This window comes from Musa acuminata, chromosome BXJ1-6, assembly GCF_036884655.1.
Source record: "Musa acuminata AAA Group cultivar baxijiao chromosome BXJ1-6, Cavendish_Baxijiao_AAA, whole genome shotgun sequence".
In the NCBI taxonomy this organism is placed as follows: domain Eukaryota; kingdom Viridiplantae; phylum Streptophyta; class Magnoliopsida; order Zingiberales; family Musaceae; genus Musa; species Musa acuminata.
In genome coordinates, this window is record NC_088332.1 from 39,306,290 (window position 1) to 39,372,500 (window position 66,211).

At 41.3% G+C, this 66,211-nt stretch overlaps 11 protein-coding genes and 1 long non-coding RNA gene across 18 annotated transcripts; 4 read left to right on the forward strand and 8 right to left on the reverse strand.

The window, feature by feature from the left end:
* Window positions 1-595: 595 nt before the first annotated feature.
* On the forward strand, window positions 596-6,144 carry LOC135580930 (transcription initiation factor TFIID subunit 15-like). Of its 4 annotated transcripts, none has more exons than XM_065188628.1 (8): window positions 596-795; window positions 2,024-2,158; window positions 2,288-2,640; window positions 2,755-2,949; window positions 4,278-4,361; window positions 4,793-4,874; window positions 4,955-5,081; window positions 5,698-6,144. In XM_065188628.1, exons 2-8 carry the CDS (start codon window positions 2,039-2,041, stop codon window positions 5,931-5,933), a joined length of 1,197 nt encoding a protein of 398 aa, XP_065044700.1. In that variant the 5' UTR covers window positions 596-795; window positions 2,024-2,038; the 3' UTR covers window positions 5,934-6,144. The 4 variants fall into 4 exon arrangements, with proteins under 4 accessions (XP_065044700.1, XP_065044704.1, XP_065044701.1 ...); XM_065188632.1 differs by having other exon boundaries at window positions 2,501-2,640; XM_065188629.1 differs by lacking the exon at window positions 596-795 and adding an exon at window positions 863-995.
* A 2,372-nt stretch (window positions 6,145-8,516) lies between these two features.
* On the reverse strand, window positions 8,517-9,542 carry LOC135676916 (uncharacterized). The gene has a single exon (XM_065188633.1). The coding sequence runs from the start codon at window positions 9,426-9,428 to the stop codon at window positions 8,697-8,699; it is 732 nt and encodes a 243-aa protein (XP_065044705.1). The 5' UTR covers window positions 9,429-9,542; the 3' UTR covers window positions 8,517-8,696.
* A 3,490-nt stretch (window positions 9,543-13,032) lies between these two features.
* On the forward strand, window positions 13,033-16,770 carry LOC135580933 (glucose-1-phosphate adenylyltransferase large subunit 1-like). 3 transcript variants are annotated; one of them, XM_065188635.1, is made up of 15 exons: window positions 13,034-13,773; window positions 13,848-13,970; window positions 14,199-14,372; window positions 14,477-14,569; window positions 14,692-14,775; window positions 14,860-14,915; window positions 15,027-15,120; window positions 15,222-15,334; window positions 15,404-15,476; window positions 15,553-15,633; window positions 15,679-15,789; window positions 15,871-15,975; window positions 16,041-16,147; window positions 16,222-16,282; window positions 16,366-16,770. In XM_065188635.1, exons 1-15 carry the CDS (start codon window positions 13,543-13,545, stop codon window positions 16,465-16,467), a joined length of 1,608 nt encoding a protein of 535 aa, XP_065044707.1. In that variant the 5' UTR covers window positions 13,034-13,542; the 3' UTR covers window positions 16,468-16,770. The 3 variants fall into 3 exon arrangements, with proteins under 3 accessions (XP_065044706.1, XP_065044707.1, XP_065044708.1); XM_065188636.1 differs by having other exon boundaries at window positions 13,040-13,773; window positions 15,703-15,789; XM_065188634.1 differs by having other exon boundaries at window positions 13,033-13,773; window positions 15,553-15,789.
* Window positions 16,771-16,814: 44 nt separating this feature from the next.
* On the reverse strand, window positions 16,815-18,915 carry LOC135676917 (mannan endo-1,4-beta-mannosidase 1-like). Its single transcript, XM_065188637.1, has 5 exons — window positions 18,418-18,915; window positions 18,120-18,314; window positions 17,703-17,825; window positions 17,395-17,594; window positions 16,815-17,307 (listed from the first exon to the last, which is right to left on the reverse strand). The coding sequence occupies exons 1-5, from the start codon at window positions 18,898-18,900 to the stop codon at window positions 16,917-16,919; spliced, it is 1,392 nt and encodes a 463-aa protein (XP_065044709.1). The 5' UTR covers window positions 18,901-18,915; the 3' UTR covers window positions 16,815-16,916.
* Window positions 18,916-25,569: 6,654 nt separating this feature from the next.
* On the reverse strand, window positions 25,570-25,872 carry LOC135677526 (uncharacterized). The gene has a single exon (XM_065189885.1). The coding sequence runs from the start codon at window positions 25,870-25,872 to the stop codon at window positions 25,570-25,572; it is 303 nt and encodes a 100-aa protein (XP_065045957.1).
* A 9,357-nt stretch (window positions 25,873-35,229) lies between these two features.
* LOC135677822 (uncharacterized) lies at window positions 35,230-36,113 on the reverse strand. The gene is made up of 3 exons (XR_010514754.1): window positions 36,058-36,113; window positions 35,856-35,958; window positions 35,230-35,540 (listed from the first exon to the last, which is right to left on the reverse strand). It is a non-coding gene; the product is annotated as an uncharacterized LOC135677822 (long non-coding RNA).
* Window positions 36,114-36,430: 317 nt separating this feature from the next.
* On the reverse strand, window positions 36,431-38,048 carry LOC135677823 (putative pectinesterase 11). The gene is made up of 5 exons (XM_065190232.1): window positions 37,700-38,048; window positions 37,428-37,587; window positions 37,162-37,350; window positions 36,848-37,089; window positions 36,431-36,764 (listed from the first exon to the last, which is right to left on the reverse strand). Exons 1-5 carry the CDS (start codon window positions 38,020-38,022, stop codon window positions 36,557-36,559), a joined length of 1,122 nt encoding a protein of 373 aa, XP_065046304.1. The 5' UTR covers window positions 38,023-38,048; the 3' UTR covers window positions 36,431-36,556.
* A 6,010-nt stretch (window positions 38,049-44,058) lies between these two features.
* LOC103989218 (protein RADIALIS-like 3) lies at window positions 44,059-44,745 on the forward strand. The gene is made up of 2 exons (XM_009408019.3): window positions 44,059-44,395; window positions 44,495-44,745. The coding sequence occupies exons 1-2, from the start codon at window positions 44,161-44,163 to the stop codon at window positions 44,497-44,499; spliced, it is 240 nt and encodes a 79-aa protein (XP_009406294.2). The 5' UTR covers window positions 44,059-44,160; the 3' UTR covers window positions 44,500-44,745.
* A 2,343-nt stretch (window positions 44,746-47,088) lies between these two features.
* LOC103989813 (protein RADIALIS-like 4) lies at window positions 47,089-48,051 on the forward strand. Its single transcript, XM_065190233.1, has 2 exons — window positions 47,089-47,435; window positions 47,793-48,051. Exons 1-2 carry the CDS (start codon window positions 47,152-47,154, stop codon window positions 47,815-47,817), a joined length of 309 nt encoding a protein of 102 aa, XP_065046305.1. The 5' UTR covers window positions 47,089-47,151; the 3' UTR covers window positions 47,818-48,051.
* Window positions 48,052-49,922: 1,871 nt separating this feature from the next.
* LOC103989814 (zinc-finger homeodomain protein 2-like) lies at window positions 49,923-52,196 on the reverse strand. The gene has a single exon (XM_018827797.2). The coding sequence runs from the start codon at window positions 51,810-51,812 to the stop codon at window positions 50,781-50,783; it is 1,032 nt and encodes a 343-aa protein (XP_018683342.2). The 5' UTR covers window positions 51,813-52,196; the 3' UTR covers window positions 49,923-50,780.
* Window positions 52,197-54,139: 1,943 nt separating this feature from the next.
* On the reverse strand, window positions 54,140-55,330 carry LOC135580943 (GATA transcription factor 19-like). Of its 2 annotated transcripts, XM_065188641.1 has the most exons (3): window positions 55,246-55,330; window positions 54,673-55,147; window positions 54,140-54,604 (listed from the first exon to the last, which is right to left on the reverse strand). In XM_065188641.1, exons 2-3 carry the CDS (start codon window positions 55,123-55,125, stop codon window positions 54,290-54,292), a joined length of 768 nt encoding a protein of 255 aa, XP_065044713.1. In that variant the 5' UTR covers window positions 55,126-55,147; window positions 55,246-55,330; the 3' UTR covers window positions 54,140-54,289. The 2 variants fall into 2 exon arrangements, with proteins under 2 accessions (XP_065044713.1, XP_065044712.1); XM_065188640.1 differs by having other exon boundaries at window positions 54,673-55,324.
* Window positions 55,331-61,617: 6,287 nt separating this feature from the next.
* Window positions 61,618-63,788, reverse strand: LOC135676918 (3-ketoacyl-CoA synthase 4-like). Its single transcript, XM_065188638.1, has one exon. The coding sequence runs from the start codon at window positions 63,522-63,524 to the stop codon at window positions 61,962-61,964; it is 1,563 nt and encodes a 520-aa protein (XP_065044710.1). The 5' UTR covers window positions 63,525-63,788; the 3' UTR covers window positions 61,618-61,961.
* Between the last annotated feature and the right edge of the window lie 2,423 nt (window positions 63,789-66,211).

Consider the following 66,211-nt stretch of genomic DNA (forward strand, 5'->3'; position numbering starts at 1 on the left):
TATTATCCAAAAATAAAAGAGATTAACATATCCTCCAAAAAATAAAAATAACAAATATATATAATCTTCCAACATCTTTAAATTACTTAAATGTTCCTGTAAAACTGTTAAATCTTATATTGTGGTTAACATTAATTAGCTTTGATCAGAACACGTATATATAAATGAGAATAAATTGTTAAAATAGTATAAATATCAATTATAATTTAATCTAAAATAAAATGCCAGTCTGCCAACGAAAATTTATTTATAAGCGCATTACATATAAAATCGGCTTGGCTCCGGTTTGGCTCCGGTTCATGGTTTCAGTAAAATTTCAAGAAACGGTTTTCCACCCTCCGACAACGTTCCACAATAGACACCCGTCCTGTTTCTGGGAGGAGCGGTGGCCCCCCTGTGGGACGTGGCTTCCGTCACGTTTTAGGTATGTGTGGCACCGTGTAGGATAAGTATTACCGCTATAGCTTTTGGTTTTATATAGACCCCAAAAAAGAACCGGCGGTTGACGACAGCATGTGTGCCGGTTCAGTTATAGACCGAACTAATTATATGTTTATAAATATTCTTCCGCGCCCTAAACCGGCCCATTCCGGTCGTCCTTGTATCTTCGGGGTTTGCCTTTTTGCCCTTTTACGCTTCGATGCCCTAATTCCTGACGAGCGACGCTACCCCGCGATCGCTCTCTCGCCCCCGAGATCACACCTTTGCCGTCGATATTACCTCTCCGTGGTGGCGAGCCCTCCATTGCCGTCGCTTGCCAAGTGGTGCCTGTCTCTCTAGTGCGATTAGCTTGTGGTGCGTTTTCTTTTTCTCTATCTTTTTTCTTCTTACTCTAATCTGATATACTCGACATCATCAAACGTTATCGATTCAATGAGTCATTTAGGGTTTTGTAATTCCTGTGCCTCCAATTGATGGATCTCTTATTTTTTTGGTTGCCCTTTGGATGATTTGTTGATGCCGGAACGGCGCGAGTTCTGTGCTTGGAAATTTTGGTTAGCTGCTCCAATTTTACTCAATATTAGTTTCTCAAATTTTTGTTTGGATGTTTGATAAATTATTTCGGTTTTAGATCGTTACAAAAGGAACAACTTTTAAAGTTCAAAACGACATTGCTGGCTTTTTGCCTTCTCTTCTGTATATCTATGTTGATTGGTGCTTCTATGTTGTTTGGCAGCCGCTATTCGATTGCAGAGAAGATACAATCTAGTAGGTCCACCTTACGTATTTCATAAATTCGCTTATCACCTTTGGTATTCATAGAATAACAGATCGCCTGCTGTCTTTCATTGATTAGCATTGCCGTGTTGTATCCAGAGAGTTCTGTGTCAGTTTGCATCAGCATCGGTGGATTGCATATGTTTATCTAAAGTATTATGAAACTTAATGATACATGTTGGCTTGGGAATCTATTACATTCGTGCAAGTTATTTAGGCTTTCTGGATCTTCTGGTAGGCAGCATTCATGGAGATTGATCTCCTAAGAAAGATCCTAAACAGGAATATTTGATTGTTGCATTCCGGGACACACATGAGATACACAACTTATACATTTTTGCACTGGACTTATTGGTTGTTATTTTTTGTTTAGCTCACGCATAGGTTCTTTTATAGCTATCTTTTGTATGAACTGAGATTCTGGGTACTGCATTTTTTAACTAATGAATTATAAGATGTTTGATTCCCTGCAAAATGGCTTTATATCAAAATGTTGAAGCTTCGATTTGGTGCCAATAAGAATATTGTTGCAATTTCAGATATCCTAAGTAGGAGGCATATTAATTAAAAAATTCTTGCAAAAGTCCTTAGAGCTGTGCATGCTCGAGGAGTTGAAAGTTCACTTGATTGTTTTGGATATGTGGGCCTAATTGTAAATTTATGGCCATGTATTATCTGAACATTAGCTCATTAGCTTTTTCCAAAATGTTAAATGACAATTCTTCAATCTTGACCTAGCTTTATTTCTGTTTTTTTGGGTTCTAATATGTGAGGCCTCACTAAATTTCTTTTTTCCTTTTAACAGAGTCCATTCCTAGTAATGGCAAGTTACTCAGGGAGAGGTGGACCATCAAATGGCTCTGTTTATGTGTGTAAGTTGCCTCCTGGAACTGATGAGACTATGCTGGCCGAGTATTTTGGCACCATAGGGTTGCTAAAGGTATAGGTCTTGCCAGATATCCTTTTGAATCATCTTCCATTATTTTCAACTATTTGTTGTGTGTAACAGAGACACTGTTTTATGATTTCCATCTATAATTATATAATATGGCTGCTCAAAATTTGACAGAAGGATAAAAGGACTGGTCGACCAAAAATTTGGTTGTATAGGGATAAAACTACCAATGAACCTAAGGGCGATGCAACAGTTACATATGAGGACCCACATGCAGCTCTCGCTGCTGTTGAATGGTTCCACAACAAGGATTTTCACGGAGTTCCCATTGAAGTTTATATAGCAGAGTCAAAAACTAAAGACTCAATTGATAATTCAACTCAGCAGGATGGTTTTGAAGAAAATCCAATTATGGAAGTTGGAGGGCATGATGATCTGAATGGTGCCGGAGGTAGAGGTAGAGGTCGTGCTGGTGCATCAGGAAAATCATGGCAACAAGATGGAGACTGGATGTGTCCCAATACAAGGTCTGTGGTATGATATTGGTGAGCAACTCATTCTTGCACTATTAGATAATTTTTCTACTTTGAATATGTTCCAGATGATGCAACTTGTTTTATCATTCTTTCTTTTGCTGGCAGTTGTTCCAATGTGAACTTTGCATTCCGTGGTGTCTGTAACCGGTGTGGGACAGCTCGTCCTGCTGGTGTTGGTGGAACAGGTGCTGGTGGCGGTGGTCGAGGAAGGGGCCGAGGTAGTGGTGATGCTGGAGGAGTTGCCCGTTCTGTTGGTGGTCCCACAGGGCTTTTTGGTCCAAATGACTGGCCCTGTCCGATGTAAGTAACCTTTCTTGCTTTAGAAGTTAGTTTTGTCCCATTTGAAATGCTTTTTTATCACTTAATGTGGAGAGTATCTAATTTCTTGCTGAATAAAATCCAACTTTTTGATATGATTCATGGTGTTTGCTAGAACAAAATACCTTTTTTTAGGCATAAAGTGATGTTCTGTTTTCTTTTAGCAGCATAATTTTATAAAAAAATTCTGTGAGAAACTCATTTGTTTATTGCAGCTATTTGTTAAGCTTAGTTTGACCCAATGGTTGTTTGCTTTAGCAAAGGATGTTACCACTTGACTTGGTTTGTAAGCATTCAGCAATGATATGTAATAAACTATTCCAGTAGCACTATAGTTATATGGATAGCATTTATCAATGATTTATTTTGACCCTTTCCAGATATTACACATTTCCTAGTGCCAAAAATAATCAAGGAATATGCCAGAGAATAGAAAACATATGCTTTTCCCCAAGCCCAATACATTCCATTAGTTTCATTTAGTTATTTTACTGTTTGATTTCTTACTCTATGCACAGGGAAACTACATATTATGGCAATGTTTTTCTGTTCTTTTTTCTTTTACATCTTTTGAGGTTTTACCAGCTCTGATTTTTGCAGACTAGTAAGCTCTAATTATATTTAACACGCACACCCAACAGAAAGCAAATATGGGTTAGATATTCTTTGTTGCACCCTTTATGTTGGTCAACTGAATTCAACACATGAGAAGACATCTTTATTAACACATCCCTGCTTAGAGAATTTTTTTTGTTGTGCATGATATGTCATAGTTGAAAGCTGTATCTTGTATGCACATACTATAGGGTGTTTGTTGCTTTTTTGGCTACAATGAAGTTATCATTGAAACCTTTTCATAGTACACTGTTCATTAATTTTTATATAGGTTACTGCTTGAGCAACTGTTTTTCCCCTTCTACATAAGAAACATTAAACCCCTGCTAAATTGGAGCAAACATCTCATATTGTTGGTTCACTGCTTGGAGATTATCACACTGTCCTGTTTACCATGCGAATAAATCATGAATCGATCAGTAGCACACTATGTTGTAGAAGACAACTCTTCTCTCTCTCTCTCTCTCTCTCTCTCTCTCTCACACACACACACACACACACACATGCACACACACTCACACTGTTCATCAAACAGATACATACTCTGAAGGTTATAGATACTCTACATGTTTTGCCTCTCTCACTGATTTTCCGTGGCCGTCAACCTATCACTCAGTGAAGTGTTGCTTTATCTGACCCACTTACTATGTCATCATGACAAGGCTGATGTTCCATTGTTCAAATAAATGTTTCAGGTGTGGCAACATTAATTGGGCAAAGCGCACAAAGTGCAATATATGTAACACCAACAAGCCAGGTCACAATGAGGGTGGTGTGAGGTAATATGAATCATGCATAGAATGGCCATATTGTAAGAACATTTGAAACTTATTATTATGGATATTAAATTATTTTTACAATTTTTATGTCTATCTTTTACCCAACTGTTTAGCATGTTGGATAAGTTTATAAACTGAATTATTCCTTGTTTGATTTATGTTATAATTCTTCATACCATGTGCTTGCTAAGCATAACAGAACCGGAGTTGATAATGATAAGCATGCAAGCATTGTTTTCCAGTTTGGCTTTAGTTATGCTCCACTGATAGTAATAGTGACACATGGAGACAGTCATATTTTCTTCTGATGCCTGGGCATTTATGCCATGCTTATTTCTCGACCTGAATGTAGATGTTGTTGTAGCTTAATTGAGAACCACTTATGTAATTTTGTTGAAGCATTTTCTTGGTTCCATTGCTTTATTTGATAGAGGAGGCCGTGCTGGAGGTTACAAAGAACTTGACGAAGAAGAAATAGAAGAAACAAGACGACGGAGAAGAGAAGCTGAAGAGGTTGATGAACCTGTAACTTTTGTTGGTGAATTGTCTTCTCCTTTTTACATGTGTACAAATATTTCGTTTGTGTCCCGCAGGATGATGGAGAGATATATGATGAATTTGGAAACCTTAAAAAGAAATTTCGTGCAAAAACACAACAAGCTGAAGCTGGGCAAATGGTTCCTGGCTCTGGCCGTGCTGGATGGGAGGTTGAGGAGATAGGTAACTTACACCTTATTGACTATGTATCATTTATAATGTTATTTATTACTTTTTAAATATGTAAATAAATGTTAATGCATGCTATATGCGATACTGTTTAATTAAAATGCTTATACTGCATCTTATTTCTTGAAGATTTGGATGTATCGGCTTATTTTTATGATCTATCTATATCCATGCTTTGAAGATGTCTTTTTCCTTTTTTTGATCACTTTTATAAGGTGATATTTCTACTTTATGTGCTTGTTGTACATGTTTAAAGAATATTTGATTCTACAAAGTAGATGCTATAATATCTTTCAGTAACTTGTAATATGCTTCTTATGACTTGCGATACATTGAAGTACCAAGTTCTCAGAATGTAAATGTAAAGAGATTATATTACTTTTATGTTGCTAAATGACGATGCTACATTCAGTCCTACATTTGCTAGAGTTGAAGAGACAAGACCTTTTGTAGAATTAGGACTTTTGCTCATACATGTGTTTCAATACTATATTAACATATTTTAGCATTTGATGCTGATGGGGTTCTAGGAAAATAACAAATAGAAAACTGCAAAATCTGATGTGCTGGTTTGCATAATAATTTTACAAATTTATAATGACATTTGCAGGTGTCTCCGAGAGACACGGTGGAGAGAAAAGCAAAGACCGTTACAGAGATTTCAATGAACGGGAAAGCAGCAAGAACCGGGAAAGAGATGGTTCTGAGAGGGAGAGGGAGAGACGCAGGAGCCGAAGCAGAGAAAGGGAGAGGGAGCGTGAGAAGGAACGAGGGAGAGTCTCGGATCGAGATTATGGATATGAAAGAGGTCGGGAACGTGGTAGGGACCGCCACCGAGACTGGTAGTGCTTTTGCCAAGGCTAGGTTTCTACTGCTGCGCATGCCTTTAGTATATTGAAACTGTTTTGTGTCATCTGTAGCTGGAAGCTTTGTTAAAAATTTCTTGCTTGAACATCCACTTTCTTCTTTCTGTTTCCGCCGCCCCGCCTTTTTTCATTTTACCAACTGATGACATCCTTTCATAACAACTTTTGAAGCAAATGTTTTGATTATTCTAGTGATTTGAGTGATGCTAGACTATTGCAAAATGCAGGCGCTGATAAAAAGCCAGCTTGTGAAAAGCTTTATAGTTCTCGAATGTATCTACTGAAGGGTAGTTTAACATTCAGGAGATTGATGTTCCATATGTATAAACCTGCATTGTTCTTACCTTTAACATATGCCGTTGTCTTCAGGGTGACTACATTTTGATCAATGTCACTGATGCATATGGTAGTTCTCACTGTAGCTAGAGACTTGATGCAATTTAACATTAGTTCCTTTGCATGTCAGCTCAACTTGCAGAGGGCACTTGGTAAACCCCTAATCAGCAGAGCAGCGGCAAATCTCCCCAGAGGAGGATCTGAATCAAGAGAATTGAACCTGGCGATTAGTATGAAATCAATTTTGGTAACTCCTGAACTTACCATGGGATGACAATGCTTTTCATTTTTTCCTTGCAGTTTGATTAAGAAATAAATTATTTTGTTGGCTAGAAAGAAAGTCCATTTGCCTACTACGCTGATAAACATTGTCATTTAGAGGATGTGTCATTTGATGAGGGGATGTCCGAGACAATTGGATAGAGTCTTACAATAAAGACAAGCAGTGCATGTTGTTTTTGAGTTAGATATCAAGAGAATATATGTCCCTTCAATAGGGTTATTTTTGGTGTAGTTAAGACGTTTGGAGGGCAAAAAGGCAGACATGAGTTAGGCAATGGAATCCAATCATAGGATGTTGGCTTGCCCAAGACAAGTCTTTGCTGCTTGTTCTCTTTTCTGTGATGGCACATACGAACTTTAGATTGTTATCCAAGTGTACCAAATTGAACTTTCTTCCCCCCAGTATGCCTGAAAGAAACTGGTGTTGTCAGTTCACTTTAAAGAGACCTTCCTTGTAAACTGGCATTTCATCTTGTCCTGCGTTTGTTACATTTTGTGGGTTAATCTTTTGTTTATGTTAAGCTTGCCATAAACATGGACTGCACTATGTACATGGGACATGTATATTCTTCTGGATACCAAACTAGATAAATCTTGATGAGTCCAAAACAAAGTGGTCAAAAGGTAAAAGAAGGATCAAGGCCAAGAGACTGGTCGGCTAAGAAAGGTCGTTCCTTGGACTCAGGCAATGGGGTCCTGATAACAGTAACATTGATTATATCAATGCAGGCAATGTGGGATGTGTTTTAGGTCGAGACAGTTGATGACAAGGGTGAGGAGTTTGGAAGAATAAATGTTTTCATCTTATTAGGGGATGCAGAAACATCTTGTTTCTCTAGGATCACAGAAACCCAACATATGTCAGAGTAGTGGCAGCACAACTTAATGATCTGGAGGAACTTATCTGTTGAGAACCAAGAGGGAGACAAAGGCAACATAATAATAGGAGCCTGTTGGATCTTGTTTGTTGCTTCAGCATCTAATATGTTTGAATCCCTGTCCCCTAATTAAGACAAGCTCGGGAGTTAGGACATTGCTTTCCACAGGACATGTTGTTTTATAGGTGACAGTCCAGTATTAATGATGTGGGTGTGGTGAGAGACCTGAAAGATAAAAAGACTGAAGACAGACGTAGATGAAGAATGCATGACAAAAGATTAGTTTAGTAAGAGGAGCCATGCTACGTAGAAAAGGAAGTAATCTTATGCTTGGGTAGAAGACAAACGGAGCCGAAGGCACAGACAAATCCTGCATATGTTATCATTTGCATGAAGCACTTAGCAGTGCAATAGGCCACAGCTATTTTATGTTCATCAATTATAGAACTATAAGATGCACTAAGGATGGGTCAGAGGGCTTTGTCGAAAAGAGAACAAAGGTGATGTGTTGGCTTGGGTAATAAATAAGAAGAAGATCCATGAGTGGACACCAACATCCCAAGGCAAGGCAAGGCAGTCTTCCCAGTGGAGACAATGATACAAGTAAAGAAGGTAGTAGAATCCTCTTTAGTGTTGAATGCAAAGTTGGCTTTATCCAAGTGATTTCTGCTAGTGATTGAGTAATTATCAGACAGATTAATGGAGGCTGTCATGATTGTGCTGGTGATTATTATTGTTGCCCAGTTTTTTTTGTTCCTGCTCGTTATTGCTCCAATGCTGATGAATTTTGTGGCATCTAATGAGGCAAGTTTTTAGACAAACTAATGTTATTTTATGTGGTGTTAGAGTGGGTAATGATGCTTTTTCCTGTGATCATTAAACAATGAGCAAGTGGACGACTAGTGTTGTTTAAGATAAAAAGGGATATATAGTGCTGACAATGGCAATCGAGAACTTAAAAGCCGTCTCAGTACTACGTTAAAGGATAAATAAGTTCCTTCTTTTGGGGGTGTGGATAATGTGTGGGATATCTGTTATTTTAATTTGAATTAATTTCTTACGAATTATTTGAACTCGAATTCTGTTCAGTAATTATTTCTTACAACAAAATCTGAGTACCAAAAATTGCACATTTATCAGAGAGAGAGAGAGAGAGAAAAGAAGCATTTTTTTTTGCCTTCTTGAGATATAGGAACGCTAAATTCGAACAAAGTAGTGATCGCTTATCGCACGGATTTTAAAGCATTTCAGTGGTCTGGTAGTGCTGCGGAGCAGATTAAGAAGGGCGGGGAGGCGATGGCCATGCGCTCCTCGCGATGGAACTTGGTTTGCTTCGCAATGAAGGCCTCCACCGCACGCCGGAACTCCTCCGCGTCTTCCGCCTGCACCTCCTCTTCGGATGCCTCCGTTGTTGTCGGTGGAAACATGTCCCTTTTCCGGCCTGCCACCACCGTCTCCGCGCGACGAAGCTCGGGCGGTGGCCCGCGCCGCCGCTCCATCCTCTGTGAACGGCTCTTCCGGAATGCTCGTGACTCGACGCACACCGCCTTGTCCTCGTACACCACCACCTCCTCCTGTGGCGGCGGAAGAGAGAAGGAGAACCGGAGGCCGCGGCTCTCGAGGAACTCGTCGAAGAGGTCGCCGACGCCCGCGGAGGAGGATGAGGAGGAGGAGGAGGCAGAAGAAGTGGTGGTGGCTGAGGAGGAGGAGGGAGAGGGGGATAGGTGGCCGGACTTGGCGAAGAGGAGGAGGACGATGGCGTTGCCAAGGAGGAAGACGAAGCGTGGGCTGAGGAGGACCGCGGCGAGTCGGCGGAGGAAGTCGACGGAGAGGCGGGCGGCTGCCGGAAGGCGGGCGGATAACCAGGAGAAGAGGAGGAGGCCAGCGACGGCCTCGAGGTAGCGGAGCAGCGTCCCGATCTTTTGGAGGCGACGGTACCGCCGCATCGCGGTCTCCTTCTCCGCTTGGATCGCGTCCATTCCCGGATCGGACGGTCCAGAATCAATCACGACGAGCAGAACCTCCTCAGAAGCGGAGTAAGCCGTGTATGAGTGAGCTCTTCGGGAAAGCGAAGCTCGACGGGCCGTCTTATAGGGATGAGTGGCCTTTTGCCATGTCACCACTATATATATATATATATATATATATATATATATATATATATATATATATATATATATATATAAAATTGAAGAAAATATTTAATTATCGAAAACATAATTAATTTAGACCAGATTTTTATTTATGAAAACAACCGATTAGGGGTGCAATTAAAAATAAATTAAGTTCTAATAAAGAGTCAAAGATGAATCTACTCCAACATTATTGCATGCGACCCATTTAAAATGGACAAACTACTCGTTGCTCAAACAGCTCACACCACATCAAGCTTCATATACTTTAGACAGAATGATAACTACGTATTAAAATATATATATATATATATATTTTCTTATTTTCATCAACAATATTTTACACATCTCTAATCAAAATGATACGATGCTTTTTTAACATCGACATAAATGAGATCCTATCAAAATTAAACATCAATAAGTTTAATTTAATATTGGGTGAGTTTATTATGTTCGATTGACCCAAAGCTGGATTCCAGTGCCTCTCATCGGTGAAACGAGTTGGAGTAGCTTGTACATTTCATAGACTTGAGCCACAATTTATGATTCCGGAATAGCTTTATGTGAGAAGCAATCATTTTACGTATCAGGCCAAGTAGAGAATTATCTTTTGCTCCTACGTTGAAGCTGAATCCAAAAGTTCGATCAAGATAGAATCCATGAATCAGTGAGTTTATTTCTTGTTTCTTATTTAGATCATGACAGGAAGAATGGATAAGGCTTTTCATTCAGGAAAAAAGCTTGATCATCATCGGAGTCACAGACAGCTGATGATCATGACAGTGGTTCCGAGGAAGGAATCGGCTGGGCTCTAAAACGCATTAAAGACCCTCACCAAATCCAAATCTCAAACCACGGAGGCAGCAGCTATATTATGAGGAACTGTTGCTGTAGATTTAGTGTAGGTATGTCGGGTGGAAATCTAAAACCAACCCTAAGAGAGAGGAGCCCATCCCATTCTGCATTTCTTATAGTTCCCGGTCAAAGACTAGAGCTTGATTGATGCCAGAAATCTGCACCACCTCTACGTATACGTTTGCATGGAAGAGGAGACCATAGTAGTGTTGGAAATGGTGGTGTTCACTCTCTCGGAGCTGTGCACACGAGTGCAGTATTGGAAATGTATTCTCAGATGCGACTTGTCAAAGCAACCAGATCTCTCTCTCTCTCTCTCTCTCTCTACCTAAACCCCTGCGGTGGGTAACGTATAAACAAGCGCCTCCCGGCCGAAACAGTGCGAAGAAATGAGTAAAGAATGCAACATCATGACTCTCTGCGTCAGAGTTGAGGGGACCGGAGCTCGAGGCTGCCAACTCGAACGCTGCAGTGTTGACGCGGGTGGCAGCGGATGTCCGGAAGCCAACCACCACCACCACCACCACCACCACCTTCCACTCCTCACCCGCAAGGAGGGCCGCCACCGCCGCGGCCAGGCGACAACTTTTGGCGCCTCAGGACGGGCGATGTGGAGGGAAGAGCGAGATTAGGTGGAGTGGAAGGTGGCATTCTTTGTGCCAGTGGGTACTGCAGCCTGTGGTGTGGTTATTGTGTTGATGACTTGTCTAAAATATCATATATATTTTCTTTGTTGATATTTAATGCTATTATTTTTTGATCGATTTTCTTACAAAAATATTTTCTTCCCCCTTTTTTTTTTTTGAAATCCATCATGTCCTATTTTCAACCTCTCAAAAATATTCTGCAATCGTCAACGTAGGTTGCAGAGGCAGAAGAAGAATCCACTTCCTGGCAGGCTTTGGATTAACATGGCGTTGATGCGTAATATATGACGTTTGTGCACCGCCATGTACGTGACAGTAAAAAGCTTTACGTTGACCGACGGGGTACGGCCTGGGCTCGCCATCACGGGTTTTATTACCCTAAATGGAAACTACTAACCAACGGCTGAGATCGTCTTGGAAGGACACAAAAAGATTTGATCTATTTACCCCAAAGCCCTTCATCTTTTCAAAAATTACCAACGATGACTGATGGCGGCTATGGTTCCATAAAATTGGGCCGGTCTGCTACTTCAGTAGGCCCAATGAGGCCCAATTAGTAGTAATGAATGGGCTTGGCTCTGTGCCTTTGATCAAAGTGAGAAAGAGAGAGAAGACGTGTTGGTGGAGGAGGAGGAGGCGGAGGTATAAAAGGATGGGCAGCCATGCTTGCTTTCACCATCGATGACCTCCATGTGATCGTATAAACAAATCGAGAGCTTATAGAGAAGAAGGGAGTAAGATATTCGAGCAGTTTGCAATGATACCGAAACAAGCAAGAACAGTCTCATGAACAGCGTATAGAGCTGGTGTTTGGTCCCAAGGGCAGGGAAGAAAACATGAATCCTTTCTCCCGTGATCAGTCCATTCGCCTGCGATGCTCCCTCCCGCAACAATCCAAACGACTGCCTTCATTTCATATACATGCAAGGAAAACGAGGATCCTTGGTGTTGCCGCTCGAAACAGTGATGCCGTGCGATGGAACCTCGGTGCACATACGTGCTTGGCCGCACTCGTCTCCGGGGAGCAGTCCCATGTGTGTGATCTCTGCGTCTTGTATCGTCGCCTCTTGTCCTCTTGCGTGATTTGATGGGCTGCCTCACCGCGGCCGCAGCTTTCCGGCGCAAAACTTCGGGTCACAGTGCTCCCATTCTTGTCCTCGGCATCTACGCCAGTGATGGCTTATTGAGAGGGAGCTCTCCAGACTGGTGTATCGACTTGGGTAGTGACCCGAGCTCGGTTCGGTAGGGACAAGCAGATCTGCAGTTGTTCTCATGATCATGATGAGGATATGTGCGATGGAGAAGGAATGTTTAACTGTCAAGTATTAATTGCAGCACCAATAAACTCGATGACTAATTCGAACGTTTGGAGTTATCGAACGTGGCTGACACATGGACTATGAGTGTCACAGGATACGATCATCTGGCGATTGATTAGCCAACACTTTTATTGCCGACCACGTGTGCCGCTCAGAACGACCTGCACTAGGATCTGCCGGATCCGGCGTGAGACGTCGTCGACGTGGGGACAGACCTACGGGTCCATCCTCTCAGATCGCCATCGCGGCCGTGCATCCGCCAGTCTGGCGTCTTCCCCCTCCTCGTCTCTAGCGCACCTAAAAGCGATATCCGCCGTCGATCTACGGATCATCCGTCGACCACGAATCCACGATCAGAATATTCCTAAGATTTGATTTCGAAATCTATAAATGCTAAAATGATGATATTTGTAGTAAATATAATATCTACGGCTGGAAGGCAACACTGTACTTGATTGGGGCATTACCAACGTGCACAGTGACCGACGTATCGAGGACACCTTATCGAGGCATCCGGCGACTCCACGAGTGCGTGCAAGCTTTTACAGCACGCTCGAGTTCATACCGGTGCGCGTAATAAATCGGCACGGGAAGCCTGAGATCGTTAAATTGCTGCCGCGTGCGAAGAGATGGTTGGATAGAGGACAAGAATTAGAGCATGCAGAGGTCTCATATTACATTAGAAATCGTAGTGGTAAGAAGGATTCCAAGTGCACGGAGATTATGAGAGGTGGTTGAGGGCGTGCCGTGATGCATGGGATGATGGGAGAATTGTTTCGGGGATCTGTGTGACATGGGAAGTCTAGAACAAGTCGCCGGATTCCAAAACAAACAAAAGAGCCACAGGAGCCGATTTTAACGTGACCGATCACATGCCAAACGCCATCGCCGCTAACCGCAGTTACACCTTTTGCTCCTCTCCCTCCCCTCTCTAAGTAGTAGTAGACCCGCTCCACAGCGGCTCATTGCGTACCCACACACTCGCTCTAGGTTTCTCTTCAGCTCTCTCTCCCTCTCCTCTGCTCTTGTGACAACCCCCTTGTACCTGTTCTTAAGGTGTGGGGAGTTGGCGTTGCAGTTGTTGTTGTTGTTCTGCAGTTTGTTTGTTGTTGCGGTAGGGAAGCTTCGGAGGCAGCTGCAATGGAGGTCTGCAGTGTGGGAATGAAGGCGAACGTGTGTTTCGGCCAAGTGAAGAGGAGAAGCGTTGGTAGTGGGGAGAGTGGGATTTGGGGAGAAGGGATTGGTGGTGGTGGTGGTGGTGGTCTAAAAATTAAGGTGTGGGAAACCAAGGTGGTAAAGGGTGTGAGGAGGAGGAACTCGTTGGGAGCTGCAGTCGCTGTTCTCACTTCAGATGTCAGCGAGGAGACGATGGTAAGCGATTTCTTGTTTCTGGTATCCTCATTTCCTGTCACTTCCGCTTCTAATCGATTCTGTCATCGCTCCAGGTTTTGCATGCACCGATGTTTGGTTACCGGACGGCAGAGCCCAAGAGCGTTGCATCCATAATACTGGGTGGAGGGGCAGGCACTCAGCTCTTCCCTCTCACTAGTACAAGAGCCACGCCTGCAGTAAGAATCAAGCTTCCATGTCTCTCTCATGACTGCTTTCTTATTGATTTGAATTGTTGTGCTGGAATTCAAGTTCCTTAAACATTGGGATTTCTCTTCGAGAGCTGCCCCATGTCTTTGCAGTTCTCGACTTTAGCTACGGTTCATCCGGATCATGCTTGTTTCAAGGTTTCTGAGCCTCTCTCTTTGATGCAAACATGAAATGAATGCATGAATTTTCACCTGTAGGTTCCCATCGGTGGATGCTACAGGCTTATTGACATTCCAATGAGCAACTGCATCAACAGCGGGATAAACAAGATCTTCATAATGACGCAGTTCAATTCGGCTTCACTGAATCGCCACATTTCTCGTACATATATCTTCGGGAATGGAATCAACTTTGGTGATGGATTCGTCGAGGTAACATTCTTGAACTGGTATCCACCACTCTGTTTGCCAATCTACACCGCAATTTTGTTTGATTCTTTTGTCGACCGGACTCATTAGAAGCTTATAGCAAGCAGGTTTTAGCAGCCACACAGACGCCCGGTGAGGCTGGGATGAACTGGTTTCAGGGTACAGCAGATGCCGTCAGGCAATTCACTTGGGTATTTGAGGTGAGCAATCTGATTCGGCAAACGATAGATTCAATCAGTCGTAATAATTATTCATGTGGAGTTCTTTATGATGCACGAAACTTGGGAATTATGTTGAACTCTGGTCTCGCATTTTCGTTCAGGATAACAGGAACAAGAACATCGAGCACATAGTGATATTGTCCGGTGACCAGCTTTACCGCATGGACTATATGGACCTCGTGCAGGCAAGTCTGAGCTCACACCATGAATTCTTTCAAGCCTCCTTTAGGATTTCGATTGCTTAGATGATGATGCCTTGCAATATGCAGAAACATATCGATACTGGTGCTGACATAACAGTGTCATGTGTGCCCGTCGGTCACAGGTAGATCCCCTTTTTTTCTGTCCTTTGTCTGCAGTATTTTGTTTACATATGCGCTTGAGCAGGAATTGTGCGGATTCTTTCGGTACTGATCGGTGTTTTGTTGTCTTAAAGCCGAGCATCTGACTACGGACTAGTGAAGATCGACAAGACGGGCCGCATTTTCCAATTTTCTGAGAAACCAAATGGTGCAGAATTGGAAGCAATGGTGAATTAATCTTCTCAAAATTATTTGTTCTTGAGTAATTTGATGGATATCTGCCATGAAATAACCCACTGTAAGGGAAAAAAACATTTGATGGTCTGCAGAAGGATGGCGGAAGCTTTCTTAGATTGTCTCGTCAAGATGCCATGAAGTACCCGTACATTGCATCCATGGGAGTCTATGTATTCAAACGAGATGTTCTTTCCAAGCTTCTACGGTAAGAGACTCTCGATCACGTTCTCCGGTTGCGTCTTCCGCATCTTTATTCTTTGTCTTCTCTCCTTAGGTGGAAGTACCCGAAAGCAAATGACTTCGGATCGGAGATCCTTCCTTCTGCTGTCAAGGAGCACAATGTTCAGGTAACAGAGAATGTTTGTAAGCACACTCTGCTCGTAGTTTAGATAGAGGGGCTGATGGATCTCAGCAACTTGGCAGGCATATATATTCAATGATTACTGGGAAGACATCGGAACAATTAGATCCTTCTTCGATGCCAATTTGGCTTTGACAGAACAGGTTGGTATTAGCTTTCGCAGAACGCATGCAAACTTCATGCTGAAGATATCATCTGAACTTTTTGTGCAGCCACCAAAGTTTCAGTTCTACGATCCGATGACTCCTTTCTTTACATCTCCTCGATTTCTACCTCCGACAAAGATCGAAAAGTGCAGGGTATGCCGTCGTGAACACCCACTTTGGCCTCACTGTTATCGAATTCCTCGGGCATCATGAACTAAAAGTTCATACGTACAGATTGTGGACGCAATCATCTCACATGGATGCTTCTTGCGGGAGTGCAGCGTGGAGCGTTCCATTGTTGGAGTACGCTCACGTTTAGATTTCGATGCAGAGTTGAAGGTTTGAATCGCTCTCCTCGTTTGATAGAATCGTGGATTTGTGCTAATTTCCGAAGGGCACCGCAGGATACGATGATGATGGGTGCTGATATCTACGAGACCGAAGCTGAAATAGCATCTCTGCTGGCGGATGACAAGGTTCCGATTGGTGTAGGGCAGAACACCAGGATCAGGTGAGACCTCGCGGTCAAACTGTTTTTGGCGAGAGCTTGGTCAACTCTAAGGTTCTTCTTTGATTGGTGTCCAGGAACTGCATCATCGACATGAATGCGAGGATAGGGAAGAATGTGGTGATAGCGAACAAGGATGTAGGCACTCCACTGCATCTGACATGCTTGGAGATGGATTCCTTTCCCATGCTAACTTGCAGAAAAAATTCCTTTTGTTGCAGGGGATTCAGGAAGCAGATAGGCCATGCGAGGGCTTCTACATACGATCTGGGATCACAATAATTATGAAGAATTCTACCATCAAGGATGGAACAGTGATATAGAATGATAGATTTGAGGTGTAATATGAAGAATACATAGAGGAGAGGATGCTACGGCCAGAATGGTAACCCATGCTCTCAGGATGGAACTACTCGGCTGATACTACTGTCTCCATGATGTCTCTTGCGTTTTGCTAATAACAAGCTGCAATGATGCAGCTGCGTCCTTGTATGTAATCAGTACGTTCTTATATCATTTCATCAGCATCATGCTCCTCTGTTCTGTAAATAAAATGATCTCTAGATAACCTATGTTTGGTCTCATTAATTAGTATCAATGTGATTCCACTGTTGCATCTTGTTGAACTATCTTCTTCTTCTTCTTCCAATTTGTTGGTATGAAATGTGATTACAAGCTTGAGGAGGGACACAAAATCCTTCTACATGCTGGCTGAAACCAGCAGTCATCTTCTAGCTCAGTGTCCTGCATCCTTTCTCTTGTTTGCAGCCTTCTAGTGTTTGCCTTTCATGGCCTCTGCCCTCTTCAGCTTAGCAATGGTTCGAAGTTTGTGAGACTGGAGGGTGATCACTCTTGTCGTGGATGGTGATTCACCTAGAATGACTTCATAGCCATCTCTGTATGAATCCATCCCTTGAGCCAGCAGCTGCCAGAACAAGCTACCTGCGGTTGCACCACCAGTTCTAGCCGACAAATATACTTTGGAGTACACTGTTCTGAACATTGCATCCCTTTCGTCATTGCTGAAGCCGGGATCCTTGCAAGACTTTCCGAACTCAGTCACCAGCAATGGCTTCTGAAGAACGTCGCACGCGTCGCGGAGGTGGATATCGAGCCAGTCCTTCAAGAAAGAAAGCTGCGATCGATCGTTCGAATCGGGTATCCTGTTCATGTAATACAAGATCCATCAGTGAAGAGATGGAGGATATCGTATGAATTGGCACTGATGTGATGATCGTAGTCGTTGTTACCATTGGTCAGGGTAAGAATGAACGGTGGCAAAATCGATTCCTGGAATCTGGTTATTGGAGATGAAATCAGTTCCAACTTGAAAGCCGGGGTTGGATTGTTTCTGAGGTGATGATTCACCATAGAACCCCTCGAGACCAGCTTCCAGCAAGTGCTTGTTGTCTATGGATTTCAGGTAGGCAGCCATCTCTGTGATCCATTCCTAGGCAACAATCAAAATGAACGAATCAGTAATCAATGTAAAACACTACTGCCAAATAGCATAATTCTTGATGAGGATTGGCCCCAAAAGCTTGTAGTTTCTGGAAACCTGTATGCTCTTCCCTGACAAATCTGAGGGGCATCTGGGCTCATTCATGAGTTCCCAAGCAAAGATTGTTGGATCATCCTTGTAGGCAACTCCAGTTATGGTGTTGACTCTTGTGACAACAGTCTACAGAATAAGAAGAAACACTTCACAAATGCTAGCTTTGATACAACAAGTGGTACAAAGGGTAGTTTCTTTTACTGTGTTCTTCCATGTTGTTCGTATGGATTGGTCATTTCTCTTACTGTTTCCTGTTGGATTTGTCCAATAAGATCTCTTCTTTTCAGTTTGGCTCGAGATTAAAAGTTATGTTAGGAGATAAAAACTGTGATTGTTGGTAAATTGCAGTGATGACAAAGAATTAGAGGCAAGGAAGAACACAAAATGATATTGATAGGTAAAAGTAATTCATCATATGACCTTGATATGACTTTTGTAGTAACCTTTGACAACAGGGTTGGTGAAGAATTCATCATCAGATCCCATGTTCTCCCCCTGATCTCTTGCCCATTGGACATACTGCTTCTTCCCTCCAAAGCTATCGTAGTTGTTAACCAAGCTCAATATGAGCTTGATGCCATACTTTCTTGCCTCAGACACCACAAAATCCAACCCCTTGACCAGAAGAAAAGAGAGAGAAAGAGAATTCAGAAATCAAATAAGAACTGGCAAAAGCCCACAAAGACAACTGAAGATAAAAAGGAAGGCAGTATGAGACCTGAAAGATCTGTTCACTGTAAGCTCCTGGGGAGTTCTGCAAGGCATTGCTCCCTCCATCGCTGAAAGCCCAAGTCCTGGCCACAGAGAGGCCATGCCTGGAGGCATCACTCAGAGCAGAGGAGACCTTGTCTCTTCGAGAAGGATCTGAGGCCAGGGTCATCATCCAGTAGGCATTGAAGCCATTTGCAAAGAATGGGTTCCCATTGAGAACAAAATGTAGCCCCCTTGTCTCAATGAACCCTCCTGCAGCCTCAACACCATGATGTGAACCCAACAGCAGGAGCAGAATGACAGATAAAAGCCTCAGCTTCCTCATATCTCTCTTCTTCCTGCTGCTTCTCCCTCCCTTGAGATGGCAATGCAGGTAGAGGAAGCCCTGATTGGAAGGTAGAAGTTGCAGCTGGTGCAGAGCACCGAAAGGATAACCTGAGCACAACCAACAAGGGTTAGGCTTGTCAGGCCTCCATGTGACGTACCTCATAAAGTACTGTGATGGTCATTTGCACCTTAACGAATGTACTGAACTCAACACAAACCATGCATTTTGCGTTGGCTTGGCATGTTTGTATTTACAAGATTTACTGTGCCAGCTTAATGAAATCGCCGATGACATTCCTGTGTTTGTTACTTTTGTTTCTATCGTAAGCGGACGTATGTCCTTTTATGATTCGTTGCTTCTCACTAGAGTTTGAGCACCTTTGCACGAAGCAGAACCTTTGCTTTCTTAGATCTGCTGATGAACTACTAAGGAATCAGGAGACCTGTGATCTACTGCACTTCTCCGGATTCCTGGAACACAAATTAAAAGAACGTTGGTTGAGCTGCAGAAGCGCAGGACGACCACGAGAAGGAAATGGGTGTAAAGGTCAATTGGACTCACAGATGAGTATTTGGACACGGAGGTTCTCTTATAATACGCAACTAAGTTGACCGGAAGCTGCAGAGCAACCATTCCAGTCATCGGATCACCGTGTACGTGCACGTGGGAAGCACGTGACTTCCAAGAAAGCACGGCCAACGAGCGATGGTTTCGCAGGGTTAGCTTCGAGATGCGTGTGAATGCTTGATATACGTCAGCCGCAGGATTGATGTCTTCCTCCCTTCGTCTCTTCGCCGCAAGTGGGCGACGGCCCGAGCTTCAACGGTTCGATCGAACAGGCTTCCGTTTCCGGTCTGATCTCCACCAATAAGAACCATTAATCACCCATCAACGTGCCTCGTGGGACCCAGGTGGAGCCCGCGAGGCCATATTACTGCCGGTGCACGTGATGTGTTCCTCTGTAAACGCCCTCGGCATTGCACGTGATGTGTTCGACCCGTGACCGCGCACATGTATCTCTGGGCTTCCGAAGCAGACTGCGGCGGACATGTTCGACGGTAAAAGATCACACGAGTTGCCCGTCGAGGGCTTTCACAAGGCTCGTATTTGGTCACCATAGCCGAGGTATCTCGGAAGACCTTCATGCTGTCTCCAATGTTCTTTCGCCTTCACTTCCACCTGCCCAACCTACAACAAAACGATGAGATAAGACAAGGATAACCAGAGGAAGAGAAACAAGGCTCTCCATCCTCCTCCTCATCCTCGTCACTGGGAAGGCCATTCCTTTGGCTGTGTTCAAGAGACAGAGCAAAACCTTGCAACCGAAGGCTGAATGAAGTGGGCCTCGAAGACTCAAGGTGCAAGAGGCGAAACGAGGAGGAAAGACGACAACGGAGCGACGCGGAGTGTCGAATCCAGCTCCAATTCCCCGAGACTTGATATTAACTTATATCAAAATTCTTTTCCATATCAAAATGGGTTCTCATCGAAAACTTGATATCAAAATATAAATATCAACCAGAGTAGCACAAACAGTAGAACAATAAATCAATCACACAGTAGGATCAAATCTTTTAACATGAAAAATCCAATGTGAGAAAAATCACGGAATCGTAGTCATCTCAAATTTTCACTATCAATAATAATGATAACAGGTTTATAATAAATCTTCTCTAGAATAACTAGAGGATCACAATAACATCAAGAACATAGATCTTGGCTCAAGAATAACATATCATCATCACATAGGATGGATCTGAGAATTCTAAGTCTCACAAAGTGGATATAACAGAAAAGTACCTTAGAGAGGGTAAACCATATATCAATACCGTTAGGATTGCAGAGCTTACTATAAGAATTCTCTATATAAAATTTGGGCTAAAATTGACAATGTTTGACCACTGATCGTCAAACAAAAAACTCAAGATCCTAATTTTTCTCTCTCCTTCCTCTCTCTCTCTACCGTCATGTATTTTTTCATCTCATGCACATCATGAATCTAGTGATATCTCACATCAATATGCTTGGATCTAGAATGATATATTGAATTCTTAGAGATGTGAATGACACTCTGACTGTTATAGTAAACAATATATCCTTCTTGTTTCAAGCCTGTAGAAACATTTTCATCCATAAAACTTCCTTGCATGCTTCAGTAATTGTTATGTATTATGCTTTTGTGGTTGATAGAACAACACCATTCTGTAACTTTGATTGCCAAGAGACTGCTCCTCCTACAAATGTCATCAAGAATCCCGAAGTGGACTTCTTGGAATCAGTGTTACCTGTCATGTCTACATCTGTGTAGCCTTCTAACATAGGTTCATCACTGTTAAAACATAAACACAACCTGGAAGTACCTCTTAGATATCTTAATATCCATTTCACTACTGCCCAATATTTCTTTCCAGGATTAAAGAGAAATCGACTAACAATTCCAACTACATGAGCTATATTTGACCTAGTATAAACCATAACATACATCAAACTGCCTACTGCAGACGAATAAGATACTCTGGATATTTCTTCTTTTTCTTTCTCACTTATATGACATTGTTTCGAACTAAGCTTGAAATGACATGCAAATGGAGAACAAACTACTTTGGCTTTACACATGTTGAATATTTCAAGAACCTTTTCAATATAAGTCTCATGAGATAGCTAAATCTTTCTTTTCTTTCTATCATGAAGAATCTTCATACCAAGTATTTGTTTCACCGATCCCAAGTCTTTCATGGCAAAAGACTTACTTAGCTCTCTTTTAAGCTTTTTAATTTTTCCAGTATCATAGCCAACAATCAGCATATTATCAACATATAGCAGTAAAATAATAAAATCATCATATGAAAATTTCTTCATAAATACACAATGATCAGATATGATTCTATCATACCCTTGGCTCATCATAAAGGAATCAAACTTCTTGTACCACTATCTAGGTGTTGTTTGAGTCCATATAAACTTTTCCTAAGCTTACACACCAGATTTTTTTTTTTCTCTTGAGTTTGAAACCTTCTAGTTGTTTCATGTAAATTTCTTCTTCTAAGTCACCATGAAGAAATACTGTTTTCGCATCAAGTTGCTCAACTTCTAAATTCAAGTGAGCAACCAAACTAAGAACAACTCGGATAGAGGACATTTTCACTATAGAAGAAAATATTTCTTTAAAGTTAATACCTTTCTTCTGACTGAATCCTTTCACAACTAGTCGTACCTTGTATCTTTGTTGTGAGTTATTATTTTCAGACTTTAACTTATTAACCCACTTATTCTTGAGAGTTTTCTTCTCTTTAGGCAACTTTACCAAGTCATAGGTATGGTTCTCAAACAAGGATCTCATCTCTTCTTACATGACTTTAACCCATTCATTCTTATGCTAATGTAAAATAGCTTTTTGGTAAGTTTCTGACTTTCCCCATTAGTAAGCATAACATACTCATATGGAGGATATCTGGTAGATGGTTGTTGCTCTCTAGTGGATCTTCTCAATAGAATCTCAACTGGTGGTGGAGGTGTTTGTTCAATTGGTTCAGCATCATCAACTGTAGGAGTATCATCACTTACATTCTCACTACAATCTTCTTGTTCATCTCCTCTATGATCATCATGAACTATAGTTGAAGGAACTGGACCCAAACTCTAAGGAACATAAATAGAGGTTTTTGGCTTCTCAACATTATCACCATCATCAAACAATTGGTCTTCAAGAAATATAACATATCTGCTTCTAATAATCTTCTTATTCATTGGATCCTATAATATGTACTTAAACTCTTTATGACCATATCCCAAGAAGATATATACTTTTGCCTTATTATCAAGCTTGGACCTCTCATATTTGAGAATATGAACAAATGCTTTACACTAAAAGACTCTCAAGTGATTATAAGATATATCTTTTTCTTTCTATATTTTCTTTGGAACATCCTCTCTCTGAAACATCACCTTTCAAAGGAACTGATAGAGAAAGATTTATCAGGTCAACTGTAGTTCTCATAGCCTCCCCCTAAAATGACTTAGATAACTTGGCATGAGAAAGTATATACCTAATCTTTTCTTCAATTGTTCTGTTTATCCTTTCTGCCACACCGTTTTACTGAGGAGTTTTAGGAACTGTTTTCTCAAGTCTGATACCTTGGAACCTACAATAATTCTTAAAAGGACCCCTGTACTCGTCACCATTATCTGATCGAACACACTTTAGCTTTCTGCCGATTTCTCTTTAAACACTGATATGAAACTCCTTAAAAACATTGAGTACTTAATCTTTAAATTTTAAAGTAAAAGCTCACACTTTTCTAGAATGATTATCAATAAAAATAACAAATAAAGAGCACATCCAAGAATTCTAGTTTGCATAGTATAAACATCAGTATGAACTAAATCAATAACATATGATTTTCTAGATGATGGATATGTATGAAATGCAACTCTATGTGTTTTTCCAACTAAGCAATGATCACAAGATTTAAGATATGTACCTTGCAACTCTGGTAATAACTGCTTTCTAGCAAGAGTTTGAAATCTCTTCTCGCTGATATGACCAAGCCTCTTATGCCAAAGATCTATACTTTCACATTTTTGAATTACATTAATCTTTCCTTTGTGTAGCTTAGCTTCCATGACATAAAAAGAGTTAAGCTTCATTCTTCTTGTTATAATTAGAGAACCTTTAGTAAGTTTCTATTTGCTTTCACCAAAATAATGCGTAAAGCCCTCATCATCAAGTCTGCCTATAGATATCAAGTTAAGACGAATATTTGGAACATGTCTGACATCTTTGAGTATCAATTTGCTTCCAATACTGGTCTTTTAGCAAATATCTCTACTACCCACAATCTTAAATGTACCATGTTTCCCATTCTGACATTATCAAAATCACCAACAGTGTAAGATCTGAAGAAATCACCAATAGAAGTAATATGAAATGAAGCACTAGAGTCAATTATCCAGTTACTGTCCTGAGCTACAAGACTGATACAACCATTATCATAAACAATAGTGATATTACCTTTAGTAGCAACTGCATTAGTTTCTTTCTCATTTTTCTTCATTTCATTCTATTATCGCTTCCAAAACCTACACTCTTTCTTCATGTGACTTGGTATATTACAGTAAAAACATTTGATATCTCTTCTAGACTTGGATCTTCCTCTATAACCATGTGGATTTCTGCTATGACTTCTTCCACGTCTTTCTTGTTTTTCAGTAACAAATGCACCAGAAGAAGATTTACCCTGTTCTTTCCTTCTGGCATCTTCATTTAGCAAACTGTCTTTAACCATATCTATAGTTAGAGTCTCCTCTGGCATGGAGTTATAAATTGTCACTACATACGTTTCCCAACTTTCTGGTAAAGAGCTAAGAAGTAATAATCCTTGCATCTCATTATCTATATTCATTTTCATAGTAACCAACTTGTTTGCAAGACCCTAAAATAGGCTTATATGCTCAACAATATTATCACCATCTTTATACTTCAAATTCACAAGTCTTCTAAGGAGAGAAATTCTATTTCCCACTATCTTTTTCGCAAAGAGATTTTCTAACCTTTGCCAAACAACATCAGCTCTGGTTTCATCAGAAATATGCTCATGCAAGTTTATATCCATCCATCTTCTAATATAAGTAATAGTTTTTCTATGTTAAATTTTTTATTCTTCATCGTCCATAGTAGAAGGTTTATCTTTAACTTTGATAGGCTTATACAAATCTTTGTAATAAAGCAGATCTTCCATCATACGCCTCTAAGTGGAATAATTTGATTAGTTCAATTTAATCATACCATATGACTGCTATATTTCAATCACACAAGAAAAACTAGCATCAAAACACCTGTTGCTCAGATACCACTTGTTAGGAAAAATCTGTTAAAGCGGAATAATTTTTTTCCCTCTTTATGTAACAAAAAGGGTTCCTCATCAAAATACCAACTTATCGAAATGTAAATATCAACCAGAGCAATATAAACAGTAGAGCAATAAATCAATCAATAGTGAGACCAAATATTTTAACGTGAAAAACCCAATGTAAAAAAAACCAAGGGACCGTAGTCCACCTCAAACTTCCACTATCAATAATAATGATAACAGATTTACAGTAAATCTTCTCTAGAATAATTAGAGGATCATAATAACATTAAGAACATAGATCTTGGTTCAAGAATAACATATCATCATAGGATAGATCTGAGAATTCTAGGTCTCACAAAGTGGATACAGCAGGAAAGTACCTCAGAGAGGGTAAATCGTAGATCAACACAGTTAGGATTGTAGAGCTTACTGTAAGGATTCTTCGTATAAAATTTAGGTCAAAACTGATAAAACTGACAATGTTTAGCTACTGATCGTTAAGCAGAAAATTTAATATCCTAATCTTTCTCTCTCTCAGTGCGACTGCTCGCGTTCACTGTGCATGCTCGTTGATCACTTGTTCGCTACCCTATATCTCTTTTGTCTTTTAATTAGTGATTTGAGCTCAAAAAGCTTAATTGTCCAAGCCCACATATAAGCTGGACCCAACAGACCACGGAGGAAACGAGTAAACACAGCGGAGATCAGGGAGGGAGCAGGGATAAGAGGTGGCGGTGTTACCGGGTCGAATCCATAAAGGTTCATCCGGATCCGATATATTACAACAATGAAGTCGTGGATTCGTTATATTATCGGGTCGGATCGGGTCCATCAAATTCTAACCCCAACACGTAGCTTTTCTTTTTTTGTGGAAAAGAAATCATAAAAATATCACGATATTTTTCCTTCTTTGTTATGATCACAACAATAAGCATTACAAATCAACGAGAGAAAGCAACACCCGAATGCATCAAAGCTGCTACTTGAAGTAGATCGCAGGCGCGTCGGAGTTGGGATGCCACGTACCGGCCTCCCTCATATACTCCAAGTATCGCAAGAACTCCGGCGTGGCTGTTGCCTTCTTCGGTGGCTTCTCCATGATTCTGATGACCGGGTGCGCCTTTATTTCCCTGGTGGTGTTCGATCTCTTCATTTCGCTCACCGTCGCCGTCGCCGCCGTCGTCGTCGCTTCGTCGCCCTCGGCCAGGTCGAACGAGGACTGCCGGGACAGCAGGCGGCGGTAGCCTCGCCGGCTCCTCCGACGACCCGAGGCGTCCGACATGGCTGCTGCAGGAGGGAGGTCGTGGTCTTGCTTGCTTGCTTGTTCTTCGGGGGTTGGGAGTGCTTTAAAGCATGGGATATGGCTGAGGAGGTGGGTGGGGAGTTTAAAGCATATCCAATCGATGAGTTGCAGGTGGGGCGTCTCAGTCAGGAACGCTTCCTTGAAACCCCCCCTTTGGATGAGGTAGTCTGACTAGGTGTGCTCCCTTTTGACCATGCCTCGCCATGGCGGCCATCTTCCTCTCCTGGACGACAAAGTCAACCGAAGTAGACACAGCTTTACTGTGCAGGGCAAGTATAAAGACAAACTGATGTGGTCTCACATTTTTATTCCTTTTGCTTTTAGTAGAAGATATGCTTTGACTCCATGGATGATTTCTCACTGGGTTGTCTGTTTCTTCCTCCTCTGCCATTGTAGCTTAGCTGCCAGGAAATCATGGATGATTTCTTTGGCTGGGTCTTTGAAGCACCAACCCCCCAACTGTTGCCAATATCTTTTTCAACCTATTGCCATTTGACCAATCGACAAATTTGGCTATACTTTTGATGATGCAGTGCAAAATAAGAGGCTTAGCGGTTGCTTCTTTAGCGGCTGAGATGTGAAAATGACTTCTACTGCGTAAGTCTGCGTGCTGAATCGTTCTTAGTTTACACCTTTATCCCTTATCAGAATAGGTCTACCATTTTAGAGAGATGTGGTACAAACTTCATGACCATGTCCTTACAAGAACGTCTTTTTCTCTGCAGTGATTGGGAGCTCGAAAGACTTAGTGCTAAGTTGAATATGTTCCAAGCTTCTTAATACTCTCATACATTAGTTTTGGATATTTAACGAATATAGGAAAAAATTAATTAATAATGAGGCTAAATTGTAAGTTTCCGTATCGGGAAAATCAAGCTTGTTATCTCCTATTACAATTATAAATAAGGGTTTGGGCTTTAAACCTAGATGCACCACAAGAAAAACTAATTATTTACTTAGAATTTAATTTATATTAAGTTCACACTGAGTTAAAATAATTTTGATTTTTCTTTTTTAATAGTTTCAAGTGTTTTATGGCCTAGGAATATTTTTCTAAGGCATTTGTAATTGTACCTTTTATAGTAGAGTTTTGCTCTTCCGTCCGTGGACGTAGGTCAATTAACCAAATCACGTAAATCTGATATCCTTATTTCTTTTATTTTTCTGCTTTATTGTATTTATTGGGTTACCAAATTATTCTTTGATAAATTTTCTATGGTCAGATCTAACAAACTGGTATCAGAGCTTGGTTTCGGGATCTTTTGGCAACGATGAAAAATTCGATAGAAATGTCAATTTTGGTATGTGATAGCTCAAGATGGAAGTCATTCTAGTTCAAGACAGTTGATTTGGCACTATAAAAAACTTAGAACATTCCAGATGATACGTCAAAGGAAGATCTTGTAGGTATGGATAAAAAGGTCTTATCAACCATTATTCTAAATCTCTCTGACGAGGTTTTACAAGAGGCAACTACGGAGACTACGGCTAAGAACATGTGGGACAAGCTTAAAGCCTTGTATATGAAGATGATAGTAGAGAAACGTCTCTACTTGAAGTAGAGTTTGTATATGCTTCGGATGACTGAAGGTATATCTATACTCTCACATTTTGATAAATTTGATTCCTTAATTATCGATTTAGAGATTATAGATGCAAAAATTAATTACGCAGATAAAAATAATGTTTTTCTAACCTTTAGACAATGGAAGGCTATGAATGAGAAGCAAACAAGTAAACAAATTAAGCAGCTTCAAACAGATAATGGTATGAAATTTTGTGAAGGTGACTTTAATGATTTTGCAAAAATGAAGGAATTGTTCGGCATCGTACTGTTAGCATAACACCTTAGCAAAATAGTGTGACCGAACATATGAACAGAACACTCTTAGAGAGAGCAAGGTGTATGATCTCAAAATTTTTGCATCAATTTTCGCATCTATATTCTCCAAATTTATAACTAAGGAATCAAATTTATCAAGATGTGAGAGTATAGATGTACCTTCAATCATCCGAAGTATATACAAACTCTACTTTAAGTAGAGACGATTCTCTATTGTCCTCTTTATATACAAGGTTTTAAGCTTGTCTCACATGCTCTTAGCCGTAGTCTCCGTAGCTACCTCCCGTAAAACCTCGTTAGAGAGATTTATAATAATGCTTGATCGGGCCTTCTTATCTATACCCGTAAGATCTTCCTTTGATGCATTATTTGGAATGTTCTCAGCTTTTTATAGTGTCAAATCAACTTCGTCTTGAACTAGAATGACCTCCATCTTGAGCTGCCACATGCCAAAATTAACATTTCTGTCGAATTTCTCGACAACAATCTTTGTTATTGTCATCGTTACCAAAAAATCCCGAAACTAGGCTCTGATACCAGTTTGTTAGAGCTGACCCCAAGAAATTTACCAAAGGATAATTTGGCAACCTAATAAAGACAATAAAGCAGAAAAATAAAAGAGACAAGGACACTGGATTTACATAGTTCGGTCAATTGACCTACGTCCACGGACAAAGGAGCAAAACTATACTATAAAAGGGACAATTACAAATACCTTAGAAAAATGTTCCTAGGTCATAAAACACCTGAAACTACTAAACAAGAAAAGCCTAAATTATAAACCCAAAATATTTTAACTAAGTGTGGACTTAATATAAATTAAACCCAAAGCAAACAATTAGGTTTTTTTTATAGTGCATCTGACTTCAAAGCTCATGCCCTTATTTATAATTGCAATAGGAGATAACAAGCTTGATTTTTCCGATGTGGGACTATATCACGATAATAGTAATAAGTATTTATCAAATCATTGGTATCTCTCGGGTCACATTTTGTTTAAATAAGGAAAAGTATACGTGAAAATTAGGATCGATTTTACGTAATGCCAAAAGAAAATTAGGATCGATTTTACGTAATGCTAGAGGAATCATTACAGCATGGCATAGAGGGGGAGGTCATAAGTGTCTATAACGTAAAATCGATTTTCAACCTATTGTTGCCATTTGACCAATCGACATATTTGGCTCTGCTTTTGATGATGCAGTGCAAAATAAGAGGCTTAGCGGTTGCTTCTTTAGCAGCTGAGCTGTGAAAATGACTTCTGCTGCGTAAGTCTGCATGCCGAATCGTTCTTTAGTTTACGCCTTTATCCCTGACCAGAATAGGTCTACCATTTTAGAGATGTGGTACAAACTTCATGACCATGTCCTTATAAGAACGTCTTTTTCTTGGGAGCGCTTGAAAGACTTAGTGCTAAGTTGAATATGTTCCAAGCTTCTTAATACTCTCATACATTAGTTTTGGATATTTAATGGACATAGGAAAGATTTAATTAATAATGAGGCTAAATTGCATGACTATATCACCATAATAATGTTAGTTTGACAAGTTTCCCGTATCGAAAAAATCAAGCTTGTTATCTCCTATTGTAACTATAAATAAGGGTCTGGGATTTGAAGCCAGATGTATCACAAGAAAAACTAATTATTTACTTTGGGTTTAATTTCTATTAAATTCACACTTAGTTAAAATAGTTTGGGCTTTTCATGTTTAGTAGTTCTATGTGTTTTATGACCTATGAATATTTTCCTAATGCATTTGTAATTGTTCCTTTTATAGTATAGTTTTGCTCCTCCGTTCGTGGACGTAGGTCAATTGACCGAACCACGTAAATCTGGTATCCTTGTTTCTTTTATTTTTCTGCTTTATTGTATTTATTGGGTTGCCAAATTATTCTTTGATAAATTTTCTAGGGTCAGTTCTAACAAATTTGTATCAAAGCCTGATTTTGGGATCTTTTGGCAATGATAAGAAATTCAATAGAAATGTCAACTTTGGTATGTGACAGCTCAAGATTGAGGTCATTCTAGTTTAAGATAGAGTTGTTTTGACACTACAGAAAACTAAGAACATTTCAGATGATACGTCAAAGGAAGATCTTGCAGGTATGGATAAAAAAGCCCGATCAAGCATTATTCTAAATCTCTCTGACGAGGTTTTACAAGAGATAACTACGGAGACGACGACTAAGAACATGTGAGATAAGCTTAAAGCCTTGTAAATGAAGAGGACAGTGGAGAATCGTCTCTACTTGAAGCAGAGTTTGTATATGCTTCGGATGACTGAAGGTACATCTATACTCTCACATTTTGATAAATTTGATTCCTTGGTTATGGATTTAGAGAATATAGATGCGAAAATTGATGACGTAGATAAAAATAATGTTTTTTTAACCTTTAGACAATGGAAGGCTTTGATTAAAAAGCAAATAGGTAAACAGATTAAGCAGCTTCGAAAAGATAATGGTTTGAAATTTTGTGAAGGTGACTTTGATGAATTCTTTAAAAATGAAGGAATTGTTCGGCATCGCACTGTTAGGATGACGCCTCAGCAAAATAGTGTGACCGAACATATGAATAGAACACTTTTAGAGTGAGCAAGGTGTATGATCTCCAAAATTTTGTATCAATTTTTGTATCTATATTCTCCAAATTTATAACTAAGGAATCAAATTTATCAAGATGTGAGAGTATAGATGTACCTTCGATCATCCGAAGTATATACAAACTCTACTTTAAGTAGAGACGATTCTCCATTGTCCTCTTTATATACAAGGTTTTAAGCTTATCTCACATGCTCTTAGTCGTAGTCTCCGTAGCTATCTCCTGTAAAACCTCGTCATAGAGATTTAGAATAATGCTTGATCGGGCCTTCTTATCTATACCCGTAAGTAAGATCTTCCTTTGATGCATCATCTGGAATGTTATCAGCTTTTTGTAGTATCAAATCAACTCCGTCTTGAACTAGAATGACCTCCATCTTGAGCTGCAACATGCCAAAATTAACATTTCTATCGAATTTCTTGACAACAATCTTTGTTATTGTCATCGTTACCAAAAAATCCCGAAACCAGGCTGTGATACCAGTTTGATAGAGCTGGCCCCAAGAAATTTACCAAAGGATAATTTGGCAACCTAATAAAGACAATAAAGCAGAAAAATAAAAGAGACAAGGACACTGGATTTACATGGTTCGATCAATTGACCTACATCCACGGACAGAGGAGCAAAACTCTACTATAAAAGGGACAATTACAAATACCTTAGAAAAATATTCCTAGGTCATAAAACACCTGAAACTACTAAACAAGAAAAGCCTAAATTATAAACCTAAAATATTTTAACTAAGTGTGGACTTAATATAAATTAAACCCAATGCAAACAATTAGTTTTTTCTTATAGTGCATCTGACTTCAAAGCTCATGCCCTTATTTATAATTGTAATAGGAGATAACAAGCTTGATTTTTCCGATGTGGGACTATATCACCATAATAGTAATAAGTATTTATTAAATCATTGTTATCTCTCGGGTCACATTTTGTTTAAATAAGAAAAAGTATACGTGAAAATTAGGATCGATTTTACGTAATGCCAAAAGAAAATTAGGATCAATTTTACGTAATGCTAGAGGAATCATTACCGCATGGCATAGAGGGGGAGGTCATAAGTGTCTATAACGTAAAATCGATTTTCAACCTATTGTTGCCATTTGACCAATCGACATATTTGGCTCTGCTTTTGATGATGCAGTGCAAAATAAGAGGCTTAGCGGTTGTTTCTTTAGCAGCTGAGCTGTGAAAATTACTTCTGCTAGTTTACGCCTTTATCCCTGACCAGAATAGGTCTACCATTTTAGAGAGATGTGGTACAAACTTCATGACCATGTCTTTACAAGAACGTCTTTTTCTTGGGAGCGCTTGAAAGACTTAGTGCTAAGTTGAATATGTTCCAAGCTTCTTAATACTCTCATACATTAGTTTTGGATGTTTAATGGACATAGGAAAGATTTAATTAATAATGAGGCTAAATTGCATGACTATATCACCATAATAATGTTAGTTTGACAAGTTTCCCGTATCGGAAAAATCAAGCTTGTTATCTCCTATTGTAACTATAAATAAGGGTCTGGGATTTGAAACCAGATGCATCACAAGAAAAACTAATTATTTACTTTGGGTTTAATTTCTATTAAATTTACACTTAGTTAAAATAGTTTGGACTTTTCTTGTTTAGTAGTTTCAGGTGTTTTATGACCTAGGAACGTTTTCCTAAGGCATTTGTAATTGTTTCTTTTATAGTATAGTTTTACTCCTCCGTTCGTGGACGTAGGTCAATTGACCGAACCACGTAAATCTGGTATCTTGGTTTCTTTTATTTTTCTACTTTATTGTATTTATTGGGTTACCAAATTATTTTTTGATAAATTTTCTAGGGTCAGTTCTAACAAATTGGTATCAAAGCCTGATTTTGGGATCTTTTGACAATGATAAGAAATTCGATAGAAATGTCAACTTTGGTATGTGACAGCTCAAGATGGAGGTCATTCTAGTTTAAGAGAGAGTTGTTTTGACACTACAGAAAACTAAGAACATTCCAGATGATACGTCAAAGGAAGATCTTGCAGGTATAGATAAAAAGGCCCAATCAAGCATTATTCTAAATCTCTCTGACGAGGTTTTACAAGAGATAACTACGGAGACTACGACTAAGAACATGTGAGATAAGCTTAATGCCTTGTAAATGAATAGGACAGTGGAGAATCGTCTCTACTTGAAGTAGAGTTTGTATATGCTTTGGATGACTGAAGGTACATCTATACTCTCACATTTTAATAAATTTGATTCCTTGGTTATGGATTTGGAGAATATAGATACGAAAATTGATGACGCGGATAAAAATAATATTTTTCTAACCTTTAGACAATGGAAGACTTTGATTAAGAAGCAAATACATAAACAAATTAAGCAGCTTCGAACAGATAATGGTATGAAATTTTGTGAAGGTGACTTTGATGAATTCTGCAAAAATGAAGGAATTGTTCGACATCGCACTATTAGGATGTCGCCTCAGCAAAATAGTGTGGCCGAACATATGAACATAACACTTTTAGAGAGAGAAGGTGTATGATCTCAAAATTTTTGTATCAATTTTCGCATCTATATTCTCCAAATCTATCACTAAGGAATCAAATTTATCAAGATGTGAGAGTATAGATGTACCTTCGATCATCCGAAGTATATACAAACTCTGCTTCAAGTAGAGACGATTCTCCATTGTCCTCTTTATATACAAGGCTTGATCGGACCATCTTATCTATACCCGCAAGATTTTCCTTTGATGTATCATCTGGAATGTTCTCACCTTTTTGTTGTGCCAAATCAACTCCGTCTTGAACCAGAATGACCTCTATCTTGATCTGTCACATGCCAAAATTGACATTTTTGTCGAATTTCTCAACAACAATCTTTGTTATTGTCATCGTTACCAAAAGATCCCAAAACCAAGCTTTGATACCGGTTTGTTAGAGCTGACCTCAGAAAATTTATCAAATGATAATATGACAACCCAATAAAGACAATAATGCAGAAAAATAAAAAAGACAAGGATACCAGATTTACATACTTCGATCAATTGACCTACGTCCACGGAAAGAGGAGGATCAAAACTCTACTATAAAAGGGATAATTACAAATGCCTTAGAAAAATGTTCCTAGGCCATAAAACATTTGAAACTACTAAACAAGAAAAGCCTAAATTATAAGCCTAAACTATTTTAACTAAGTGTGAACTTAATAGAAATTAAACCCAAAGTAAACAATTATGTTTTTCTTATGGTGCATCTGACTTCAAAGCTTAGGCCTTTATTTATAATTGCAATAGGAGATAACAAGCTTGATTTTTCCGATGTGGGACTATGTGGGACTATATCACTATAATAGTAATAAGTATTTATCAAATCATTGGTATCTCTTAGGTCACATTTTGTTTAAATAAGGAAAAGTATACATGAAAATTAGGATCGATTTTACATAATGCTAGAGGAAAATTAGGATCGATTTTACGTAATGCCAGAGGAATCATTACCTCATGGCATAGAGGGGGAGGTAATAAGTGTCTATACTATAAAATCGATTTTCGACGGAATGAAAAAGACATCTGGTAGAATCGTAACCATAGAATACGACCCTAATCGAAATGCATATATTTGTCTCATTCACTATGGGGATGATGAGAAGAGATATATTTTACATCCTAGAGGGTTATAATTAGAGATACCATTGTTTCTGGTATAGAAGTTCTTATATTAATGGGAAATGCCCTACCATTGAGTGTGGTTTGAATTATTGATTTACGTAATTAGAAGTAACCAATTAGGTTTACGACGAAACCTAGAAATCGATCACTGATCCAATTTGAATACCTCTACGGGATAGACCTCAACAGAAAATTGTTGAGTACTAGCAACAAGTGATTGAGTTCAGTAGTGTCTCATAGAAAATTATTGACTCTAGAGATATGGTAATATGGAGAAGACAAAATTGTTTGAAGCACGCACAGAACATAAGCTACATGAAGAATAATGGTAATTAAGATCCCCCATGGGGAAACGAGAGATGTCTCCTACGTTACCCATAATATGTGGAAGTATCGATGTAATTTCATAAAGTCATTCGGTCTGAATGTTACATGAAGAACATAAGCTAGATGACGGAACAGGGAGATCTAGGAGGTAGAAGATCATAACATGAGTGATTCAACATATTTGGATTCCTATATATCCATTCACGTGGTACTTCATCATATGATTTATATAAGATCCATCTATCTAGATATCATCATATACATCTAGAAAGCTAATGAATATGCTTGTGTAGGAATTGAAGAATTTCGAATATTTAGAAATCAATAACCTAAAAATATATCTATAAAAAAATTAAATCTTTTAATATGTGAGATTAATTATAAAACCTTAAATTATCATCACTCACTTCCTTATAAATTTTCTCATATAAATCCTAAAAAAATTACACCCTTTCTCTCACCCTATAGAGAGTACCTTATCATAGAGAGAGAAATATAAAAGCATCAAAAGTATTTTTTATATTTTATGAGATGTTCATATAAGAACACAATCTTAATTATTAAGATTTTTTCCTTCACAAGAAATTCCTTGTATTAATTATCCCATTGAGATATTGACGAATCCCAACATTCACCACATCAAGCTCGATTCGAACTAATTTCATATGCATTGAACTAATAAAATCATATTAACAAATATTATTTAAGATAATCAGTTATATTAATAACTAATTTTAAAATACTTACAAATCTCAACACTCATGTAGAATAATAACCTAAAGCATGGATACACAGTTGACCATATCAAGTTCAATACAAATTAATTTACACTAATAAAATCATATTAACAAATCTAATTTGAACTAAACAAATAAATTAGTGACCATACTATCCAAAATGAAATGATAACATAGAACAACACGGATATCAATTTAAGATAAACAAAGATAATCTCATACCATCATCACTTTCTTTGCTTCTACCCCAAATACATACAAATCCTCACGTAGGCGAACTCACGTTATAAAGGACTACTTAATCAAATAATAATAAGATTAATATCTTAGCAGAAAACCCCAATAAACATGAAAACCCAATAAACAGACTTCACTGACCTTCTGCTCCTCAACAACAGCAGGCGAAGCGGCGGCGGAGGCAGAAGCACCACCACCGGGGCCGGTAACAGCGGCTGAGACAGAAGCAGCAACACCACCTCCTCCTCCTGTACGTCCAAAATCAGATGGGCAAATAATAAAGTAAAGAGAATCTTTCTATCTAAAGCCGTTCAAGCAAAAGCTGATCCGACGCTCAAGATCATCGACGTTCTTCTTCTCGAGGAGCTTGGCGAAGAGGGGCGGCCAGTAGGAATCGATCTTCACGTTCTCTGCCTTCGCCAGGGTGGCGATCCTCTCCCCCTGATGGTATATTTTCCAGAAACGGCAAAGAACAACCGCATCTCTTGAAAAGAAACCGCAGTTTCTATTTTCAGAAGAAAACAAATCAAATGCGGAAGAATAAAAAAGGGAAGAGGGAGAACCGTGATAGGGAGGTCTTCGTCATGGAGGATGAGAGCAGCGTCTGTGCATGGGAGCTCCCCGATCGACATGGCTGGACGCAGTAAACAAGAAAACACTGACTATCTGCAAATAGAACTCGGAAAAAAAGAAAGGGGAACATCAACCTAGCAGGAGTTGTTCGATGTAATACTAAGAGAATACGACTGCAGAAGCGATCATTACCTGAAGGAAGACGAAGGATTTGGCCGCGGCGAAGGAGGAGAAGTTCTAAGTTAGGGTTTGCGCTGGGGAGCGTGAGGGAGAAGCCCGGGAGTTTATATATGGAGCACTGCCTGTCTATAAAGCGTGATTCGCGGAACGAAGACCGCGTGGGGGCGTCACACGATTGGCGTGTCACTCGCGGGCCCCGAGGGTCCCATTCTAGGATCCAATCAGAATGCAGCAGCGCAACGGGTCATCACAAACAGGTAGAAAATTTCGTTTCCTGTCTCTCCTGTTACGAAACGGGATGCTTAATATATATATATATATATATATATATCAAAACCATTCCTCCAATTAATTTATGAAAGAGAATAACAATCACTAATTGATGTCATAACCGGTGGGCATATCATTTACATAACAAACCACATTATTATGTACATGAATCAATAAGAATGAAATTGTCATATTTTTCTTTACATTGGGATATACAGTATGCAATATGATACGTGAGGAGCTACAGGCCACTGTCTGAGGAGTTCGTTGTGAGGGCAGATGATCTCCTGAAATAGCGCGGGGTAGGCCTCAGCCAATCTTGACCATCGATCCAAGACTTGGTAGCAAACGGCTCGGCTTCGAGCGGTGTCAGCCTGTGAGACCACCCAACCCTTCCTGTGACATCTGAGCCACGACCAAAGCAGCTGTACTCCCCGTAGTACGCCGTCCTGCTCGACACCCAAAGTAGTTCTGTGAGAGACATGCAAGCAGACCAATGGCTTCAGCCACCGAAGCAGTATGCCAATGTTACCTCTGGTTGCGAGGCTCGTTCCAATCGTTCCAACCTTCAGGTAGCACTGCGTCGGACATGTAGGTGAACGCAAACACCACCCTGGAGTAGGGTCCCCATGGCCGCCCGAGGATTGCAGTTCCAGCTCCGGTGCCGGTGATCTTGCACTGCAAGAAGCTATACCCTGTGCTTTCAGCTGCACTGGACCGGCGTTGCGCCGTGATGGCTCCGCCGCCCGGTGATGTCGAGTGCAAGTGGCATTTCTGGTGGCGAACACATCATCAGAGTCGACATCAGCTGCAGTGACAAGGATCGGATTCTGAGTAAGGACTTACTTCGAAGAGAGCGAGGCCGTTCCCGCAGATGAAGTCGGTGGCGCCTTCGATGTAGCAGTTACTGTAGTAGTGGCGTCCGGTGTCGTCCAGGAGAGTGTCCTGGAAACCGATGATCCTGCAGGAGTAGAATGCTGCTCTGTCCCCAGCAACGTGCAGGGCGATCGCTGGGCCATTTGGACCAAATGTGTTCTGGAAGAGAGTCTCATCCATTACTAATAGCTGCTCGAAAGAAAGAAACACTCTTCTTTCATGCAATGTAAGAGTACCTGAATCGTGAGGTATCTTCCAACGAAATCTGAAGCCAACACTGAAACCGTGTGAGATTCTGATGATGTCCAACCTTCACCCCATGTTATGACTGTGGACATTGCATTTGAGCCGCTCAATGTTATGAAGGGCTTGTCAGCTGGAACAGTCACCTTCTCTCTGTACATACAGTTTGGAACGAGGCAGTGCTGTCAGATGCGGTTTGCATTTTAAACGAACAACCCATGCATCATCTCGTTGTTGCAGAAGAAAGGAGCTTAGAACAGAGCACCTGTAAGTCCCAGGCGTGATCAAAATGAAGACGGGCTCGGCGTTGTTGGAAGGCACGGCATCGATGGCGGCCTGAATGTTTCTGAAATCTCCCTTCCCGGACTGGTCGACTCTGACGAGAATCGCGGAGGATGGATCCGAAGAACCTGCCGCGGCGGCCACCGCGAAGAAGGAAGAAGCAGCCAACAAGGCCAACAGCGCAAGGCGGGTGTCTCTCAAAGTCTCCATGGCTCTTGCAAACGTAGAATTCTGCATGCTAATGGAGGCATACTTAAAGAAGGAGAGCAGTGACAGGAGCCAGCCACTCTCTTGCTCAACAAGCATGGCGGATGTGTGATCTCGAAGCCGTCTGCTGGCGTGTTGTTTGGATGAAACATTCGAACTCGCTGATGTTTGTGTGCGCTAGCAATCAATTGACTTTGTGGGCTAAGATGCATGGATTACGTAGTTGACCAACCTGAAATGAACCATGAGAAGATCGACCATGGAACATTACATGCGCTGCACATCCTAAGCAAGAACTAAAAAGATATGACATGACACGACACCTGTCCTCCGCTGCTGATCTCCTAACCTGGAGTTTACACAAGCGCTATTCTTCCTCCTCAAGCTTAGCTTGTTTGCAGGAACAGAAACAGTAGCTTGACATTATCTGTGATATGCTCGTTGGCTGCCAAGTCTCAAATGGGGGCTGCATTGCTCAACATGCAAGAAAGATTTGGCTCATAATCCACACTGGATGATGGCATGATCTTTGTCAAAGTCAGCTGATGTAACTACAGAAGCAATTTTGCTGGCTTACAATTGTGGTTACACATGTTTCCTAGTCTCCTACTCCCCCACCCATGTTGAGAAACCAATAAAAATATCTGAATCAAGATTTTTGAGTGGAGAGAATCAAGATTTGAGAACAATGATCATACAGGTGTTATCTTCTTTTGACATATTTATTAATTACAGGGAGAATATTATCGATCAATCATTATTCGACCTGTATTCATGTTCAAGCTTGAAGAAGAAGACGAAAGCTACCTCTTATGGATCTGTTTACGTGGACATAGGTCTAAGACAGATAATTATGGGTTGTCTTTATCCTTGTCACTTATAACGCTTGAGTCTCACACATATTGAATTACAACTAGTATATCAATAAAAGGATAAATAATATGTATATATTACTCTTATTTTATGTTATGATTTGTAATGTCTATGCTTTATAAATATGACAAATAACATGTCTATATTTTTTACTTTTAAGATTAAAATGTATACTTTACAAAAATATCATTCTTAGTTTTTTACGAAATATTAACTAAGCATGCATAAGTATGAATGTCTATATTAAGTATAGCACAACAAATCAAAGTGTGCTAGCAAACCTATGAGATTAAGTTATGGTAATAAACACACATATAATGACTAGAAGTAACGATTGAATTGTAATCGATCTTAAGTGAATTTTAAGGCTTGAATGAGTTTAAACATAATTAAAAGAAGAAAATTTAAGTTTTAAACCATATATAAGATACTTAGAGATGAACAGAGTAATGAAAAATTAAATGAGGATACAAATAAAAGAGGAATGTTATACTAAATGTTAATATGCTTAAGTGAGATTGAAGAATGAGTTTAGATTTAAAAAAATATTATCTTTATCCAAATCCAATTAAACTCAATTAAAATTATTGTAACATTAAAATTATATTAGTAAAAGAAGAAAATAAAAGAAAAGAAGAAAAAAACTTGAAATAAGATCTAATGAGATTGAGCTTTACACCTTAATGCAACCTTTTAAGTACCTCTACTTTAATTTTAGTCTCATCCTCTTTACTCAATTAATAATCCATGATCATTTCTCTCTTTTTTTAATCATTCTCTAAACTTATCTTAGGAAGGCCATGAAGCCCTAGCTCTATGGAAGATTAATGTAAGAAAAACTTAACTATTCCTTTGTTATACTTAGGGTTTTGGTTTTGTAGGCTGATATTTTTAACTACTTTTGAGTAACACAAACGTTGAATTTATTTTTAAATTTTGGATATGTTTTGGATAATTCTCTTGTGGTTTTAATATCATTAGTATAACTTTACCCTGAGATTAGTGCATAGAGTTGTTATGGTCCCAATTTGAGGTACTTAGAATCTCCTATTTTCTAAGAAGGGATTCTGTTCGAATTGAATTAACCCCTTAGGAATATAATTAGGCTTTGGTCTTTAAAAGATTCTATTAGAGTTATGTAAGATTTGAAATTGAGTGAATACCATATTTGTAAACCAAGATATGATGTTTATAAGTTTAGACAATCTCAATCTAGTTTCATAGAACAAAATAGGTGTTGGTAGTTGAAGTAGGAGGGTAATTTAGCCTCCAAATAATTCAATTTTATGTTAAATTTTGATATGTATTTAGTTTTATATGTCTCCTAGTCTTCTACAAAAGTTCATAATAATTCAAAATCATTTAGTTAGCTTGAATAGTGAAGTAAAACTTCTTCACATAATTGTGTAATATTTATGGAGTGAATTGTTAGAAAATTTATAGTGAAATTTAAATGAACTTTTAGGTCAAGTATAGTCTATTTTATAAGATATTTTATCAAAAAAAATTTATAAATTATTACTATAAATTAATAATTCAAGAGGTAAGGTTCTTAATTAAGATATCTCATGATAATTATAAATCAATAATTTTAGTAGTGATCTTTTTTTGACATCGTCATTTTTTTAGTTTAAATAGGTAAGTATAAATTTAATTCACTATAAAATAGTTATCGTATAAATTATCATATGCATAATATATTTTAAAAAGTATGTTTCGAATGATATGATTGTCATCGGCTAAGAATGAGCTAAATATAAATATATATTTTTTGTAAGGATAAAAATCTATAAATTATGATAAAAATATATTTTATATATGCATATACGATGATATGTGATTGCACGAGTTTTCTATGACGTGCGTTATGGAATTTCATGTGTTTTCTATGACGTAGAGTATGAGAGTACATGTATATATTATGATGTGCAATGTGAGAGTGCACATATATATATTACGATGACATGTGATGTGAGAGTACATGTATATATTATGATATAAGACGTAGAATTTCACAAATTTGCTATGTTTTCTACTTGAGCATATAAACATTCTGAATTATTTTACCCTAAAATTTTCTCTTTATTTTGCATATACTATGTTGCAAGATTATACTTGCTAAAGAAGTATATGATGAGGTGCTTATTGTTAATTGTTATATGACGATGATTTTAAAATATGATATACATGATACATGCTCACTTGAATAAAGCTATAAAAGATTATACTTACTAAGTGATTACTCACTATAGACCATATTTTGCATGTAAAGATATTAATATCTGACCCAAGTGATTGTCTAGTGATGACCACTCAACATTTTATGTATAAATTTTGAACATGTTATGTTTGGATTTTTTTAATTTTTTTTACATGTTATAATTATGTACAAGTGCCAAAAACACTATATATAAGGGAAATCCTATCATTTTGTCTAGTGAGTTAGCATGTTTTACTTTAATAGTAGTAATATATATGGAAAACACTATATACAAGTGCATTCCTATCGATAGATAGGAGTAATGAAAATTAAAATATGACATCCTACTTTAGTCTAGGGTATGAGTGAAATAAGAGTACTACCATGTTACATCGCCAACATAGAAAAAAGGCTATATTGATATTGTTAAAGGTCATTAAAAGCTATCTCCGAAGAATATTGCTCAGCAAATATAGATGCTAACATGCATGATACAAACCATATACTACTTTTGCCCTAATTGGTCCAATAGGTGATGTCACTAACTTAATCACAGTCCCCAACTCCATAGCCATTGGTACCATCGATCGAGATTCCCTAACTCAATAAGGTGTCGATATCTCAAGACCGCTTCAGGCCTATCAAAACAATAGTCAAAGGGGTACTTTGGTCCCTGATCATAGAATTCAACAAACCATACCACCCCTCATTCTACCTCTCAATTAATGAACTCAACGTAAGATTTTATATGAATCCAACTACAACAAATGAACCAATATTCGGAAGAGATACAATGAGAGTTCTAAGAATCAAAATGAGATACACTGATCACCCCCACCTTGGTCAATCACTATTTACTCAAAAGATGGTAGCACCAACTTAATGAAACACATTACAATATTTCTCACATTATAATATTTTACGCTCATATATCATTATGTGACACCTCATATGTCCTAATATATCATGCCTTACCAGAGGTCTGGCACAAGAATGATAAGCTCGCTTAAAATCAATTTCCATCTACTTTTTCATCCAGTTGGTGATAAAGTTCAAACTTCATTTTCTCGAGAATGTATGCCATTAGCCTTTAGTGACAATACTCATCTGACTCAAACAAAGGGAAGAAAAATACGCTCGAAGACTTTGCCACTTATTCACAAATGAGAGAGCTCGTCCTCATCCGAGATGTCATCCTTTATTCTAATTTTATTTAAAAATCCTTAAATGATTTTGATAGATAATTAAGAATTTGTCATCCTTTATTCTAAAATAAAGAATGACAAGTTCTTCCTGTTTATATGTAACCTGAAATTAAAAACTCATAATTTTAAAAAAATTATAATCTTAATTTTATTTATTAGAAAATAATATTAAAAAAAAATGAATGTCAAGTTGGTTAATTCTTTTATGGGGCACAAAAGATGCAGAAACCCAGACAACGATCTCAGCACCAAAACTCCCCGTCATCAACGAAAATAATGCGACGATCAGATCTTTTGCCCAAATGTTGGCAACGAAAAGAGAAATAAAGAAATACTAAGAAACTAATTCTTGTACCGCATAAAACCAAAACAGAGCATCCATAGACCAAAGAAGAACGAGTAAGAAAACATATCTGGGGTGGGATGAGAGAAGACAATTGACGGGTGAAGAGGAGAGGAGGTGCTCAGAGATCTGAAAATGAATGGATTCAATGCTGTCCTCACGAAGAAAAGAGGTCAGATTAACGAGAAACCATCATCGCACCCTCCTCCTCTTCGCCTACTGCTAATTCATACGAGAAAAGGCAAACACACACGGCGATGGAGATTTCCCCTTCGTTCCGGCCTCCGGAAACCCTAGAGGAAGATCCCCCTTTCGCCCACCGAGAGAACCCTAGCCGAGCCACTATCGACGCGGATTAGCAACCCTTTTATAGGGTATTTGGCAGGCTACTGGGCCCGGTAACCCGTTAGCCGATGAACCCGGACCCGATACTTCCAGCCCAGCTCAGCCCGCGAGATCCATACACCCATCAACGGCCCGATGTAGGCCATGCACGTGTGCAGCACGCATCATGTCGCAATTCTCAGGGCAAGTGGGGGCCGTGATTGGAGTCGTGAATTGCTGACATGGACACCAACATATCGACCCAAGCTTATCTGCGTGGAAGCCGAGTCGTCCATCAGAGAATTCCTATATTTGGACCGTGGAATAATTGCTTTATGTTGACGGGGCCGAGAGATGAATACTTGGCTCTTTCCCGCTCGTCCGTCGCTGGTTTGCATGGGATGCATCAGCATGCACTAGAATAATCCCTTTTCCTGCTGAACATGGAGTGAGCTGAATCCTGGAGCCACCCGATGTCTGTACGAGTACATATTCCAGTCCGATGACTTCCGTGGAATCAGGCAAGTTGCTTCCAGCAGGAGGAATCTGTGTCTCTCGGACCACTTTCTGGAAGCACTGATGCGATGCAAAGCTGGGCTGCAGTCTCAATCTTCCCACAGTTCCAGCTGAACTTTGAGAATCTTTTCTCCTCCGGGGTCGGAGGAGGAGCACAACACAGTTGGTGAAGATGAAAGAAGATCAAAACCATTGCCACAAAGTGGGTTGCTGTTGAATCATTCTCTTGACAGTGTCATACAGCCAAGGATCAAAGCGCCAACTTGCAGAGGAAAGGATCAGCATCGTCCTCAATTTAAAAGATTGAGGTTCTCGGGATTGCAACTTGCTGGAATCACCAAAGGTGGCATCTGCCAAAAGTTGAGCTGATATTTCAACCCCCAAAGCCTACTAGTTTTCTATCAGATGATGGAAATGGCGTTCGATCACCTTTGACCACCATATTTGTTGCTTGATTGGTGCAGCATTCTAATCACAAAAAAGGTATAGGCGAGGGTTCAGCCATAAGCATGAATTATATTGCATGACAAAGGGAGAGAGAAGATTTGGCAGGAAAAGGGGTGAGAGAAAATTTACAAGGGTGATTCCTTCTCCCAACCCACCAATTCACAAATCCCTTTCTATTGGTCGTCTAGAAGTCTTTGTTCTCCACCACAGAACAACCCCCACTGCCTCGGCTCTCCTGCCTATAAGGAGCACCGCCTGGTTGCTTCCTCTTCGTATCAGCAGCCCACACCGAGCTCGTCAGCTTCTCTCACCCACATCAGAGCTTCGAGATGGCGACCAGCTCGGGGAGCTCGTGCTGGACCGCGAAGCAGAACAAGATGTTCGAGAAAGCCCTCGCGGTGTTCGACAAGGACACGCCCGACCGCTGGCACAACGTGGCGCGCGCCGTCGGCGGCAAGTCAGCGGAAGAAGTGAAGCGGCACTACGAGCTGCTGGTGGCGGACATTATCCTCATCGAGAAGGGCCAGATGCCTCGAGCCAATTACCGCTCCTCCTGCCACAGGGGTACTCCCTTCGCCTCTGCCTCTTTGTCCAAAAATTTGATGGACATGATCAAGCAAACTCGAACTGTACCATCTGAACATTTCTTTTTCTTTGTGGCAGGATGAAGCGTCGACTGGATCAAAAGTGTAGAAACGGGCAGCAGTCTACTCTGGATGATCAATTACAAGAAACAGATACATACATATATGTGATGAAGTATCAGACATCCCTGCTCTAAGTAGTGTTCTGTTCTCTTGTCCTCCCTTCGATTATATGTTGTATTTAAAATGCAGGCAGCCAAGAAGACATGTCCTGTTCTCTGTAAATTTACCTACTGGAAGCACAATATAATCCTGTTTGGCAACAATGCATATCTGTGTTTTCTCCTCTTCAATTCAAAAGATTAAGTTGATCAAACGAGATTAATACAGAGTTTTAAGTGCCATATGAATGGTATTAAGAACAGCTGAAAATTTTATAACACAATATTATTATGTTCTTTTGGCACACTATCGTCTAAATCACATACTAATGAATAAAAATGAAACATAATGATAATGTTAATGATGAAATGAAATATGGTGTTATGATGATTATTTGCTTATCTATTTAAACAAAAAGTATATAAGCAGTCTATGCTATCTATTTAAGTGGAGCAGACTCTCCATCCAGCCTCTTGAAGTTGTCTTCTCTTATTATGCACTGCTGTGTAATTTCTTTCGGAGGAATGAAGTGACAATATAGATCTAAAATTCTACAGAAATCTAAATCAGACATAAACCTTTTCAGAGGAATGGAAGGATCAATTTGCAGCATCAAGTCTTGTTCAGCTCCTCTTTTTTCATTTGAGGACTGCTATTTAGATGGTCCAACTCATTCCTGAACCTTTTCAAGAGTTGTGTGGCCTTCACAGACTTGATGTGTGAGGCTTACATCCACACCTCAAAGCCAGAGATCATAGCATTGTCCCTTTGTGGTTTGGCCCTACATGAATGAACACATGCAGATGATCTCAGTCCATGAGGTGGCAGGAGGTAGTCCTTTGAAGAGAACATCTGATACTCTCAAGTGGAGTTCCATAAAGAATTTTGTCTCTCCAAAGAATTATGCTCCCAGGGTGCCATAATCATCATATCATGGCCAACAAGCCTCACTCACAGTCAATAAAAGAAGAACATAGCATTACTATCCCAACCTCACAAGTGAGCCACCATCTGGGGAATTAATTATTTGGGACCTATACTTGAGCATCAATACTACAATAATTTTAATCCAGAACCTCTCTAGTTGTATCCCAAAGACAATTAGTCAGAATATTATATTATTTTTCCTAAAAAAATATTGTTTCATTAAGTTGTTTATATTAGATAGATAATAATTAACACATGTGATCCAAAGTGAGTTCAGTCTCTGAACAATAGGCAGGGAACAAAAAAAGGGCACAAACCTTTTCACATCTACAAAGAACACAAGTTTTCTTTAGAAGAATCTCTGGCTGATACATATCTCACTGTTACAGTAAAGCTCTGAAACTGATGGGAACAGTAGACTCTGGTACTTGTGTACATTGCTTGAGGTACTTTAGTACAATACTCATGCATCTTTGGAACTCTTTGCTGGTCCCTCTCTTCCACATGATTCCCTGCAACTTTACATACAGCCATGGAATCTTCAGTGGTGCAAGTAGGCAAAAGCAAGCAGCAATTTGCAGAAGCTTGATCCAACAGGTCCCGAAGCGGTGAGGAAGATTCTCTCCGCCCCAACTTGCAGGTACCTGTCATTGCGAGGATTCCACGAGAAACTAGCCTTGGTTAAAGATGAACACCTCCATGCATGGAATCAGCTCTGAGACGGCCTACAAGAAGCAAGTGCTCCAGTTTCAACCAAGGGTTGAATCTTAGTAAGTTGCGTGATGTGACATTGTTGTCTCTCTCCCTTCGTGTATCTATTCTTCTTCATGTGGGATCGTTGGCTTTCTAACTCTGTGATCCCTTTACCCGGGATCATCTACCATTCCATGAGATCTCTTATACGTCAACTTTCAGATTCGCCCTGCTTATATGCCAATCTTGTTTCTCAATCTATACTCGTCAAATCCAATATATTCCCCCCCCATGTGTGCGCCGATACCTCCCTGTATCTTTCCACAGAATCTACTCTCCAGGATCTTTTCTTCTCTCTCTCTCTCTCTCTCTCTCTCTCTCTCTCTCTCTCTGCCTTATAATTTGACTGCAAATAATCATCAGGGAAGCATGAATTAATGGCTGTATACGACCTATCAATATCCTTTCAACCCAATAACACTTGAATTCTTTGGCACTCTTCTATCACTCAGCATCTTTCCTCGTCGTGAACTACTGAAATGCTAATACGAAAACTCAAACGATGTCAGAACCGCGAGGGCATGCAAGTGTGGTGAGATCAAGAATACCGAGGAAGAGAGTATTGGAGTACTTGAGATAAAAGTTGGGAGGGAGAAATGGCGATTCCTTCCACTTCCCCACATAGATCTTATTGTTCTTTGGCCTCATTGTGGCTCCAAGAGGGCACCAGTACTCATCTCATATTCTGCCATCCTTCCTTCCTCCTTTAGTCCTTTTGGAAATGCTATTCTCCTGCTAGTTAGCTCCAACGAAGCACTACCCCACAACTCCCACTTCCCTCCTGTTTATAAGGAGCGCCAACCCACGGAAGAAGCCAACGCAGGAGTTCGTAGAGCTTAATCAGCGTCTGCTGCTAATTAGACTCCCCTCCATCTCATTCCATATATAGCCGAGATGGCGTCCGGCTCCAAGAGCAGCTCGCGCAAGCTCCAGGACTCGTGGACCAAGGAGGAGAACAAACGCTTCGAGATGGCGCTCGCCCACTTCGACGACGACACCCCGGATCGCTGGGTGCACGTCGCCAGGGCCGTCGGCAACAAGTCCGTCGAAGAAGTGCAACGCCACTACGAGCACCTCCTCAAGGACATCGAGCTCATCGACTCCACCCAGGAGCCATTCTACAGTTACCCGACCACCAATGACAGGCGCCGCAACGGCACCAGCGACCAGCAGAAGAGGTGGTTGCTTCTTCGGTACTCCAAGCTTTCATCTTATTTCTTCTTCATCTCTGGAACACCCCCACCTTTCCGTCGTCGTCCTCAGTCTTTGCCTTTCTCAAGAATGAGACCCGCGGAGCAGCATTCCACAGCATCTCTTAGCTTTCCACAATCTTTAGGGGTCACAGTCACATGCAGCACTTCATTCTTTCATATATTCTTAATGTCTTGGCTAACTTATCTCATGGATTGTTCTGTCTCTTCCTTGTCTGCTGCATGCCAAAGCTTCAAATCAAGTTGTGGGTTAAATTAATGGTTCTTGATGAGTGAAAACTATTCTGATCTCATGACTCTTTCCATTTTTGTCTTGTTTGGCAGGCTAAGGTTCTTAAAGCTCCAATGAAGCAGAATCTGGGGAGCGTACAGTAGCAATCTTATGATGCGATGTTATGATGGACAGCCATACGTATAGTCTTTAGGTGTCAGGTTATGTATCAAGAAGCATCAAGTGTGGAAGCCATGAAGAATCAGACAACACTGATGTTGTAGCGGTAGCTGTGTTACAACGTATGATGTATGTGACCGTATTACAGACTATGTATGCTGTATGTAATTTGCTAAAAATAAAAAAGAAATATGTTGTATGTATCGCTGGTACTATAATTAGCATGAAAGTATCTATGATATGTTTCTTCCTGAGTCATCGATGTTCTAAGCGTTGGCCTCTGAGACAATATATTTTGGCTTAAGTTTGCTATGTTATTGATGGTATGTTTTGGGGTGAGCCTCAATTAAACAGTATATTACTCCTTAACCATTTGAGTGATCAAGTGATGCAAAAACCTATTTAGTTTACCTTTTACTTAAATAAATTTAATTAATTTAGAGATATTTTATGTAAGTATCTCAATTTCAACTTAGGAAGAGAAAAAGGAAGTAATTACATAAAATAAAGAAATTAGATTTGATTTTGATTAAAGATAATAAATTTTGATTGAAGATAATAAATAATCTTGCCGAGTTGTGAGACAAATATTCTGGGAGTGTTCTACTTGGACCAAAGCGACCATGGCACTTATTCCATTATATTTTTATTATCATTTTCTTTCTGGAATCACTCTTTTTTATTCCAAAAAAGAAAATTAAAGTTACTTATCTGTGCCTTTTGAAGTATTGAAATTACATATTAATTATAACAAATTTAACGTAGCATATATGTCCCTCCGAATTCAAGATTATTCACGTATATACTCCCGTCCACTTCCATTCAAAAAATCTATACTAAATATTCTTAGATGTGGTTTATATTTACCACAGTTAAATTATTTATCATACCTAAAATTTATTAAAAGAAATCTTACTAGTATCATAGGAGCTTTTTAAAGGATAATAATGTCGATTAGAGTTTCAATTAAGAGAAAACAATATTCATATAATATAAAATAATTGCATGAACACATATGTATCTTTTTAGGTTCAAATGGGAGTATATATATATTATAAATGCTTAAATCAAATTTAGAAGAAAAAAAATCATTATAGGCGAGCATATATTTCATGCTTGTTCCCTCCTTCCTTATCAAGAGAGAGGGTTATAACCATCGCAGTTGTTGCACTTAGCTCAGCCCACAAGCCACACTTCAGCCCATGCAGCGATGTCTAAGGCAATATAATTTAGATGTCAGTTTCTCTTCAAAGATGAGACTCACTACATCAATTAGCATTGTCATCTCATATGGTGGACAAATATGATGTTCCATGCAGAGCTAAGGAAAATACTCGTACATGTACATGAGTGCGAGTATAACAATCCTAGGAGGAGACTTCCAGGTTCTATACTACTAAAGATGACCGATGAAGACCCATAGTTTGCTCGGTTTGGTGTCAAATGTTGATTAGAAGTTTGTTTAGTATTATTAGGAGTTCTAATAAAATTAGTGTATGTTCTATGTGAATTATTTAGGTGAACCACCTTCCCATATGGTTTCTATGAATATTAGCTTTTGGGAATTCCGATCCGGTTGATATGCCTTCGGGTGTTCAATGTGAGCTCGATCTGTACTAAGACGGATGTCGGATGAGGTTCTCGATGTGATCTTTTTTAACGCTCGATTAATGATCAATGATTTTTGTCCTCTTCTGCTAAATAGAGTGTGGATTGGAGACAAATATTTTTCCTATAACCAACGTATACATGATTGTTTAATAGGTTCAAATTGCAAGAAACGTACAACTTATATACCCAATGGTCACAAGAAAATAATTTATCGTCAGCAACACAAATGCCTTCGTCCCTGAATTTGACACCGAAGGTTAAGCAAAGAAGCTCTCTGTTTGATGCTGAATGATACTCTAGAAAAGAAACCAGTATGTTTTACCTATACATAAGATTTCAGCCACGAGTAAGAACCATGAAGAACACAAAAAAGTGGAACAATATGCAGAATAGCATAAAGAAAGGCCTATTCTTAGAACTCCATTTGATGCATCGTGAAAGAAAATTCAATGTTCCTTATAATAAAACTGTTCCTCTCAATCATCCATAAAGATAGAATGGGTTGAATGGCTCAATGAATGCGCTGCGCTCATTACAAAGGTCTCAGCATCCCAACACCGTGAACATGTAGAAGGGAGAAATAGGACGCAACTGACATATCCTTGCTTTAATTTCTGATCTTATCCCAATGCTATCATCGGTGGAATCAACTTCAAGAAAATGACAAGATGTCCAGCAAAAGTGAAACTGCCAATGTGGCCTCATCCATGCATCTTTAGTGCAACAGAAACGAGGACGGGCATGATGCAAAACTCGACACAGAAACAAGAGAAAACGACATGGATGGATCTGCAAGATTAGGAGAGAGACAGAGAGAGAGAGAGCCGTAGCAAGCAGGTGATCATGTTGTACACGAGAGTGATACCTGTTCGGTGCCGACATTAGGGTCCGAGTGTGATGCTGTGAGATGACAACAACATAGTCGTCGATCATTCATGCCATGCACTTGTGAACTCTTCTTCCTGTGCGCAGGAAATGTTGAAACGTGGAGTTGATGGAGGAAGAAATTTCCACAAGTTCTTTGACCGCATCAGCTTCTCCTCCGCCCAAACCACAAACAAGAAAAGCAAATGAACGGTTCCAAAGCTCTCATATGGTCGATCAACCCTTTTGCTATACCAACCTCATGGTGAATGAATGAGCAAATGGGCGGGCTTATGATCACACCGAGAACTAAGTAGCGATAGGTAAGTTGATGCAAACCAAGAATCTAAGCAAGTTAAGTTGATGACAACAGTAATGCAGATGCAAACCAAGAATTCGAACGCAGATGTTTCAGTACCCTGCCTCCGCCTACGATCTCATGGCCATCACATCTGCTGCTGCGATTGTTGCGACGAGGAGTGCGGCTGGTGTTGCTGCGGCAGTACTACTTCATCCTGCCCCGGTGGTTGCTGTGGCTTCCTGATCAAGTGCTTGTTGTTGTGCATCCAGACCTTCAAGACTTGCCTCCTCACCCCAGTCTCGGCGCAGAATTGCTCCACCAATCCCTCGTCTTGCTTCTGAATCCTCCATCCCATCCTTTCCGCGAAAGCGAGCATCTTCTCCTTCTGCTCCATAGTGAACTTGGTCCGGAACCGCTTCCTCGGCGTGGTCGCCAGGGTCGGCGCCCCGGCAGTCATCCGTTCCTCGCTCGAAGACTCCGTCGTCCCTCCGCTCCCGCTGGCGTTGCCACCGAACGCCACGATGCCGGAGGACGGGGTGGTGGGAGTACCGAATTGGAATTGCTTCTGGTAGTGGTTATGGTGCTGGGATTGGGGATGGGGGGGAGGAGGAAGGAGGAGAGGAACACGGGCGGCGCCGCGGTAGTAGGAGTCGGCGGCGGCGGCGTCGCCTTCGGCTTCCTTCCGATGGAAACTGCGGTGGCAGCCGCAGGCCGCGCACTTCAGCGCCTCCGGCGAGGACGGGTCGCCCTCCGGCATGAATTCGCCGCAGCCATCGAGAACGTGGCCGCCGATGGAAGCCGCGTGGTTGCGGAGACATTCTCGGTACCTGATAGAAGCTGCTGCAGTGGCCTTGGTGTTACTCGGCGCAGTTGCACCGCTGACCGGAGCTGGATCTGTGTTCCTTGCAGCAGACTGATACAAAACATCCACCGCTGCAGCTGTTGATGACGGTGTGGTGCTTCCAAAGAGGCTAACATTCTCCGAAGCTGATGTGCCACTTCCATTTCCTCCTCCTCCTCTTAGGGAGATTAAAGAGGAAGAAGGAGAGAGTACAGGTTTGGAGAAAGCAGATCCTCTAATGGGAGGACGAGCGTTGAAACTCAAAGCTGTGGATGAACGCATCTCATCATCATCATCATCAGCATCATCATCAACAATTTGGCCTTTATATTCCATGAATCGAACTCTTCCTCTCAAGATTTCGTCTTCAACAGAGAAAGCAAAGCTAATGGAGCCGATCAGTAGAAGAAATCTTCGAGAGAAGGGACAACACTGTTCAAGCTCTTATTGCACTGGGAGCACGGATGAGGTGAGAGGGACAGGACGAGAAAGTACTGCACCAAGAGACGCAGAGACCGGAGGGTGTCATAATAGTGAGAGGGTCATTTAGAAGGGAGTGGCCTTGGGATTTGGTGTCCTGCCATCCACTTCTGAGGTGGGAAGAGACGACGATTAGTTCCACACTTCTCCCCTAATCTCAACCATTAAACTCAGCTCCTCCTCCTACAACCACATCAATTCTAGGAGATGGCTACAACATGACACTCCATGTGTCGTTCATCGCTTCCAAGTCAAAACCAGCTGCCAAAGAAATCTGGGAAGGAAAAAGAAGACACATGATGCATCATTTAAGACATGTCTCCATGTGATCTTCACCGGAATCTACATGATTGAGTTATGATGAGTGCAGGCTATCATTTTTCACACGGCTACATTAAGATCGGGTTGGCCACTTGATGTTGCTATCAATTGCTTGCAAAGTACTCGACGTGTCAGACGCACAAGTATAATATTGTGCAGGTCTTTCCTGTTAGGGCATGTAAATGTCTCATTCCATCTGGATTAACCTCAAGTGATTTGGATGTTTGTTTGGATGAAGACATAATGAGAGAGAGAGAGAGGGAGAGAGCGAGAGAGCATATAATAACGTGGGAATCAATTTGTCGACAGGAGCAGCAGGAGACAACCAAAAGGTTGACTAGTACACACAACTTGCCATTGATTGGCGGACCACGTGGCCCCCATGCGCGGGGGCCCTTCCTGTGTCAGGATTCTGGAAACGTGGTGCAGCCCCAGCCACCGGTAGTGGTGTTTTTTTTGTCTTGTCGGAACTCGTGCCCATGAGCCGTCGACACTCGCTCTCCCCTGCCATTCCACTGGCTTTTCATGATCGATGAATGCTTGTGATTCCTTAGATACCTGTGTCTCAGATATATGTATATATATGCACACACATATTGGTCTAGTGCGACTATTGGAAGGTGATGAAAGGTAACATGTCACGTTTGCTAGCTGGAAACCACGGCTTGGGTGGAATCCAATGGATGGAAAAGGTCTCTTGTCTTGAATGCTGACCTGTTGCTTCCACGAAGAGTATGTGTGAGGCGTGGATGTTTGGTGACACTGTTTCTTCCATAGGCGAATTGAAGAGCCAATTATGAAAGATATCATATAACAACTTTATAATGCGGCCAATATAATTAATGGCATGCCCGATAAGATGTATGGGCCATCTTCTCCTTACGGAGAACCAAATATTTGCAGTGTCACGAAGAATACCAGATTTGGGCTGTGTCCTGATCGGCCCGATCCAAAACTGGATCCAAATCAAACATTAGGTTCAGATCTACTGGGTCCGACTTGAACTTATACTTACGCTTCTCCTGATTCCCTAGGGTTATGGGTGGGGCCAGACCAGGCTGCTCCAGTTTGACCTCTAAACCCGTCGTGTTAATCTATTAAAACATGCTCGAAGTTGTCATCGTCCAAGTGTTCGACGGAAGGCCGCTGTTGATTCGGCAGCAGGCCAGCGAGTCATCACCACTGGATGGTAAAGAAGTACTTACTACTCATGGCATGCAACGATATTTAACGTCGATCGGCGACGGAAGCCTTGGCTGTGGCCGGGAGATGGCGAGGAGCAAACGGCAGCCCCTTTGTCTTTGAAGTGTTATCGAGTCCCGTTGGTAATGCCAAGCTTAAAAGACTACATGGTTTTCTTACTTGTATTCGCCGATCACCTGCATATGATTGCGTGTGATGCGAGTGGACCTGAACGAATAAGCTTTTGAAAAGTAATTACCATTATCTTTGAGATAAGGATAATTCGTGACCACGTTCTTTAGAGGGGATGAGAGAGAAAGAAGAGGAGGGAGAAGAATATGGAGTGTGTAGTACGCAACTAACACCAACACAAGCCAGAAAACTCCCGGTCCGAACTGAGATGATGCATGCTTTGAACTGTTAAAAAGCAACCAATGAATGCCCGGAAGTACGTCTCGTACGGTAACTCTTGATTGAATTCTGCTGTTATCCCATCATATCAGGCTTTCTGTTGGCCTTCTCTCATGTCCACCGGTCACTGGCCGCTGCCACCTGCAGATGCCCTGTTCATGTCATCCCCTCGATTCCTCCCCCCCTTCCGCCAACGACACCGTCATCAGCAGAATCTATCTATTCATCCGTCTAACACACACACACACATGTTGACTCTTAAACCACAATAAGAACACCCATCATTTGATTCGTTACCTAACGAAGAGACTTATCATCTCTACTACTTGAGGCTACAGAGTATACATGAAGAGGTTGATCAAAGAAGGCCACGAACAGGACTGGTTTTGATGCTTCGTTGCTACTGGAATTCGGAACTACTAATTGTATTGGAATAGGCTGGGGCGGTCTCGAACCGGGAACTGGGTCGGCGGCACCAGGTTTAGCCGCCAGGAGAGATAAGGCACGTCGCCCTCGTCCGCCGTGTCGTCATGCACCGAGATGGAAGGACCGCTCTTCGTCGCCGTTGGAGCGTAGCATCCCCAGGGCGACTGCTGCGGCTGCTGCTGTCGTATGTATCCGTATCCGATCGTCTGCTCGGCAGCCGCCGTTACCACCGATGTCGACGAGGACGGCGATGCCGCCGCCCGCCTCTCTTCCTTCTTGTAACGGATGCCGCACGCGTTACACAGTGACTGCATTGCTGTAACATATTAGATTGCTTGAGACGGAGATACAAGTTTAAGGCGAAGCTAGTCACTACCTTTGGGCCTCTGGGACCGTTCCTCCACAAGGGAGTGGAGGTGGTGTCGCAGTTGGCGCACCTGCGGGCTAGTAGATGCGGGTCTCCGGCCATGTTCGAGCCGACGGTGTTTCCACCACCAGAAGCAATGCTTCCACCTGTTCCCATGGACGCGTGCTTCTTGGGATGAGATAGGGTATCCCAGCGAAAGCTGGACATGCACGAGGGTGGCTGGATATGTGCAGTAGGTGAGGGCAAGGTTTTGTGTTCAGTCAGGCGCGTCGATGGGGTGCCGAGAGACAAGGTGCAGTCCACCGACGAGGAAGCGTCGGACTTACTGCCATCGAAGCCATCATCATCAGTAAACTTGCTACCGGACGCCGGGAAGAAAATGGAGAACGAGGCGGCGCCACCGCAGAGCAACCCACACGAGCACTGCTGCGTGCTGCTCTGGTGGCCGCACTGGTGCAACATGGCTGTAGTCCTAATCGAAAGGCTGCAACAGAGAGGAAGCAAGAGCTAAAAGACTGGGAGAAGAGGGAGAGAGGGAGACGTAGTTGAGTTCATGTAAAATGGGAGGGCAGCAGCACGTACTACTACTACCACTACTACTTCTTCTGTGGGGATGACACGCATCGGGATGGAGGAGGGAGGAGGAGGAGGAGGTGGTGGTCGTCCAACAACTACGAACTACATAGTGGTTTACACGAATGTAGCGAGTGTTTTTATATGTGCAGCCGAGGTAGCAGACAAGGATTAATGAAGCATATTAATGATGCTTTGTGGCAATAATAGCGGGTGGGAACTTGGGAAGTGGGGGATCGGGGCTTGTCGGTTCTTAAGCAAAGAGGATAGAGTAAGCAAGCTTAAACGACACATGAAAAGTGGAATATGACTGACTACCAAATGTGTAGCTGCTAATCTATGGAAGGGCTCATCGGGGGTTGGAGAAGACTAGTCAGCTGCAGTACGATAGTGTTTATGTGGTGCAGTGGGGAGGGCTCCACTTATCCACCGAGTCAGTCGAATCAGATGAGTTCACCCCTATTCGCAGTTTGGGTTTCGTGTGCTATCTCCATCACACACCACAGACAGTCGCTCTCTCTCCTCGCTGGGGGACTTCAGCTTCCACCTAACAATCTCTCAGCCTGTCCTCGGTATAGGGGGAGCGGCCAGCATCACCAAGTCGGAGTTGTGGCGGTTTCCTCTGCACTGCTTCTTATACAACAATGACGTATGACTGGTTCGGGGCTGTACATCACAACAAGACGATGGATCATGACACAGCGCGTTAAGGGACTGCAGTGAGAGAGAGAGAGAGAGTGAGAGGGAGTTTTTGGAGGCGCAGCAAACAATGCGGGTCAGAGGGGACAGACGGGGTTGGTCATTGGGCGGTCAAAAGTGGCCACGTGACTCCGGGAACAGTCTTCCACATAACATTTCTCTATACCCTTACGCCTCCTCGCCGATCACGAGACCGCGCGCCACCCCGCCAGCGACGACGACGGATGGTGGGTGTGCATCGAAGCAGAGGAGCAGCAGAGACGCAACACTGAGCCAGACACGAGCGCAGACCAACTCCACTTCAGAAAACGTTTGCTTGTGGACGACACTCTCGAACGGCACAGGAGCCATTTTTAGCTCACGTCACCATCTCCATATGTCGCCAACCGCTGCCACAAACCACGGAGACTCTACGTAGGAGACGACGACGTATCCGGGAAGAGGTGATGGAGTCGACATAGGAAGCGTATCCCAAAAGCGAGAACGGTGTGTTGTATAAAGAGGGAGAAAGTAAAAGACAGGAAAAGATAAAGAGAAACAAATGGGAAGGACGAGAGAATATAGCCATGGCTGCTGGCTGCTGGCTTCTGCATAGGGAGGGAAACACCGGCAGCAGCTCGGCTTAATCGGCCCCCCTCATCATTACCGTCGCCTCAAAAGGGGGGTCAACTTCTTGAACACATCCCCTCGTTGGACGCCATGGTTATACATTACAGTGAAAGGTGCACCGCCGCGTAGCTAATCATCGCCGGCTACAGCTTGCTCGCTTTGCATTGTACGATCTCCCAAGTGAATGGGAGATCAAAGATAAGATTAAACAGAACCAACAGTGAGAGCACGTACTGCATCCATGGCTTACGGGAGCTGCCACTTGCCGGCCAACTGCAGGTTATCATGCAGGAAAGTGAGACACCGGAACGATGATAGTATACGTACAGCTTACTCCTGTGTACAAGTGGCGTAGGTGATCCAAGATCACGTTCAAAGAGGGTTTCCGAGACACGACCACAAGTCTAGAGATCGCTGTCTAGGTTTAGATTACTTATGTGTGTAGAGAGAGAGAGCGAGAGAGAGAGAGAGGCATCTTTTGGAAAGCGGTAGTCTCCAAAACCGATCAGTTCTGTGTGTCGTGCTGCCCATAAAATCCAATGGTGGCGAACTACGAGCGAGCGGCGTCCCCGAAAAAGAGAGAGAGAGGGGGAAGAATGAGAAAGAAAGAGAGAACAGGCAGGAGGGATTCAAATGCTCCTACGATGGGCGTCTCGCCTTGAGAACTGAGATATCTCTCCTCCCTTTCTTGACCAGAGGCGGAGCAGCCTTATGTCTGCGTCCATGAACACCAGACGAAGCCATCATCGTCCACGACGGGTGACACGAACCTATTCACAAGCGCCAGAGCCCGGTCAACAGCAGACGGAGCGGCTATTGCGTACTTGGAGTCGTGTCATTAGCCGGGGCAGGTGTTGGGTGTCAGGGACCCAACCAAACTGCGTCGCTGCGAGGTGCACAGACTGGGGGCGGAGGCGGGGGCCACACGACATGACCAATCCGGCGTGGTCCCTCTGTTGCTCCCCCGCCCCCGGTACGTTGGTGGGGTTGGTGCCCTACGCCGGCTTTTTAGAGCCCCATCCATATCGAATCGAGATTGACCGGCATCTAAAATTGCGCGGATTTCGTTGACCAATGCCAAAACAGAGTCATGCATTAATGTAGGAGTTCTATTAGTTCCTTTTCTTTTCCTTCATCATTATGCATGCCATTAATCTTTACACATTCCTAGGCTTTGTTTATAAGCAAGCAAGGTGTTCTTGTTGCATGGTTATAGCAAGGTGTGCTTGTTGTATGTTCGTTTAGGACTTCCCTTATTGATTTTGTGTCATATAACTTCATTGTCGATCCATCTTGTCTACCAAAGGTTTTTCTTTAACATTTCCTATTCTAACAAAAATACTAATAGAAAATTAACGCAACACATATCGTCATGTATATATCATGTGACCAATACCTCATCGTTATTTTTCCTATGACAAAATAACCAGTTTAGCTCTACACAAAAAAGTTGACCCAACCGGCAATTACCCCATGTTTCCTGGGCATCCATGTTAGAGTTCAAAGAGTAAACGCTTCAAACATTTAACCACGACCTCAAATACAACAGTGCTAAATCACACTTTAAAAAGATCATTCGAGTACGTTCTCCGATACTAGAATTTTTCAAATACATTTACTCTCAGACAATCTCACACTTGGTTGAATCCTTCCAATCCGAAGGAACTTCAATACGAGGACTTTGTTGGGTATTCCGCTGACATAATATCCTAGGGTCTCAGACTCAGATTTCTCTTCGTTCAACGCCACATCACTCAAAGACATATATAGAGTAGGACTTCGATTGGCTCCAAATTTGCATCAATGTCGGACAATCAGAACCTAAATTAACAAAGGCAAAGTTAACAACAAAGAAGAATTAACATGTTTACATTGTTTATATAAAAAAATGGAGATCTTAATGGATTGACGCAACTCAAAGAAAACAACTGACGTTTATGAAAAATGTATTCTGATTCAGCAAGTTAAAAAACTCGCAGACTGAGCAGACAGCAGAAAAAAGTAGGTAGGATGCCATACTTGCACATTTAAAGACTCATCGCTTATAGAGGATCGAGTTCCTTCTCATCTAAATTCTTTTGATACTAATCACATAGTTCTATGATTTGGGACTTGCATAACAACATTGAGTATTGATACTAACAGAAAACAAAATCAACCTAAGATGCAAAAAAAATAAAGCTGCCCATATTCAAGGTGTAGACAGAAACTAAAGCACTGGTTTGATTCAGTTCATGAGAAAGATCAACCATGCAGGAAGACAAGGATGTAGGTTGATATTTAAAAAAGATCTAGATATTAAATATTCAGTTGAACTAAGAAGAAGCAATTGTTGAAGACCTATAATTAAACTATTGGTGTGCCAATGCAAGAATATATAAAGCAATTTATTTCATTACCCGCAGACTTGAATATGAGACCTATAACCCTTGCAATAATGTACTAACCAACTTATTTCAAAAAGAAACATTAGAATGAAAAGTGATCACCACATGTTTCAAGCGGCTATCATCAAGTAGAACTGAAATATTATAATGGAATTTTTACCTAAAAGAATTGAATCATCAAATTAAATTAATACATGTAAAACAAGTTCCCCACTCAAAACAAGGCGGTGTATTTTCTTATAATTTCATCAAGACTAGTTCATATCTTCTTCCACGAGCGGCACACTTTCTTATAATCTATACTAATCTATACCATCCATACATACCGTAACACTACACAATACATCTGATTTCTTTGGGTTATATGAGACAAATTGGTTTGCTACAATCCTTTACAATTACTTATGAATAGATTGATCTTAATATCAACTATAGTAATTATATGAAAAATGAAGAAGCTGACCTTGGTGGAAAAGCACTAGAATGAAGAATTGAATATCATGATTTTTAAATAAAACTGACTCAATCATTCGTGTAGGTTGATGAAAATTTATTCCAAATATACAAAGTATCACAAAGTGAAACACTATGAAGGTTGAACAATTGGAGATTGATAATTGTGTGCTACGAGAATGCCTCTACAATTTAAACCCATAATTCAATTGTTCTATAATTTACAAAGGTTGAACAATACAAAAGCAAAAACTCAAATCAACACATCGGTGAAGACAACATTCAGCATCAATTGGTCTACATACCTGAAATCAAGCCAACAGAAATATCAACCACAGAACATTTTGAGAGGATGACCAGCTTGAAAATCCACAGAATTTTTTCCTTTGAATGCACATTGCTGTATAGATACATAAAACAAAGAAGAATTGAGTTGTCAAGTGATAACAGAAGAATAAACTAGGCTCCAGACATATGCATCAAAATCATGATTCTCGTTAGTGATGAACAGAGGTCACAAGACACAAAATAAGAAGGGTTATGCAAACACAATGTCCTTTTCCTTTAATAAACTTTCTATCAGGGCCATTTGTTCAATCAAGTGTATTTGATTGCAACAGTACTAACTGCAAAATTAAGAAAAAATCAGAACCAATCTCATATAAGACAGCTTCAATCTTTCGTGCAGCCTTATTATTGTGAACTGTATAGATTTGCTCCAAAATGTGTCCCTGTCACAATGCAAACAATTGGTTTTTGTTCTACATTTTATGGCATTGAAATGCTTTATTACATCAGTGTACTCCAATCTACATTTTAAGGAAGATACAAAGACCCTTTAGTACATTCTTAATCTCAAAAACCATCATGAACAAAAAGATTGGAGTACACTGAAGTAACCAGTTGGAGAATCACTACATCTTTCGTAAATAAAAAAGTACCACTGGCATTACGACAATTATGTGCTACGAGGATGTTTCTACGATTTTTTATGTCCTCATAACTTCAAATTCTAAATATTTGTCAGTTAATACAATAATCTCTTCTTCTTTTGTATCTCTTTTTTAAAACTAGCTGGATCTGAAAGTATAAAAATCTTTGCACTGTCCCTTCCAACCAAATCTTAGTCAGCTATATTTCAAGAAGAAAAAAAAAATACCAATTCAACAAACATGAGAGACAATGTCTTCATTTTTTATTGACAACACTAGCTGATTAGTGATAGCTTGATAAATATTGAGATAAGTGAAATGAAAAGATTCAACAAATTCACATTTATAATTTATTAGCTTAATTGAAATTGAATGAAGAACACCACTTAGTACACCAAGAGGTAGGAATAGATAACCATGGGTCATGTGATGATGACAACTTATTTATCAAGTGAGAAATTAAGCAGGCTTCAGTTTGGTGTTCCAAATGAGACAAGTAGTTCTTTATCAATATACATATATAACTCTAGAAACTCAAAAGTATCTATGCCATCTTATAAATACAAAAAGCAGCTGGAAAATCATCAAGGGTAGCACATTATTCCACACATTATGATGACATCTTCGTGATATAATGATTAACCTGGTATGGACCGCTAACTCTCTGCCGAATAGAAGAGAGAACCCTGGTAAATTTTCATCATAGAAAAAAGAATAAAGGCCTTAAGCAGGAATTCATTACCAAGGTTTCCAGTAATTTTTCTAGTTCACCACATGTGCAACAGTTATAGCATAGAACATATACAAGTACATGAACAACATATTGAAAGCGAAATGATCCATCTTTGATGACAATATGATTATGTTCAGTGTGGAAATTTCATGCGATGGTACTCTGATCTGATGATTAGGAAAACATAGATAGAGAGGAAACTAATATCAATTTGGTTTTAATATATCAATGAAGACTACTAACCTCTTAAGATATGTTAACAAACAAAACTTTGCATTAACACTGTAAAGTAAATACCTTTAACAACAAATTATCAATTTGCCTATGGGTACTCTAGCTTCTTAATGACATGTATGCACTTTGTGTCCGTGTCAAACTTCCTCCTAGACACAAATAAGTGATTAATCTCACAAGGTCTCCCTAAAAATTTAACTCAGCTTCACAATTAACATCAAACAGGTACTTCTGCTACATCAGTCAAAACATGAAAATACCAACAAGGACAGGTTGTTCCCAAATTTATGGGTTCAGCTACACCTGCCATAGCAGATTAGAAAGAAAAGGAAAGTGAAACTAGCATCTCCTGGGCACAATCAATTATGATTTGAAACTACATATGCAATTTGACATCAGACAGACCAACATCAGTAACTAGCAGGTTGATTGTGGTACTAAACAGCAGAGGAACCAAAAAAAAGGAGAGCATAGCACCTGTCAAACAGCAATTCTTCCATCTGATGCAGCTAGACACTAAAGACATTACAAAGACAGCTGACCTCATGACTTCCATGATCAGATCACAGAGGAAACAATAGGCAGATGACATCTTTGTGAAGAATGGCCTAACGATCTCACAAAGGGAATTGCCTAACCAGATAATACTATCATTTTGCCAAGTTTCTGAGGAAGCCACTATTGCTCCTGTGGTGGCTGAGGAAATCCATCGACAATCTCCACAGGGTACCTATGGATGCAGTCCTCCCATGGACCATCTGGAGAGGGCTTGACACTACGAAGCGCCTGCCACACAGCACTATTACACTTGAACCCACTCCCGAAGGCAATCTGCCAAACACGGTGGCCCTTCCGCATCCGCCCCTTTGCCTCAGTGTAAGCGAGCTCATACCAGATGGAGCTGGAGGAGGTGTTGCCAAACCTGTGAAGGGTCATCCGGGAAGCCTCCACATGCTCAGGCCGGAGCTGCAGATTCTTCTCTAGCTCATCGATTACGGCCCTTCCGCCGGCATGAATGCAGAAGTGGTCAAAGGCAAGCTTGAAGTCCGGGATATAGGGCTTCACCTTGCCATTGAAGAGCTTCTTGGCCACGAGGGTCGCGAAGAAGAGGAGTTGCTCGCTAATTGGAAGGACGAGGGGGCCAAGGGTAGTGATGTTGATCTTGAGCGCTTCCCCAGCGATGGACATGAGCTCCTTGGAGAGGGACACGCCGACCTTGCCAGCCTCGTCCTGCTCCTGGTACACGCAACGGAAGGCCTTGTCGTCGGCACCACGGTGCGTGCGGACGACATGGACAAGCTTGTACCTGGCACGCCGGCGATCCACCGTGCGGTTGGAGAGCAACATGGCGGCCGCGCCGACGCGGAACAGGCAATTGGGGATGAGCATGGACTTGCGGTTGCCGAAGTACCAATTTTGGGTGATGTTCTCGGTGCTGACCACGACGGCGTAGGTGGAGCGGTGGACCTGGAGGAGATCCCGCGCGAGGTCAATGGAGATGACGCCGGCACTGCAACCCATGCCACCGAGGTTGAAGCTCTTGATGTTGCCGCGGAGCTTGTAGCGGTTGACGATCATGGCGGAAAGAGACGGGGTGGGGTTGAAGAGACTGCAGTTGACGACGAGGATCCCGACGTCCTTGGGCTTGACGCCGGTGTTCCTGAAGAGGGTATCGAGGGCGCCGAACATGACATCCTCGGCTTCCTCGCGGGCGTAGGCCATGGAGGGACGGGGCGGGATGTAGTGCAGGGCGGAGGGCAGGCAGGTCTCCTGGCCGAGACCCGAGCGCTCGAGGATCCGGCGCTGGAACTCGAGAGAGGACTCGTTGAACTCGCCGGAGAGCTGCGAGTGCTTCATGAAGCGTCGGAAGGGAACCTGGAGCTTCGGCGGCGGGCGGTAGCAGGCGTAGTCAACGAGGTACACGGGGCGGGGCCGGGTCATGATGTAAACGGTGGCGCCAAAAACGAGAAAGGCGGAGCAGACCAAGACGCTGACGAGGTTGTACTGGAGGTGGAGCCACAACTGCCGGAGGTCGTCGGGTTCGGTCTGCGCGGCCTCCAAGAGGATCACCACCATCAGCGGGATTAGCAGCAGGGCCAGCAGGTGGGTGATGAGGTAGTGGTAGCCCAGCTTCACGTACTTGATGTTCACGCTCTGCAAGAAGTCCGGCAGCCGCCGACTCTCCCGCCGCGGCAGCACCGGAGCTTGCTCAACCGCCGCCGCCGCTCCCCCTCCCTCCATCCTTGCTGCTTTAGCCAATAAGGTGTCTAAGGATCTGAGCCAGAGAGAGAGAGAGAGAGAGAGAGAGAGAGAGAGAGAGAGGGAGGACGGGCGAGGCGGACTCTCTCGAACCCTTCCCACCTGCCTTATGGTCAAGCACGTCTTTGTTGGGAGCCAAACCAAGTAGCGGATTAAATAGGAGCAAAAGGACACTCAGCGTTCACCACCATGGTGTTCGACAATACGAGTGGTCTCCAAAGTCCCGCCCACATGGAGCCTCTCCTCCCTCCCTTGCCCTCTCGTGGTCGCAGTGGGGGACAACCGAGTTGACGCCCCAACACGTTAATCGAGGGGGGGGTGGAGAAGAAGAAGAGAGACGGGACGGAGGGAAAGGTGATTCGAACCATCACGTAGCAACGTGCACAGGCTGGCGGTCCCGCGTTTGTAGCCGACGAGAGGCAGCCCCGTTCGCGGATACCCCGAACCACAAATCCAAGCCGCGTGCCCTCGCGTCCCTCACGCGAGCCACCCAAAGAGACGCGACGCCACATTAAACGCGCCCCCTTCCGGCCTTGATCCAACACCGCGAGGATCACATCACCGTCGGTTGATGCAACCTGATGCACCGCCAGCGTACACGGGAAGTAACCAATCGCACGACGCAATACCAGGCTGATCGATTAGCATGTTAAGCAATCATCGGTCTTATCGATCGAGACCGAGACAATCCGTCCCAGTTGCGGTATTAGATCAGGAGGGGAGTGTTGATGCCATCGGCCGACGCACATGCGACCTGCTTATTCTAAAAGGTGGAAACTTTGTGGATCTCCGCTACTTAACGGTCAAACTCCGTTGCTTCTCTATCCAATCAATTATTGAGAACGAAACTGACAAAGATGACGTACAAAAGATTTTACGTCAATAATAATAATATGTGTATTAGGCCCTCAATTCACATTTCAAATATATTCCCAAACGCACCCTAAGTCGTTAGAACATTAGAGAAGGAATCCGCTTAACCCTACTACACCATGTACAATTGTCAACTAATAAAAAAAAACAACAAGTAAACTTCTAATTTTATCATCGAGATCAACCTTAAGTAAGTGCCTTCCTTGGAATAGGACAAAATAAAGACCACTTTTGACAAGTTGTCTATTGTTAAATTTTCAATAATTTTAGAAGTCAAATAAATTTGAATGTTTCGGACTTTCTATGCATCTATGAGTTGTATCGTTATCCAATGCATGTAATTTGATAATGTAAATATAGATGCTCAAAGGCCTTCTACAAGGTTAGTGACAACTTTTAACACATCTATGACTTGATCATCATCATCCTTATCTAGTGCATGTTATTTGGTACTGAAATATAGATGCTCAAAGGCCTTCTGTAAGATTAAGTACAACTTCTAACATGAGGACCAGACAACATAAAATACCAGTGCTGATAAAGTTTGTGAAGCCTGTTTTTGACTTTAATTCTTCAGCTATAAGAATTTCTGGAGGATATATACTGAGGTATGTATTTGAATGCTAGTGAATTCTTGTATTTGGAGGTTTATCATTCTGTGCTCTAACACAAGTTGGTTTAGTAAAACAAACTACTGATGACTTCCTTTTGACTTTGGGATTAGCTTTCATGAAATAACAATGAGCATATACATCATTGAGATCAATGGCAATGATAGTCTTATATCTGTGGAAGTTCCTGAAAATAAGACAGTAGATATTGCTGGAAACAAGAACCTTCGGTCAAATATTCTACAACTGAAGCACTGTAAGGCTTTCTGTCTTCCATATCAAAAAAAATTCTCATATCATTTGATGATTGTTCCTGTTCTAACTTCAATATATTATAGATCACTTACAAGTTCAGCCTTTTAGTTAAAATGTCAGAATCAATGTGCTTTATGCAGACCTGGTAGATGAAGTGAAATAAAAAGAGGCCCTAAAAAAAATTGCATGATTTCCTCTTATGAAAAGAAATATTACTGATACAGAACTGATGTCAATGGGTGATGAGGATTTTGGATTAACTACGATGGAAGAAAGACATGCGGTAGGAGTTGCGTCGGAATCAAGACAATGATCACGTTGGGAGTTCGAGAGTTCGATGGAAGTTCGGACAGTCGTCGGAGGTTCTGCGGGAACAAATCCGAGAAGTCTATGAGCTTGCCAAAGAAGCTCGTCGGAACTCGCCAAGTGGATCGCCGCAAGTCCAAGAGTTTGTCGGAAGTCCGCAGGAGCATCACCGAGGGTTCATCGGATGATCGACGAAAGTTCGCCGGAAGCTCGCCGGAAGAAGCGATTGACGCACCGGAGCAAGTTGCAGCAAATGTCTTAGGGAATATCGTAGTTAGCACAATGATTAAGTTAGAAATGGGAGGTGATCCTATTAACTTAATCTTGGGGCAATTGGGCCCTTGAAAAACCCAAATTGGGCCGAATGGATCAACTCATTCGGACCCTGATTTTTGCCAGGCGGTTGAACCGCCCAAGCCAGGCTGTGGCACCGCCCGGGCTCAGTCTCCGAGCGAGACTGGGCGGTGCAACCGCCCCAGCCAGGAGGTGGCACCGCCTGGGCTCGGTCTCCGAGCTCTGGCTGAGCGGTGCAACCGCCTCAGTCAGGCGGTGGCACCGCCTGAGTTCGGTCTTCGAGCTCTGGCAGGAGGTGCAACCACCCCTGACAGGAGGTGGCACCACCTA

What these genes read in the sequence shown, in the direction of transcription:
- LOC135580930 (XM_065188628.1), top strand. Translation starts at nt 2,039, where the DNA reads ATGGCAAGTTACTCAGGGAGAGGTGGACCATCAAATGGCTCTGTTTAT. An exon ending in CACAATGAGGGTGGTGTGAG is followed by an intron (nt 4,362 to 4,792) that starts GTAATATGAATC and finishes TTTATTTGATAG; the next exon opens with AGGAGGCCGTGCTGGAGGTT. An exon ending in ATGGGAGGTTGAGGAGATAG is followed by an intron (nt 5,082 to 5,697) that starts GTAACTTACACC and finishes TGACATTTGCAG; the next exon opens with GTGTCTCCGAGAGACACGGT.
- LOC135676916 (XM_065188633.1), bottom strand. Translation starts at nt 9,428, where the DNA reads ATGGACGCGATCCAAGCGGAGAAGGAGACCGCGATGCGGCGGTACCGT.
- LOC135580933 (XM_065188634.1), top strand. Translation starts at nt 13,543, where the DNA reads ATGGAGGTCTGCAGTGTGGGAATGAAGGCGAACGTGTGTTTCGGCCAA. An exon ending in TGTGTGCCCGTCGGTCACAG is followed by an intron (nt 14,916 to 15,026) that starts GTAGATCCCCTT and finishes GTTGTCTTAAAG; the next exon opens with CCGAGCATCTGACTACGGAC. An exon ending in ATTTCGATGCAGAGTTGAAG is followed by an intron (nt 15,976 to 16,040) that starts GTTTGAATCGCT and finishes AGGGCACCGCAG; the next exon opens with GATACGATGATGATGGGTGC.
- LOC135676917 (XM_065188637.1), bottom strand. Translation starts at nt 18,900, where the DNA reads ATGAGGTACGTCACATGGAGGCCTGACAAGCCTAACCCTTGTTGGTTG. An exon ending in ACTACAAAAGTCATATCAAG is followed by an intron (nt 17,826 to 18,119) that starts GTCATATGATGA and finishes CTTATTCTGTAG; the next exon opens with ACTGTTGTCACAAGAGTCAA. An exon ending in CATTCTTACCCTGACCAATG is followed by an intron (nt 17,308 to 17,394) that starts GTAACAACGACT and finishes TTACATGAACAG; the next exon opens with GATACCCGATTCGAACGATC.
- LOC135677526 (XM_065189885.1), bottom strand. Translation starts at nt 25,872, where the DNA reads ATGTCGGACGCCTCGGGTCGTCGGAGGAGCCGGCGAGGCTACCGCCGC.
- LOC135677823 (XM_065190232.1), bottom strand. Translation starts at nt 38,022, where the DNA reads ATGCTTGTTGAGCAAGAGAGTGGCTGGCTCCTGTCACTGCTCTCCTTC. An exon ending in ATCACGCCTGGGACTTACAG is followed by an intron (nt 37,588 to 37,699) that starts GTGCTCTGTTCT and finishes CTGTATGTACAG; the next exon opens with AGAGAAGGTGACTGTTCCAG. An exon ending in ACGGCCTCGCTCTCTTCGAA is followed by an intron (nt 37,090 to 37,161) that starts GTAAGTCCTTAC and finishes GTTCGCCACCAG; the next exon opens with AAATGCCACTTGCACTCGAC.
- LOC103989218 (XM_009408019.3), top strand. Translation starts at nt 44,161, where the DNA reads ATGGCGACCAGCTCGGGGAGCTCGTGCTGGACCGCGAAGCAGAACAAG.
- LOC103989813 (XM_065190233.1), top strand. Translation starts at nt 47,152, where the DNA reads ATGGCGTCCGGCTCCAAGAGCAGCTCGCGCAAGCTCCAGGACTCGTGG. An exon ending in ACCAGCGACCAGCAGAAGAG is followed by an intron (nt 47,436 to 47,792) that starts GTGGTTGCTTCT and finishes CTTGTTTGGCAG; the next exon opens with GCTAAGGTTCTTAAAGCTCC.
- LOC103989814 (XM_018827797.2), bottom strand. Translation starts at nt 51,812, where the DNA reads ATGGAATATAAAGGCCAAATTGTTGATGATGATGCTGATGATGATGAT.
- LOC135580943 (XM_065188641.1), bottom strand. Translation starts at nt 55,125, where the DNA reads ATGTTGCACCAGTGCGGCCACCAGAGCAGCACGCAGCAGTGCTCGTGT. An exon ending in ACGGTCCCAGAGGCCCAAAG is followed by an intron (nt 54,605 to 54,672) that starts GTAGTGACTAGC and finishes ACAGCAATGCAG; the next exon opens with TCACTGTGTAACGCGTGCGG.
- LOC135676918 (XM_065188638.1), bottom strand. Translation starts at nt 63,524, where the DNA reads ATGGAGGGAGGGGGAGCGGCGGCGGCGGTTGAGCAAGCTCCGGTGCTG.